A 72,089-nucleotide genomic window follows, 5' to 3' on the forward strand; every position below is an offset into this window, starting at 1 on the left:
CAATTTTTGGTGATTTACTTCTCAGTCTAATGGCTTCACATAGCTATGCTACTGGCAGGAGAAAAAAGGCCACTGGCCTGTTTTAATTTAAACCCCCAATGAGTGTACAAAATATTTATCAGTTAGTAATAAAATGCTCACATTCTGGCAAGCTATTTTTCTCGTTAACTGCAGGAGCCAATTCCACAACCCACCAGACACCAGTTAATTTTATGTACACACAACAAAGGTGTGTACATAAAGGGAAATTTGGAATTTCCATGCAAGTGATTCTATTTCTTGCTACTCTCACGGCTGTGGCAAAGGAAGACCAATGGCCTATCTTTGTATTTTTTTCTCCAGGGCAACAGTTCTCTACAAGAGTGAATGTATGTGTGGTTGCAGCTTATAAAGGCTTACTATACATGCCCTTAGGCTTTCCTGGTGGCTCAGTTAGTAAAGAATCTGCCTGCAATATGGGAGACTTGGATTCAATCCCTAGGTTGGGAAGATCCCCTGGAGAAGGGAATGGCAACCCACTCCAGTATTCTTGCCTGGAGAATCCCCATGGACAGAGGAGTCTGGCAGGCTGCAGTCCATGGGGTCAGATAGAGTCGGACACGACTTAGTAACTAAGCGCAGCACGTCTATGACCTCAGGGGCATATTTAATTAGAACAGGCATCTCATTTTCAAGTTCATCCTTAGTAAATACAAGGGCTATTATCAAAGCTTTACCTTTTAGGGCTAGTGACTTGATTTGGTGGTAGTGCTGAAAGCACGGCCGCCAGCCGTGAAGACTTGACGTTAACCCCTGTCTAGAGTAAAATTTCATTAGCCTTATCGAAAAACAAATACACACACGAGAACCCAGATACAGAAATATTAGTTGCATCAATCTCGCAAAACCACTCAAGCATTTAATTAAATAACTAAGTAGGCATAGTTTTCTCTTCTCGTTACCAGTTTCACTTCCTTTTGCTGTTTTTTATGGCCTGATTTTCAAGGAAAACGCAGAATATTGATAAGGAAAGTCCATATCCTCTGACTGTCTTGTTTTTTAACTTTTCTTCTTAACTCACTAACTTTGTGAGCTCAGTATATGTTTTCTTTGCACCACCACCAGGACCCAGTATATGAAGCATAATGAAACGGCACGTTTAATGGAACACAGATCCCTGATGAAGGTCAGCGTGGTGAGGGCGTAGAAGGCACAGTCCCAACGGACTAGAGGCAACTGACTTCCTTCAGTTTATAACAGCAAAGCTGACGTCAAATTGCACAGAAACGGCTGATTTTAAAAATCTTCATAAGCGACTAAAATAAAAATCTTTTTAAGTTAAAGAAACCTAATGCTTTGAGGTAGACGATGCTGTTGTCAGATAATGAAGTAATAGTGTAAAGATATAAAAATAAAACTACGGGAAAAAAGCACTGATTTGAAATTATCTTCTTTTATGTTTGGATGGAAACATTTCCAATTCAAGGTTTTAAGCACAAAATCCAGGTATGTCATGTGGTGGACTTGCTTCAGCTGGAGATGAACTTGGCACCCGATGGAAAGAATCCAGACTCTCATGAACAGCAAACCACAAAATGACTGTCCCTGTGAAGAAGCCAGTGACTCCACATTTGACTTTTCCAGCTTGCCTCATTCCCCAAGTTCAGGTTCTAGAACCTAAAAGTCTTCTTCAGCATTTAACCAGTTCTTTGCTGGTGGAAGGGGCTGGGACTGTCTCTCCACACGTGAACTGATCCTTGTCATAAATCACTTTTATAATGAGAGAGCAGCTAGGGCACGTTGCCACATCTTCTCCATTTTCCAAATCTTCCTTGGTGATGCAGAAGTTATCTCCACACGGGCAGGGGTAGAAGTAGGTCTCCGAGTCCTCGTCGTATTGGAAGTCCTCGATCTCCACCTCGTCGTGAAATACCGCCATTATCACTGGAACGGGCACAAGTCTGTCAACTTCGCCGTCCGACGCAGGCCGGGGACTCGGGCCAACTTAGCTGGCGCCCGCCCACACGGGCGTCTGCACAGAGCACCGGCCCGCGGAGGCCCGCTTCCGGCCCACGGAGGCCCGCTTCCCTATCTCAGTTATTCTGCCACAGATTCCCTCTAGAGTATTTTTCATTTCAGTTATTGTATTGTTCATCTCTGTTTGTTTGTTCTTTAGTTCTAAGTCTTTGCTAAACTTTTCTTGTATCTTCTTACCTGTGCCTCCATTCTTTTCCTGAGATCTTGGATCATATTTACTATCATTACTCTGAATCTTTCTCAGGTAGATTGCCTATCTCCTCTTCATGTAGTTGTTCTTGTCGGTTTTTATTTTGCTCCTTTGTCTGAAACATATTTCTTTGTCACCTGATTTTGTTAAATTTACTGAGTTAAATTTAATTTTTGTTAAATTTGTTAAATTTCCTCTTGCTTCTGGTGTCTGATCCCTGGGGTGTGATGTTGATCCAGATGTTTGTGGCATGATCCTCTTAGTAGGGGGTTTGATTGGTGTTGTAATGACCAGAGCCTGCCCTGGATATTGAGAATAGCCCCCCATTTACTCTTTGCTTGTCACTGCCCTATCAGGAGTGAGGTCTGCTCCCTAATTGTTGTAGTAGAGGCCCCCTGACCTGTTTCTCAGCTGTCATTTTAATCTGTGGCACAGGTAGGTTGTATTAGAGCACTTTCACTGGGAGAGAAGCCACTGAATATTCCTCCTCTGGAGCCATTCATTTGTGAATATACTCTTCGGTGTTCTCTTTGGGTCTTGTGTAGGCTCACAAAGTAAACAGTTGTTGGCACTGCTCTCAGTCTCATCTTACCTGTGTGTAGGCCTGAATTTGGCCCTGGTGACTCTTAGGTGTTGTTTTCACCAGGACACTGGCATAGATCCACTGAGATCAGGACCCAGGACTTCAGTAGCCATGCACCTGGACCAGCTATGGAAGCAGCTCAGGTTCTGGCCTGACCTAATCTCTATGTGTACATGCCCACAAAGCCCACAGCTGTTAAAGTCAGACCTATTCCAGCTTCTAAAATATTTATTCTTTCAGATCTTTTGTAACCACTGAATTTAGGAAGCCATCAAAGGAGTTTCATGCAGCTACAAGGAGAGATTTCAACTCCTCTTCCTTAGTCACAGAGCCAGCGGGGCTCAGCTATGGCTTCAGTGCCTCCTAGTTGGAGGAGCTATCCATGCTGGGATACTGAGACAGCAGCGTGCATCCCAGTATCCACTGACAGATTTCCTAATAGTGAGAGCTTTCCTCACAAACCTGGGAAAATGGGGCAGGTCCCAGCACTCACTGATGGACTTAATAGGGGAAATATCCCAGGACTGGAGGGCAAGTCCCAGCATCCACTGGTAGACTCCCTAGTCACAGAAGTTTCCTTGCCATTTGAGGAGAGTTTAGGCAAATCCTGGGACCCACTGGTGGAATTCCTAGAGGTCAGAGCTGTCAGCTCATTTCTGGGTCAGTGTGGGCAGGTCCTGTGACCTGTTGGTGGAATTACTAGTTTGGGAAGCTCTCTGTGCCCATTTGGGTCAGTGGAGGGAGTGGTCCTGGGGCTCACTGGCAAAATTTGAAGTTTGTAGTAGTGAGAAGTGCCCATACCCTTCTGGGTCCACATATGTGAAGCTTGACATCTGCTTGTGGTCTGGAAGAGGTGGCCGGTGCCCATCTTTGGAGCCCAAGATGACAGTGGTGACTTGTGCCCATCCACAAAGGTCCTGTAGGAGGTGTTCTGTGCCTGAGAGCTCTCACAGGGAAAGACACTTTTACAGTGGTCCCACCCCTCTCCTGTACACCTCCCAATAATGATGCCTCACCTCTCTGGCAGGCCCAGGACTCTTCCTAGTATACTCTCAGTTGCTACAGCCTGAACTCTTCAGCTGTTTCCACATACAACCCTGGTCCTCTCCCTGGGACTGAGCTCTTGAATCTGAGCATCAGCATGTGCCTCTCACCCCTACCAACAGAGAACTGTCTAGGTTGTGGGGAGCCGGGTGGTTTTGTTGACTCTCTGGGCAGGTTACTCACTGTTACACCTTCCACAGATTGGTTGTTGCTCTCTCCTCTAAGGCTCTGAAATTCCCCATCTGTCCAGGCTGATCTTGTTGATAAGAAGACTTCCAGAGCTGTGGGTACGTTTCCTCATTCACAGCTGCCTCCCTGGGGCACACACAGTACTGATTACTTCTTTTTCTTCTTCCTTTGGTTCTTTCCTGATTACATGGAAGTTTTCTTGTCTTTTCAGAGATCTGAGGTCTTCTGTCAATGCTCAGTAGCTGTTCTGTGTGAATCTTTCCACTTGTATTTTCAACGTTTCTGTGGAAAGAGGTGATTTTACTTCATACTCCTCTCCCATCTTGATTCTCCCCCTCTCCTCAGTTCAGTTCAGTCACTCAGTCGTGTCCGACTCTTTGCAATCCCATGAATTGCAGCACGCCAGGCCTCCCTGTCCATCACCAACTTCCGGAGTTCACTCAAACTCACGTCCATTGAGTCAGTGATGCCATCCAGCCATCTCATCCTCGGTCGTCCCCTTCTCCTCCTGCCCCCAATCCCTCCCAGCATCAGAGTCCTTTCCAATGAGTCAACTCTTCACAGGAGGAGGCCAAAGTATTGGAGTTTCAGCTTTAGTGTCAGTCCTTCCAAAGAACACCCAGGACTGATCTCCTTTAGAATGGACTGGTTGGATCTCCTTGCAGTCCAAGGGACACTCAAGAGTCTTCTCTAACGCCACAGTTGAAAAGCTTCAATTCTTCGGCCCTCATCTTTCTTCATAGTGCAACTCTCACATCCATACATGAATACTGGAGAAACTACAGCTTTGACTAGACGGACCTTTGTTGGCAAAGTAATGTCTCTGCTTTTGAATATACTGTCTAGGTTGGTCATAACTTTCCTTTCAAGGAGTAAGCGTCTTTTAATTTTATGGCTGCAACCACCATCTACAGTGATTTTGGAGCCCCCAAAACCCTAACCCCCTCTCCTAAAGCTCTTTAATTGGTTCATTGATACAGCTCTATAACTACAGATATAATTCACCTAGCAGATTGTTCTGATGCTTTAAAGAGTTGAGAAATTTACTCTCACCTTGTCCTTTCCACTAAAGAAAAAAAAAAATGTCCTTCAATAAAAAACCGATCTTCTGTGTTGCCTAGAAGAAAGAGATCTTCTTTCTTCTGTGTCATCTTTGTGTTTCTCTAGGTTATCTGGGTCTAGTATATTATGGTCTTTGACATATTTTACAACTATGCATTGTCTACATTAAGCACATCCTCTATTGCTCATTGTCTTTGACCTCTTTTTATTATATTGGTCCTCTGAATTATCTTTTGTATGAGTTATAACAGTGGCTTGGTTTGCTTACTGAATGAGTTGAATTAAAATATAGTCTTTAACATATCTGGATTTTTATATCTGCATGAGTCATAAATTTTTCATAGTCTAAAAATTGTCTTCAATGCCTCAGAGCTTCCTTTCCTCAATAATCATGTGTTAGTCACTGTAGTATTTATATATCAACTTGCTGGTTTGTAATACTGACAGCTATAAGCATTATGTTAAGTTTTATAATTAATGTAATTAATGATATTTACAAAATAAATACTGAGCCACAAAGATTCACAAGATTCCAATGACTAATTCAGGCAAGCACATTTTTTTCATCTGATTTAAGACAGTATCTTTGAACAGTGTCTCTCTTTTATAAAAATCACAACTAGATTTCAGGGAAGAGCTTAATATGGTGGAATATGTTAAGAGATTGGAGAACAGATTAGGTGCTGAGGTGACCAAAAATTAAATAATGAAGCTGTAGACTCGAGCAGTGTGTTTGGGGATTAGATTATCAAACAAATGAACAAATACAATTACACTTATACAGCATAAAATTTACTCAGTTTAATAAGACACAGAACTAACAATAGCATGCAAAGAGTAGCATCACAGGGACTTCAGAAAAAGAGACACTGTTTATGAAGTGTCCTAATGGGAATGAAGTTTAGCCATAAGGTTCATCTAGACTAACATGAGTGTGGAACTCATCATCACAGGGGAGCCCATAGGTCCAGATATCATCAGTTAAATATTTTTGTAGTTATATAGCTTTCTGTGAAGATAAATGTATCACTCCAGAAGTTCAAAATAATAGAATACTCAATACTTACTGCAATGTACAATTGTGAGGGAACATCTTGGATAATCAGTACATAGAAATCAGTGGAGTAACTCATCTATCTTCTGGGTTGATGTTTCTAAACATTTGAGTAGGGGCTAAAAATTTAGGCTTTTGAAAGGATTTACAGTTCAGATGTTGCCCTTTTCCCTCTATCAGCAAAGAATGCTAGCAATATGTCTGAAAGCAGATTTTGTGTGAGTAAAAGAAAACTAATGATTTACACAGAGAGGATAAAATTTATGTATGGACCATTAAATGATAAAAAAGCTTGAAATGTATTACTTCCCAACCCAATCTAAAATCTACTGCAATTTTCCTTTCTTAAAATTACTTCTCACTCACCATTACCATTCCTGTCACTACCAGGAAACTATCATTTGTGTGTTGCCTATAATCATACTATTTTTATACTTTACTATGAAATTGGTGAATATTTAACATGCATCACACTGAATACATGACATTTATTAGGATAAATATGTCTTTCTTTTAGCAAGATCTAAGATTAGGGAAATTAATTTTTTCAAAGATACACAATAATTTTGCTTTGATTTAAACCTTGATTGATCAAAACTAACATCACACGGTCACTTAAATTCACAAATCTCAAAACATAGCCTTTGCACTATAACACTGATTAGCTAGTTAGTTATATGCACTACTTACAGATTTTCTTCTAGCCAATTAATATACTTATCTTTTATTCTAATGCCTAGTTTTAAGTAAATTGGTGAGGCCATGAATGATAAAGCTCCATGGATTCCATCCTCCATATGGTCATGAAAAACTTTAACTCCAGCATTTCGAAGTCGTGAGACATACATAAGTCCATCGTCTCTTAGAATATCATGTTGACAGGTGAGGATGTAAGTTAAGGGCAGATTTTGCAACTGGGAATCATTGACTGCCAAGGGTGATAACCTAGTATCCAAAAGTATTGAATATGAAGGATTAAGTCTTCCAAGAGTTGGTTCAGTATATACATGGTTTTTCTTGTACTCTTCAGGAAGGAAGGTGCTCCAGTTTACCAACTTGAACAGATGCATTGATCCATGAGGCATGTGTTGATTTTTCATCATTGCCTGGGGGAGTGCTCTATCCTGGGTGAAATATAGGCATGCAAGTTTGATTGCCACTTTCCATGGCAGAATTGGACCATGCTCATATTCTCGGTGAGATGGCACAGAGACATCAACTAGCTGTAAGCCAGGGTAAATTAAAGCTTGTGCTTTCAGTTTACTTTTTAATTCTGGATCATTCTGTATCTGAAAAAAGACACAGTAAAATGTGAATGAGTCCAAGCCTTCCAAACTATAGGAGTAGGAGGCTTTCCTCCAATCACTTCAGCTCTTATGTAAATAATTATAAGAATGATATAGTACCTCATAGTTATACTTTGAGTGCTTTAAAAAGTGTCATCCCACTTTCATCAATAATGATTCACACACAGGTTTACTCACATATGACAACCAAATAACAAAAATAATTATGTAATTCCTATGGACAAGTAGTCTATACTGAAAAATCTGACCTACAGTAGAGAAAAAATAATGAATGTAATAATAGAATATCATTGCTCAAACTCACATATTAACTAAATTCAAATGGAGTTCGATCAAGTTAAAAAAAAATTCCTAACATACAACTTGTCTTTTGGAAAAAACAGTATAGTGGCACTATGGTAAAGAACTTGCCTCAAATCCAGGAGACACAAGAGACATGGTTTTGATCTCTGGGTCAGGAAGATGCTCTGGAGAAGGAAATGGCAACCCACCCCAGTATTCTTGCCGGAAACTTCCATGGACAGTGGTACCTAGTATGTTAGAGCCCATGGGGCCACAAAGAATCAGATATGACTGAAGTGACTGAGCGCACACATGCACAATAAACAGCTTGTCTTTTGGAAAAAAACAGTGTAGTGTGGTGGGAAATAAGCATAGTAATTAATGAAAATTTGAAGGGCAATAAAAGACATGGAGCATTGTATTTGAAGTTTTTCTTTCTTACAGAAATAAGAAGCATCCTAATATCTCAACTATGGGGTGAGATGAGCCACCATATATTTTCCTTTCCTTTGATTTTACTCCTACACTCTAAAGAAGAAAACTTACAAGTAATGTGAGGAGCCTAACCCCAGACCAACAGCCTCAATAGTGACACCTGTAGAAATGAATATACCAGTTGCCACTCCACATGAAAGACTCAGTGTCTGGAGGGTGTTTCTTAATGTTAACCCCTCCCAGAAGTAACTGACATACAAAATGAGAATTAATTGAAATTAACCCCAGTAGAACCTCACAAGCTGTGATATCCAAACAGCTGCAAATTACACACTCAAGGTATAGTGGGGGCATTGTTTCAAAAAGACAATGAAGAAAAACAAATTTGTCTAACAATCTCTCTTATGCCCTTGATCCCTTCCCAGTGTCCTCCATACAGATTATTTTCTAAATCAACTGGCTCATGTCATAAGTAGAGTGGAAGAAACAACAGCAACCCCCAAAACAAAGATGAGACAGAGAAACTCAACCAATACTTTCTCAGGCTAGTAGCAAAGTCACATAAGAGGAGTTAGAAGAGTCTGCTGATTTTACTGGTAGGTATCATTCTTATGTTAGTTTTGCTCCATAAAATTTAGTTTTGGGGGTAAAAATTATCTATTGTACTGAATTCATTTTTCAACTATAATAGTTATTGGGGACAACTATTATTTAACTGCACAGAGCAATGATTTTAACATAGACCATTTTCATTATTACAGTAGTGATTCTTCCATGCAAGCATGCCTTGTGGTCCAAATGTTGTCTGCTAGCATTCCACTGAAATACATGAACTACAATACCTAAGGAGAACAAAAAAATCCCTTGTCATATTAAAGAGTGGTTCCTAGACATTGTTCTGTTTCCTTCAAAATTGTTTACTAATTAATAGCCTTATTTAGTATTATATGTCACTTTTCCTCAATGTTGCTAAAGCCACATTGTCTAATGGTAAAATTGTGTAAAAGGACAGAAAGGTTTTTTCTGTTTTTTTCCATTTAACAGCTTAAAATATAAAACCATTAAAAATATCCTGACAAAGAAAGTGATTTTGTGTTAGAGTTATAGCGTGTGTATACGTGTTATAAATATATATTACATATAACACATACAGCTTACCAGTTGAGTCACTCCTGCTGCAAGTGTACCCCCAGAACTATCACCTGAAATACAAACTCGATTGGGGTCCACTCCATATTTTGCAAGGATTTTATCCTGTAGAAAGAATTTGACCACAGAAACAACATCCTCATAGGGAGCTGGAAATGGATATTGAGGAGCTAGTCTAGGGCTTCAGAAAAAAAAGAAAAGAAACAAAGCATATAGGTTTAAACTTCAGTTGCATATATCCACGTATCTCTCAATTTAATCAGCAGGTCCAGAGAACAAAATTGGCCCTACTTTGAATCTTTAGTTTCACCAGTCATACCTGGACTTCCTACTAACTTCTGTTTTTTAATTAAAATGTAGATTCTTGTATAATGTTTTTAAAATATTGGGAGGGATGATGTGGGGTGGGAGGTGGGAGGGGGGTTCATGTTTGGGAGCTCATGTACACCCGTGGCGGATTCATGTCAATGTATGCCAAAACCAATACAGTATTGTAAAGTAGAATAAAGTAAAAATAAAAATTTAAATTAAAAAATAATAAAATTACATTTTAAATATAAACAAAAATTGTGAATCACTGTACTTATAATTTATATAATATAGTACATCAACTATACCTTAATAAAAATAAAAATCAAAAGAAAAAATAAATAAATAAGATATTGGGTTCTATGGGAGATGAAAGAGATCAGGATCAACTCATAAAATTGTATGTACATTTTTCAGCAAAAGTGCAATCAAAGAGAGATGCTCTGCAACACTTATCAGATTCTCCATGGAGCTGGTGACTAACATTTTTACAACCATTCCTGGGAGTGCACACTAGATTTTAAAAGAGCAAATCTGAGGGCAAATGATTTGTAGGTGTCATATTAGAAATTTATCTAGGTAAAAATTCTACAGAATAGTGTGTTCTGTTATCAGAATTTGTATCATAAGCTGAGTACATGAGTATGAGCTTACATATGACCTGAAAACACAATTCAAAATAAATTTTTAAGTATAGTAAGTGATCTTGCATGACAGCTGTAAATGTCATTCTAAGGCAAATTATTAGAGCATCTGTTAATGTATCCAACTGTATATATATATATATATTTAATTTTTTCTTCTAATAGTGAGCAAAACTCTATTCGTTAATCTTACCTACTTACTAAGATTGGGTAATCTTACTCTATACTTTTACTTTGCAAAAGAATTGGTGAATTAATAATATCAATATCAACCCTTAAATGCTGACCTGATGACCCTTGCAATCTTGTCATATTGTAACAATATCTAAAATATCTGAAATGTAGTATAAATTAAGGAAAATAATGTATCAAAAATGTATTGTTACTTTAAATGTTCTTCAGGGTACAAAAAAAAGAACAAATATCAGAAGTAACTGACTGAATTATTAAACTCAGTACAATACACATCACGATTTTAAAAGTATCTTAAAATAATAAAGTGGTATATTAGGTTCAATCATAGAGAGAAAGGGAGAGCATCCTAATTATTATAAATTAGAAGTATTTCTGAAAACATCCAATTCTTCTGGTTGCCCTACAGCAGCATTAGTGAGTAAAAAAGCAGTGGTTCCACTTGTATTTTCTATTTAACACCCTTAAGTTCTCAATTAACAAAAATGCTACTATGTTCTCTGTTCGCCATTGGGCTAGGAGTCTCTAAGTATGTTTCTGTACTACTTAACTGATTGGAAAATGGGGGGAAAAACTTCATTATGAAGATGAAGTACAGAGAACCCCTGAATAGATCATATAGTACTGGACATTTGCTAGTCTTTCTCATATATTGTTGGAAATTTGGGCAAAAATCATTAGCACTTAAGTTCTCTCATTTTGAGAATGATTTTAAATTTTCAGATGGTCCCAACATTTTCATCTGATGTTTGTCCAATTAACAGTATCTATGTAGCCAATATCTTCTAATAAATTATAATGAAAATAAATCTAAAAAAGAATATATATGAGCGTAACTATATCACTTTGCTGTATACTTGAAACTAACACAATATGGTAAATCAATGGCATTTCAGTGAAAAAAAGAATGTCTATAAAATTAATCTTTTATCACCAACTCAAAAAAAAAAAAAAACTCCACAAAACTCAACATCCCAAATGTATAATGGGTAGCTAAGCACCTAGACATTTCTAGAAGTACCACAGTGGGGTTGCCAAAGATGTTCAGCCTGTGTGCCTCTCAGAAGTCTGTCCAATGACAGGGTGAAGGGGAACTAGGTACCTTTGAGGAAGATAAGATAATGTAACATTAGTTAAAGTTACTAACATAAATATGAGATCCCTAGGTTCCAAGTCCTTTGGGAGTCTTGGGTGCCTTCTTTGGAAATCAAAACTATGTCACAAGGGTAAAAATTATAATACTAAAAAAAAAATTACTGTCTTACTCCACTCCAACAACAACAGCATCAACTTTGTTTGCCGTCCATCTATTCAGGAGGTCCATAGGTGTGTGCTCTGAAATGAAGAAATCAATATGAAAGTCTACCCTGTAAACAAATGGCAATGGAAAACCAACAACACTGTGAAACATGACAGAAATATGACTACTTGGTGGAATCCTCACATTTCCACTTTTCCTGCCGCCGCATGTTAGGATCCAGAGATGAAAGATTTGATGGCTGCCATCAAATGGGGAAGGTCATTGCAGAAGAAAATACATTCAAAGAATCATGAGAATACATACATGGCTCAGGGAATTAACAGTTAAGTACAACTGAAACAAGTATTGAGAGAGAAGTAGGCTATAAAGTGAAACCACATTCGAAAATAGGAATACTGGTACCAGTACTTGGATGCTACACTAAAGATTTCTTTGTCAACAAGGTGATAGATTTTACCAAAGAATTTAGTTATAAAATGTATTACCAGATTTGCATATAACAGAAGCAAATTAGAAAAAGGGTGACATAAACAAGGAAATCATGGTTAGTAAAAAAAGAAAAAGAAGAAGCAACAGAAGGAAATAAAAATGATAATATTTTTTAAGTGTGGAGAGAGAGAAAAAGCTATTTAGGAAGACAGGTGGATAGAATTGGTTATTAAATGTAGATGCTAAGGAAAAATAAGTAATTGATTGTAATTCTCACACTGATAAAACAACAGCTGAGAGCAGTTCCTCTGCTTGTTTTCTTGAAGTTGTTTTTACTTTTGTTGGTTATTTGGGGTGTTTTTTTTTTTTCTAGACTATTGGGATGGGGAGTAGATATGATTCAAGTTGTTTAATCATGCTAACCTTAAATTATCTGTGGTTCATCCAAATATACTGGCAAGCTCTGAAGTTCTATATATATTGATCTTAAACTTAGGACCGTGATTACAGCTGGAGGTACAGCTTTGGAAATCAACAGCATACGTGTGAGGGGTAGTGCTGAAAAGTGGAAAGGTCTAAATAAAAGAGCATGAAGAGTCGAAAACTAATGAAAGGACTACTGGAGAACACAAACACTTATAAAATGTAAAAACAGGCCCATTTTGTGCCTTTGTTTATGTTTGCTTTATTTTAAAGAAGGAGAAGTATGTGAAGTTAAGGGGGAGAGGCAAAAGTCAAAAGAAATTGGTTTCATAGAAACCAAAGGAGCAGAAAATTTCAGTGAAGCAAAGAGGAGGGATCATTGTCAAATTACGCAATTTAAGAGTTCTTAAAGGAGAAATTGGATTCCACAGTGTATAAAACTGAGCCTGAGAAAAATAACAGAGTGATAAGTGACTACTTAGAGAGAGATATTTGGAAACAAGGAAGATCAAGGAAGAAGATGTTGTAACATGTTTAGGTGCCAATAGAGAGGACACATTTATAGACAGAAGAAAAATACTGATTAAAATCTTAACAATAGTAGGAAATATGACCACAGACAAAAAAGAGATTAAATCTTAGAAAAGATAAAAATGCATTTTTCTGCAATATAAGTAGAAAGAAGTAAAGTTAAGAATTAATACAGTCTGTAATTTTTGAGGACACATATGGTTGGCAAGGAGTAAAGAGTAGATGATGTGATCACTAACCTAGAGCCAGACATCTTGGAATGTAAAGTCAAGTGGGCCTTAGAAAGTATCACCACGAACAAAGCTAGTGGAGGTGATGGAATTCCAGTTGAGCTACTTCAAATCCTGAAAGATGATGCTGTGAAAGTGCTGCAATTAATATGCCAGCACATTTGGAAAACTCAGCAGTGGCCACAGGCCTGGAAAAGGTCAGTTTCATTCCAATTCCAAAGAAAAGTAATGCCAAAGAATGCTCAAACTACTGCACAATTGCACTCATCTCACATGCTAGTAAAGTAATGCTCAAAATTCTCCAAGCCAGGCTTCAGCAATACGTGAACCAAGAACTCCCTCATGTTCAAGCTGGTTTTAGAAAAGGCAGAGGAACCAGAGATCAAGTTGCCAAGATCCGCTGGATCATGGAAAAAGCAAGAGTTCCAGAAAAACATCTATTTCTGCTTTATTGACTATGCCAAAGCCTTTGACTGTGTGGATCCCAATAAACTGTGGAAAATTCTGAAAGAGATGGGAATACCAGACCACCTGACCTAACTCTTGGGAAACCTGTATGCAGGTCAGGAAGCAACAGTTAGAACTGGACATGGAACAACAGACTGGTTCCAAATAGGAAAAGGAGTACGTCAAGGCTGTATATTGTCACCCTGCTTTTTTAACTTCAATGCAGAGTACATCATGAGAAACGCTGGACTGGAAGAAACACAAGCTGGAATCAAGATTGCCAGGAGAAATATCAATAACCTCAGATATGCAGATGACACCACCCTTATGGCAGACAGTGAAGAGGAACTAAAAAGCATCTTGATGAAAGTGAAAGAGGAGAGTGAAAAAGTTGGCTTAAAGCTCAACATTCAGAAAACGAAGATCATGGCATCTGGTCCCATCGCTTCATGGGAAATAGATGGGGAAACAGTAGAAACAGTGTCAGACTTTATTTTGTTGGGCTCCAAAATCACTGCAGATGGTGACTGCAGCCATGAAATCAAAACACACTTACTCCTTGGAAGAAAAGTTATGACCAACCTAGATAGTATATTCAAAAGCAGAGACATTACTTTGCCGACTAAGGTCCGTCTAGTCAAGGCTATGGTTTTTCCAGTAGTCATGTATGGATGTGAGAGTTGGACTGTGAAGAAGGCTGAGCGCCGAAGAATTGATGCTTTTGAACTGTGGTGTTGGAGAACTCTTGAGAGTCCCTTGGACTGCAAGGAGATCCAACCAGTCCATTCTGAAGGAGATCAACCCTGGGATTTCTTTGGAAGGAATGATGCTAAAGCTGAATCTCCAGTACTTTGGCCACCTCATGTGAAGAGTTGACTCATTGGAAAAGACTCTGATGCTGCGAGGGATTGGGGGCAGGAGGAGAGGGGGGAAAACAGAGGATGAGATGGCTGGATGGCATCACTGACTTGATGGATGTGAGTCTGAGTGAACTCCGGGAGTTGGTGACAGACAGGGCAGCCTGGCGTGCTGTGATTCATGGGGTCGCAGAGTTGGACACGACTGAGCGACTGAACTGAACTGAACTAAAAGAGTAGATGGGTGCTGAATTTGCACAGACATCCTTGATAGATGAGGGAGGATAAGCTGAGAGACTTGAAAGAGCTTGAGCGTTTGAAAGTGGCATTGATATGAAGGATAGTAACTAAATACACACAAGAGACAACATCTTGAAACCACCTTGAAGGTTTGTAGGATGAGACTGCTCACCAGTGGTATGAGGGTTAAGCCTGTTGATCCTTCTAACAGGCCTTGGTTTGGGTTTTGGTTCCTCCACTTGCTAATAAGACTTGGAACAAATTACTGAACCATTCTGTAGCTACCTTACCTCTAAAAGCATGATAATAGTACCTATCCTAATATTGTGCTGCTGTTGCTGCTATGTCACTTCAGTCGTGTCCAACTCTGTGCGACCCTATAGACGGCAGCCCACCAGGCTCCCCCGTCCCTGGGATTTTCCAGGCAAGAACACTGGAGTGGGATGCCATTTCCTTTTCCAATGCAGGAAAGTGAAAAGTGAAATTGAAGTCGCTCGGTCGTGTCCAGCTCTTCATGACCCCATGAACTGCAGCCTACTAGTCTCCTCCATCCATGGGATTTTCCAGGCAAGAGTACTGGAGTGGGGTGCCATCGCCTTCTCCAATCCTAATATTGCGAGTATCTATCAAATAAGAGTGGACCACTCACCAAACTACTGTAGCATTTGTGATTATTTTGAAATGTTAACAGATCACAAAGTCAAAATTCTGGGTATAATCACTCAGGCTGTGTCTCTTTGGTGAAAAGAGTCTTTTCATTTGTTTCTTATATTTTGGAGTTCCTTCAATACAATATCAATCATATTCTGTGCTGTATGGTGAATCAATAATATCAATAGTCTAAAAGCAACTGTGTATATATGTGTGTTTGTGAATGTGTGTGTGTGTGTGTGTGTGTTTGAGCATGTTTGAGTTTGTGTCTGTTTGGGAATGTGTATGAGTCTGTAACTGTCCTAGCGATTCCATCATACCTCTTGGAATCATCTTCAAACATTAGACAGAAATATACTTGAGGAGAGGAACTTGATTACTCACGTGTATTTTAAGTTCAAAAATATGCATTGGAGTCTAAGCCTCAACGTGATAAATATTGATGCATCACTGTCTACAATATGAATATGTATTTGCTACTTGCAAGTTGCAGATATTATCACTTCTGAACCAACATTTAAATCATCTTATTCACTTCTGCTTTTCTGAACCTAAAATCAGGTCATTAGGTAATTTCAAACCTAAGCTTTAAATTTACTACTTGAATCTCCCATTATATATTGTCAGTGTAACTTTATTTGAAAATAACTTTTTAAAGCAAAAATCTCACCTGATATTTTTATGATTTATTTACAAAAAAGTATGTGAAGATATATATATGAACCTTGACTGATACAGTTTATCTCTCTGCTAAGTACACTTACTTACAAACATAAATTATATCAGCAAAAGTTCTGCCAAATATAATATATAAAAATTATTTTAATATAAATACTTATAATGTGCAACACATACAAACACATATACTCACACACATTTGCTTATATAAAAAGTACTTACTGTAACTTCCTAAGACAAAGGCACCACCATGAATATAAATTACAGCTGGTCTCTGGCTTTCTCTCTTCCTCTTTGGCAAGTACAAACGTACTGGAATATCACTAAATGTTGTATCCATCACTGTAACATTTTCATCTGAAATTGGTTGTGTATAGTCCAGTTTTATTAATGTGGCATACAATGTTTCAAAGCTTTTAAGGCCTATTTTTTCCAATATCATAGCCTGTCAAAATAAACAAACAAAATTAGAACTTTAAATATTTCAGTTTTTAGTAATATGTAATCAAAGAGAAAGAATTAAAAATGAATAATACTGTAAAACTACTAGAATTCATCAATGAATTTGGTAAAGTTGCAGGTTGCAAAATTAATACACAGAAAGTTGCAGGTTGCAAAATTAATACACAGAAATTTCATTTCTATACACTAACAACAAAAGATCAGAGAGAGAAATTTAAGAACCAATTCCATTTACTGTTGCATCAAAAAGAATAAAATACCTAAGTATAAGCCTACTTAAGACACGAAGGACCTGTACTCTGAAAGGTATAAGATGCTGATGAAAGAAATTAAAGAAGACACAAACAGATGGAAAGATATACCATGTTTATGGATTGAAAAAAAATCAATATTGTCAAAATGACTATACTACTAAAAACAAACTACAGATTCAATGCAATCCCTATCAAATTAACATTGGCATTTTTCAGAGAACTAGAACAACAACAACAAAAAAATCTCAGAATTTGTAAGGAGACACAAAAGACCCTGAATAGCCAAAGCAATCATGAAAAAGAAAAACAGAGCTGGAGGAATCAGGCTCCCTAACTAATACTACAGAGCAACAGTCATCAAATAGCATGTTGTATTGACACAAAAATAGAAATATAGATCAATGGAACAGGATAAAAACCCCAGAAATAAACTCATGAACCTATAGTCAATTAATCTATGACAAAGGAGGCAAGACTACACAATGTAGGAAAGACAGTCTCTCAATAAATGGTGCCGGGAAAACTGGACAGCCACATGTAAAGAAATGAAATTAGATCTAGATCATTCTTTAACTTCAAACTGGAGAAGGGAATGGCAATCTACTCCAGTCTTCTTGCCTGGAAAATCCCATGGACAGAGGTGGAGCCTGGTGGGCCACAGTCCATGGGGTCGCAAAGAGTCGGACATGACTGAGCGACAAACACACTAACTTCATACACAAAAAATAAGCTCAAAATGGATTAAAGACCTAAATATTAGACCAGACACTATAAAAATCTTAGAGGAAAACAGAGGCACAACACTATCTGACATAAATCACAGCAACATCTTTTCAATCCATCTCCCAGAATAATAAAAATAAAAGCAAAAATAAACAAATGGTACCTGCTCAAAAGCTTTTACACAGCAAATGAAACAATAAACAAAAAAAGATGACCCACAGATTGGGAGAAAATATTTCCAAATGATGTGACTGATAAGGGGTTAGTCTTCAGAATTTACAAACAGCTTATGACAATTAATAGCATCAAAACAACCCACTCAAAACGTGGACAGAAGACTTGAATAGACATTTCTCTAAAGAGGACACACAGATAGCCAACAGGCACATGAAAAGATATTCAACATCACTAGCTATTAGAGAAATGCAAATCAAAACTACAATGAGATATCACCTCACATCAGTCAAAATGACTTTCATCAGAAAATCCACAAACAACAAATGCTGGAGAGGATGTGAAGGGAAGGGTACCCTCCTGCACTGTCAGTGGGAATGTAAATATGTACAGCCACTATTGGAACAATATGGAAGTTCCTTAAAAAACTAAAAGTAGAGCTACCATATGACCCTACAATCCCACTCCTGGGCATATATCCAGGAAAGAATATGGCCTGAAAAGATCCATGCACCTCAGTATTAATTGCAGCACTGTTTACAATAGCCAAGACATGAAAACAACCTAAATGTCCATTGACAGGGGAGGGATAAAGAAGATGTGGTGCATATGTACAATAGAATATAACTCCGTCATTAAAAAGAATGAAATAAGGCCATTTGAAGCAACATGAATGGACCTAGAGAGTGTCATACTGAGCGAAGTCAGTCAGAGAGAGAAAGAGAAATATTATATGACATCCCTTATATGTGGAATCTAAAAAGAAATGATACACATGAACTTACTTACAAAGCAGAAAGAGATTCACAGACAAAAAACAAACTCATATCTGCCCAAGGGAAGGGAAAGTCAAGGATTTAGGGAAGGTCATGCTATACTGCTATATTTAAAATGGATAACCAACAAAAACCTCTTTTATAGCACATTAAACTCTGCTCAATATTATGTGCCAGGCTAGATGGGAGGGGTGTTTGGGGGAGAATGGATACATGTATATGTATGACTGAGTCCCTTCATTGTTCAACTGGAACTATCACAGCATTGTTAATTGGCTATATCCCGAACAAAATATTTTAATATTAAAAAATTAATTAAATATAATAACACTGTAGGGGTCTCAATGTACATCCTAACACATATGCTATAGTTGCTTCTAAATAAATCCACATATATAGAGTTTTTTAAATGAGTAATCTGATCAATTTACTTATCTTATATTGGTCTACTTATTTCTTAATTATAAATTTTATCTGAAAAATTATCTGAGAAAAGGTTTTCAACTTCTTTGTATGGGTATTCAAAATACTTTCATTTAACTCGTAATTTAATTTATATAAAATTTCAGAAAGTATATACTTATCACTTTATTAATAAAGCTATGTCCATTTTTTAAACTGCAAACAGATTCCTGTTTTTAAGAAAGACTTGGAGGAAAAAAAAAAACATTATTTGTAAATTCTATGCCATTGGAATAAAGCTCTCTTTACTGTTTTTGGTAGGCTTCTAATATCTTTGTAGTATCTTCCACTGAATAGTCACAAAAAAGAATTGTGGGGGGAAAGAACATTACACGGCATTTATTATTACTGCTATCTGAGATTGCTAAAATTTTATGAGGTATTAAAAAAATGACATAAGCTGTCTGCTTTATTGATGAGTATACTGAGACCTAGAAAGTTCCAGTTTCTGACCCAAGTTAGATGCCTAGTAATTGACAAGATGTAAATACATTTTTCTAGACCACTGTGATATATGCTACTGGTACTCCTCTTTGAATTCAGTTCAGTCGCTCAGTCGTGTCTGACTCTTTGCAACCACATGAACCGGAAAACACCAGGCCTCTCTGTCCATCAGCAACACCCAGAGTTCACCCAAACCCATGTCCATTGAGTTGCAGATGCCATCCAACCATCTCATACTCTGTTGTCCCCTTCTCCTCCTGCCCTCAATCTTTCCCAGCATCAGGGTCTTTTCAAATGAGTCAATTCTTTTCATCAGGTAGCCAAAGTACTGGAGTTTCAGCTTCAGCATCAGTCCTTCCAATGTATATTCAGAACTGATTTCATTTAGGTTGGACTGGTTGGATCTCCTTGCAGTCCAAGAAACTCTCAAGAGTCTTCTCCAAACCAGAGTTCAGAAGCACCAATTATTCTGTGCTCAGCTTTCGTTATTTCCAACTCTCACATCCATACCTGAACACTGGAAAAACAATAGCCTTGACTAGATGGACCTTTGTTGACAAAGTAATGTCTCTGCTTTTCAATATGCTATCTAAGTTGGTCATAACTTTGCTTCCAAGGAGTAAGCATCTCTTAATTTCATGGCTGCAGTCACCATCTGCAGTGATTTGCAAACGTATAGAAATAAAGTCTGACATTGTTTTCCACTGTTTGCCCATCTATTTGCCATGAAGTCATGGAACCAGATGCTATGATCTTACTTTTCTGAATGTTGAGCTGTAAGCCAACATTTTCACTCTCCTATTTCACTTTCATCAAGAGGCTTTTTAGTTCTGCTTCACTTTCTGCCATATGGGTGGTGTCATATGCATATCTGAAATTACTGATATTTCTCCTGGCAATCTTGATTCCAGCTTGTGCTTCCTCCAGCTCAGCATTTCTCATGATGTACTCTGCATAGAGGTTAAATATGCAGGGTGACAATATACAGCCTTGACATACTCCTTTTCCTATTTGGGACCAGTCTGTTGTTCCATGTCCAGTTCAAACTGTTGCTTCCTGACCTGTATACAGACTTCTCAAGAAGCAGGTCAGGTGGTCTAGTATTCCCATCTCTTTCAGAATTTTCAACAGTTTATTGTGATCCACACAGTCAAAGGCTTAGGCATAGTCAATAAAGTAGAAGTTTCTCTGGAACTCTCTTGCTTTTTCGATGATCCATAGATATTGGCAATTTGATCGCTGGTTCTTCTGCCTTTTCTAAAACCAGCTTGAACACCTGGAAGTTCACATTTCATGTATTGCTGAAGCCTGGCTTGGAGAATTTTAAGCACTACTTTACTAGAGTGTGAGATGAGAGCAATTGTACTCCTTTTAGTCAATCAGTTCAGTTGCTCAGTCATGTCTGACTCTTTGCGACCCCATGAATTGCAGCATGCCAGGCCTTCCTGTCCATCACCAACTCCTGGAGTTCACTCAGACTCACATCCATCGAGTCAGTTATGCCATCCAGCCATCTCATCCTCTGTTGTCCCCTTCTCCTCCTGCCCCCAATCCCTCCCAGCATCAGAGTCTTTTCCAACAAGTCAACTCTTTGCATGAGGTGGCCAAAGTACTGGAGTTCAGCTTCAGCATCATTCTTTTCAAAGAACACCCAGGACTGATCTCCTTTAGAATGGACTAGTTGGATTTCTTTGCAGTCCAAGGGACTCTCAAGAGTCTTCTCTAACACCACAGTTCAAAAGCATCAGTTCTTCAGCGCTCAGCTTTCTTCACAGTCCAACTCTCACATCCATACATAACTACTGGAAAAACCATAGCCTTGACTAGCTGGACCTTTGTTGGCAAAGTAATGTCTCTGCTTTTCGATATGCTATCTAAGTTGGTCATAACTTTGCTTCCAAGGAGTAAGCATCTCTTAATTTCATGGCTGCAGTCACCATCTGCAGTGATTTTGGAGCCCAAAAGAATAAAGTCTGACACTGTTTCCACCGTTTCCCCATCTATTTCCGATGAAGTGATGGGACCAGATGCCATGATCTTCATTTTCTGAATGTTGAGCTTTAAGCCAACTTTTTCACTCTCCTCTTTCACTTCATCAAGAGGCTTTTTAGTTCCTCTTCACTTTCTAAAATAAGGGTGGTGTCATCTGTGTATCTGAGGTTATTGATATTTCTCCTGGCAATCTTGATTCCTGCTTGTGCTTCCTCCAGCCCAGGGTTTCTCATGATGTACTCTGCATATAAGTTAAATAATCAGGGTGACAATATACAGCCTTGACAAACTCCTTTTCCTATTTGGAACCAGTCTGTTGTTCCATGTCCAGTTCTAACTGTTGCTTCCTGACCTGCATATAGGTTTCTCAAGAGGCAGGTCAGGTGGTCTGGTATTCCCATCTCTTTCAGAATTTTCCACAGTTTATTGTGATCCACATGGTCAAAGGCTTTGGCATAGTCAATAAAGCAGAAATAGATATTTTATGGAACTCTCTTGCTTTTTCCATGATCCAGCAGATGTTGGCAATTTGATCTTTGGTTCCTCTGCCTTTTCTAAAACCATCTTGAACATCTGCAAGTTCATGGTCCACGTATTGCTGAAACCTGGCTTGGAGAATTTTGAGCATTATTTTACTAGTGTGTGAGATGAGTGCAATTGTGCAGTAGTTTGAGCATTCTTTGGCATTGCCTTTCTTTAGGATTGGAATGAAAACTGACCTTTTCCAGTCCTGTGGCCTCTGCTGAGTTTCCCAAATTTGCTGGCGTATTGAGTGCAGCACTTTCACAGCATCATCTTTCAGGATTTGAAATAGCTCAACTGGAATTCCATCACTTCCACTAGCTTTGCTCATAGTGATGCTTCCTAAAGCCCACTTGACTTCACATTCCAGGATGTCTGGCTCTAGGTGAGTGATCACACCATTGTGATTATCTTGGTCATAAAGATCTTTTTTGTACAGTTCTTCTGTGTATTCTTGCCACCTCTTCTTAATATCTTCTGCTTCTGTAAGGTCCATAACATTTCTTTTCTTTATTGTGCCCATCTTTGCATGAAATTTTCCCTTGGTATCTCTAAGTTTCTTGAAGAGATCACTAGTCTTTCCCAATCTGTTGTTTTCCTCTATTTCTTCGCATTGATCGTGAGGAAGGCTTTCTTACCTCTTCTTGCTATTCTTTGGAACTCTGCATTCAGATGCTTATATCTTTCCTTTTCTCCTTTGTTTTTCACTTCTCTTTTTTCACAGCTATTTGTAAGGCTTCCCCAGACAGCCATTTTGCTTTTTTATATTTCTTTTCCATGGGGCTGGTCTTGATCCCTGTCTCCTGTACAATGTCACAAACCTCCGTCCATAGTTCATCAGGCACTCTATCAGATCTAGTCCCTTAAATCTATTTTTCACTTCCACTGTACTCCTTTACATAAAATTAATTGCTAAATTATGTTTTTACAAAAGAGCCTATAAGAAATGGAGGGGAAAAAAATAAAAGATTGAACAATTAGACAAGAAAAAGAAATAAAGGGAATCCAGATTGGAAAAGAAGAAGTAAAACTCTGTAGATGACATGATCCTATACATAGAAAACCCTGACGATATCACCAGAAAATTATTAGAGCTAATCAGTGAATATAGTAAAGTTACAGGATATAAAATTAAAACACAGAAATCCTTTGCATTCCTATAAACTAATAATGAGAAAACAGAGAAATTAAGGGAACAATCCCATTCACCATTGCAATGAGAATAAAATATTAGGAATAAATTTACCTAAAGAAACAAAAGATTTATATATAGAAAGCTATAAAACACTGATGAAAGAAATCAAAGATGATACATGCAGATGGATAAATACACTATTTTTGTGGATTGTAAGAATCAATATCATGAAAATGAGTATACTGCCCAAAACAATCTAAAGATTCAGTGCAATCCTTAACAAGCTACCAATGGTATTTTTCACAGAACTAGAAAAAATAATTTCACAATTTGTAAACTATAAAACTCCTACAGGAAAACATAGGTAGAACACTCTGACATAAATCACAGCATGATCCTCTATGATCCACCTCCCAGAGTAATGGAATAAAAGCAAAAAGAAACAAATGAGACGTAATTAAACTTAAAAGCTTTTTCACATTGAAGAAAACAAGGTGAAAAGTCAGCCTTCAGAGTGGGAGAAAATAATAGCAAATGAAGCAACTGACAAAGAATTAATTTCAAAAATATACAAGCAGCTTATGCAGCTCAATACCAGAAAATTAAACAACCCAATCAAAAAGTGGGCTAAAGAACTAAACAGACATGTCTCCAGAGAAGATATACAAATGGCTAACAAACACATGAAAAGGTGTTCAACATCACTCGTTATCAGATAAACGCAAATCAAAACCAAAATGAAGTACTATCTCATGCCAGTCAGAAAGACCACCATCAAAAAGTCTCCAAATAACAAATGCTGTAGAGGGTGTGGAGAAAAGGGAACCCTCTTACACTGTTGGTGGGAATGCAAACTAGTATAGCCACTGTGGAGAAAAATGGAGATTCCTTAAAAAACTGGATATAGAACTGCCACACGATCCAGCAATCCCACTGCTGGGCATACACACAAAGAAACCAGAATTGAAAGAGACACATGTATCCCAATGTTCATTGTAGCACTGTTCACAATAGCTAGGATATGGAAGCAACCTAGATGTCCATTGACTAATGGATAAGGAAGTTTTGGTACATATACACAATGGAATATTATTCAGCTATTTAAATTAAAAAAAAAAATTTGAGTCAGTTCTAATGAGGTGGATGAAACCAGAGCCTATTATACAGAGTGAAGTAAGTCAGAAAGAAAAACACTATGCAGTATATTAACACATATATATAGAATTTAGAAAGATGGTAATGACAACCCTATATGCAAGAAAACAAAAGAGACATAGATGTAAAAAACAGACTTTTGGACTATGTGGAAGGAGATGGTGAGATGATTTGAAAGAATAGCACTGAAATATGTATATTACCATATGTAAAATGCAAGTTCGATGCATAAAGCAGGGCACTCAAAGCTGGTGCCCTGGGACAACCCAGAAGGTTGTGGCGGAGAGGGAGGTGGAAGGGGGTTTCAGGATGAGGAGACGCTTGTATGCCTGTGGCTGATTCATGTTGATGTATGGCAAAAACCACCACAATATTTTAAAATTGTTAGCCTCCAATTAAAATAAATTAATTGAAAAAACAAAATTAAATTGAAAAAAAAAAAGAAAGAAAAGGTTCTCTGATAGAAATAAGTTGACCAAACTTAAAAAACGATATTTACTTAAGGAATAATGAAAGATAAATACTCTGCTGGTCCACATAGTACAGCCTTGAAGCAGAAATTTTGGCATACTAACATTTCTAAATAGCTCTAAAATACTACTTTGATTTCAAATAAAAACACACATGCACACTTCCCAGGTGGCTCAGTTTAGAATCCGCCTGACAAACAGAAGAGGCCGATTTGATTTCTGGGTCAAAAGATTCCCTGGAGAAGGAAATGTCAACCCACTCCAGTAACTTGTCTGGAAAATTCCATGAGCAGAAGAGCCTGGCAGGCTGCAGTCCTTGTGGTTGGAAAGAATCAGACTGAACTGTTGAGCATGTACACACATAGAAGCAAAAATCCTTAACAAAATATTAAATAACATTCCTTTTCAACAAAAAATGACAATCCATTATTGTCAATTGAGTTCTGCCCCAGAAATGCAAGATTAGTACACTATTTGTAAATCAATGTAACTTATGATACTAATACAAAAAGAAAAATTATATATGCTCATCCTAATATATAATTATAATAACAGATGCCAAAAAACAATTTGGCTTAACTTATCACCTATTCTTGATTTTTAAAAAAATCTATGCAAACTTATAATAAAAAGAAACTTCTTTAATCTGATAAAGGGTATCTACAAAAAAAAGAATTTAATAGTGAAAGACTGAATGCTTCCTCCTAAGGCAAGTATGTCTGCTCTCTACTCAACACAATTCTGGGAAGTCACAGTCAGGGCACTAAGGCAGAGAAAAAGCTGGAAAGAAAAGGATAACAGTTTCTCTCTGTTTTCAGTCAACATAATTATCTAAGCAAATATTACAGGATTAAAAAAAAAAGCTTAAAAAGCAAATAAGCATCTTCAGTTGGAACAAAATATACAAGTGAATATATACATAAAACATCATTTCAAATGTAGCAATAAACAAAAGGAAATCAAAATTTTTTTAAATTATCAATTATAACAGCACCAAAATTAAATTTCTTAGTTATATAACAATATACATATAGAGTCTTTATCTGCTGAATATTGATGGAAGAAAACTGATGGAAAGACATTGATGGAAGAAATCAAAGACCTAATTAAATTAAGAAATATTTATAAACTGATCAGAGACAATATTGTTTAACTGACAGCTCTTTCTGAATTGGTTTACAGAGTCAACCAATTTCAGACAAAAAGTTTATCAGAATTTTTAGTCACTACTAAAAATTATGATTAATGGTGATTAATTATAGTGATCAAAGCAATTTTGGTGATTAAGAAAGGTTGGTGGACTCCTATAACCTGGTTCCAAGACTACTGAGAAGCTAATGTAGTCAAAACAGTGTAGTATTGGTGAAAAGCTGGACTCACAGATCAAGGGAAGAGAAAGGAGTCAGTTCAGAAATAAACCAACACAGGGCCTTCCCTGGGGGTCCAGTGGCTAAGAATCTGCCTTCCAGTGCAGGGGACACAGGTTCTATCCCTGGTCTGGGAACTAAGATCCCACTTGCCTTGGAGCAACTAACCCTGTGTGCCACAACTAGAGTCCGTGCACCACAAGAAAAGATCCTGTATGACATGATGAAAATTATGCATGCCGCAACTGACAGGGTAAAATGAATAAATATTTTTAATAAAATGGAAAAAAATAATATAACTATGTCCAATTTACTTTTGACAAGGATACAAGGCAATTCAATGAAGAAAGGTAGTAAGTGTTTCAACAAATGATTATGGAACAACTGGACATCCATATGCAAAAAGAATGTACTTTGACCAATTCCTGACACATTATATGGAGATTAACTCATAATGGATCCAATGCAGTGTGTGCTCAGTGTCCAACTCTTTACAATGCCATGGACTGTAGCCTGCCAGGCACCGATATCCATGGAATTTTCCAGACAAGAATGGGTTGCCATTTCCTTCTTCAGGGGATCTTCCTGACCCAGGGACGGAATCTGTGTCTCTGGCATCTCCTGCATTGGCAGACAGACTTTTTACCACTGAGCCATCTGGAAAGCCTAATGAATCCAATACCTAAACGTAAAATGAAAAACTGCAAACCTCTCAGAAGGCATGATAAGAGAAAATCAGTCATCTTAGATTAAGTAAAAAGTTCTTAGATACAATGTTACAGAAGAAAAGCTTTTTTTCTTGTAAAGCTAAATTGGACTTCAATGACATGTAAAAGTTTTGCTGTGTAACTTAAGACAACAAGAAGAAAAGCCCCAGACTAGGAGAAAATATTTACAAACTAAGTATCTGCTAAAAGAATACACAGGAAAACTATACAAAAAAGGTCTTAATGACCCAGATCACCATGATAGTATGGTCACTCACCTAGACCCTGACATCCTGGAGTCTGAAGTCAAGTGGGCCTTAGGAAGCATTACTACAATCAAGACTAGTGGAGTTATGGAATTCCAGCTGAGCTATTTAAAATCCTAAAAGATGATGCTGTGAAAGTGCTGAACTCAATATGCCAGCAAATTTGGAAAACTCAGCTGTGGCCACTGGACTCGAAAATATCAGTTTTCATTCCAATCCCAAAGGGCAGTGCCAAAGAATGTACATATTACCATACAATTGCTCTCATTTCACATGCTAGCAAAGTAATGCTCAAAATCCTTCAAGCTAGGCTTCATTAGTATGTGAATCTAGAACTTCTAGATGAACAAGTTGGATTTAGATAAGCAGAGGCACCAGAGGTCAAACTGCCAACACTCACTGCACCATAGAGAAAGCAAGAGAATTCCAGAAAAATATCTGCTTCTACTTCATTGACTACTCAAAAGCCTTTGACTGTGTAGATCACAACAAACTCGAAAATTCTTAAAGAGAAGGGAATACCAGATCACCTTACCTGTCTCCTGAGAAATAGGTATTTGAATCAAGAAACAACAGTTAGAACCTTACACTGAACAAGTGACAGGTTCAAAATTGAGAAAAGTGTATGATAAAGCTGCATGTTGTCACCCTGTTTATTTAAGTTATATGCAGAGTATATCATGTGAAATGTTGGGCTGAATGAATTACAATCTGGTATCAAGATTGCCAAGAAATGTCGGCAACCACAGATATGCAGATACCACTCTAATGGCAGAAAGTGAAGAGGAACTAAAGAGCCTCTTGATAAGGGTGAAAAAGAAGAGTGAAAAAGTTGACTTAAAGTTCAGCATTCAAAAACTAAGATCATGTCATCATGCCCCATTACTTCATGGCAAATGGATGGGGAAAAAGTAGAAACAGTGACAGATTTTATATTTTTGGCCTCCAAAATCATTGCAGAGGTGACTGTAGCCATAAAAATTGCTTGCTTCTTGGAAGGAAAGCTATGACAAACCTAGACAGCATATTAAAAAACAAAGATATCACTTTGCAAACAAAGTGACATAGCTATAGTCAAAGTTATAGTTCCTCCATTTGTAATGTATAGATGTAAGATTTGGACCATAGAGAAGGCTGAGCACCAAAGAAGTGATGCCTTCAAATTGTGGTGCTGGAGAAGACTCTTTAGAGTTCCATGGACTGCAAGGAGATAAAACCAGTCAATCCTAAAGGAAATAAAAATCATTGGAAGGACTGATGCTGAAGCTGAAGCTCTAATACATTGGCTACCTGATGCAAAGAACCAACTCATTGGAAAAGACCATGGCTCTGGGAAAGACTGAAAGCAAAAAGAGAAGAGGGCCACAGAGCATAAGATGGTTGAAGTGAAATGAAGTGAAGTCGCTCAGTCGTGTCCAACTCTTTGCGACCCCATGGACTGTAGCCTACCAGGGTCCTCCCATGGGATAGCACCACTAACTGAACAGGCGAGAATCTGAGCAAACTCTGGAAGAGAGTGAAGAAAGCCTGGCGTGCTGTAGTCGATGGGTTTGCAAAAAGTCTGACACAACTTAGCACTGAACAACAACAACAAATGACTTGTATCCCCAATAGGAAGAACTCTCTATAGGTAAAAATTGCAAAACAAAGAACCAATCTTTCAAAGTGGAGGAAAAATTAAACATGCATGTCACCACAAAAACATGGGATAAGATATAAATAATGAAACAATACTCAATACTTGTAATCATAAAGGAAATGCAAATGTGTACCACAATCGAATATTTTGAAACAATAATTAAAATTGCTCTTAAAAAAATTGGAAATATTAAGTGTAGAAAGGACACAGAACAACTAAAACTTTCACGTTTTGCTGGTCTGAATGCCAAATTTTACTGGCTCTTTAAAAAACCAATAGGCAGTTTGCTGTATGTTAAATATACATTTATAATATGACTCAAAACAACTAATTCTAGGTATTTACCTGGTAGAAATTAGAATTTTTGTTCATTCAAAATCCTGTATATGAGTGCTTTAGCAGCTTTATTCATATCCACTCCAAAGTTGGAACAACCCAAATATCTTTCAACTGTTTATTTAGGATAAACCATGATAGATCTAGCTTCCCTCTTGGCTCAACTGCTAAAGAATCTGCCTGCAATGCAGGAGACCTGGGTTCAATCTGTGGGTTGGGAAGACCATGGAGAAGGGAAAGGCTACCCACTCCAGTATTCTGGCCTGGAGAATTCCATGGATTGTATAGTGCATGGGGTGGCGAAGAGTTGGACATGACTGAGTGTCTTTCACTTTCACTTTCATGATACAACCACATAATGGAATACTACACAGCTTTAGAAAGGATTGAATTTGTGATACTCTCAATGCATATATTACTCTAGAATATATCTTTCTTTTTTATTTATTTTATTGTTGGCTGTGCTGGGTTTTTGTTGCTGTGTAGGCTTTCTTTAGTATGGGCTACTATAGTTGCAGTGTAGGGACTTCTCATTGCAGTGGCTTCTCTTGTTGAAGAGAATGGCCTATGCAATGCATGTGGAATCTTCTCGGACCAGGGATCAAACCTGTGTCTCCTGCATTGGCAGGTGAATTTTTAACCACTGAACCACATGGAAGTTTCTCAAATGTATCATGTCTAGTGAAATCCATTAAGCTGGACTCATAATTCCCATGCAGTATGAACCCATCTGGGCTTCCCAGGTGGCTCATGGGTAAAGAACTCACCTGCAATGTGGGAGACACAGGAGACACAGAGAGGATCCCTGGGAGGAGAAAATCCCATGGAGGGGGCATGGCAACCCACTCCAGTGTTCTTGCCTGGAGAATCCCATGGACAGAGGAGACTAGCAGGCTACAGTTCATAGGGTCTCAAAGCATCAGAAACAGCTGAAGTGACTGAACACACACACACACAGACACACACATACACACACACAAACATGAACCCATTTATGATATTTAAAAAACATAAAGTGTACAAGCATACAATGATCAGCAGTTACCAGATGTTTAGGGTGTGGAAGTGTTTACTAAGAAGGAAAGCATGAGGTGATTTGGGGGGTTATATTTTCATGTTTGATTTTGGTACTGGTTACATGAATCTCTACCTATATTAAACTACATAGGACTATATAACCAATAGGCTGACTTTTATGCAAAGTTAAAATAAAATTTAAAATTTGGCATAATGTTGAAGAAAAGTAGAGTCTGAATATAAACTGTCTGGTTTGATTCTCAATTCTAAAAATTATTACCTATGTGTCTTTGGTTTTCTTATTCCCTGTGCCTCATTTTCCTCATAGTAAAATGAGGATAACTATAGTGACTTCTTTAAAGTGCAGTTGTAAGTGTTAAATCATAGTTTTAAGGAAATTAAAGCAGGACAGGATACATCATAAGTGCCCAATAAATTTTAGTTGATTTTCATTATCAATATATGTGAAAAACACTCAAATATTATCATTGCTGGTTGAAGATAATCATAGTGAAGATAATTTCAATCTAGCAGATATATCACTTTAAAATGAACTCTACTTAATGCACTGTGGTGACCTGAATGGGAAGGAAGTCCAAAAAGGAGGGGATATATATATGTAAATGGATTAATTTTTCTGTACAGTAGAAACTAACACAATATCGTAAAGCAACTATACTCTAATAAGAAGTAATTTTAAAAATTAACTTTTTTAGGGTTTTGGCCCCTCATTTCTGATTCTTCTGATGATGGGAGAAGATGCTTACTAGATTTCTACTGAACAAACACCAGCTACCATTTTAGACATCACCACATGCTGTCTTGGAAAACATGCCCTCCTACTCTCATAGTAATGCTGCAATTTGTTTACAGATTTCTCACTTTGCAGTTGCAGAACTTGAGCCACAGAAAAATGAAGTAAACTCTTTTAAGATCTGGATTTTAAGTTCACGATCTTTCTTCTACTTTCAGTCAGTTCAGTTCAGTTCAGTTGCTTAGTCATGTTCGACTCTTTGCGACCCCATGAATTGCCGCACGCCAGGCCTCCCGGTCCATCACCAACTCCCAGAGTTCACTCAGACTCACGTCCATTGAGTCAGTGATGCCATCCAGCAATCTCATCCTCTGTCGTCCCCTTCTCCTCCTGCCCCCAATCCCTCTCAGCATCAGAGTCTTTTCCAATGAGTCAGTTCTTCACATGAGGTGGCCAAAGCACTGGAGTTTCAGCTTTAGCATCATTCCTACCAAAGAACACCCAGGGCTGATCTCCTTCAGAATGGACTGGTTGGATCTCCTTGCAGTCCAAGGAACTCTCAAGAGTCTCCTCCAGCACCACATTTCAAAAGTATCAATTTTTCGGTGCTCAGCTTTCTTCACAGTCCAACTCTCACATCCATACATGACCACAGGAAAAACCATAGCCTTGACTAAACGGACATTTGTTGGCAAAGTAATGTCTCTGCTTTTGAATATGCTATCTAGGTTGATCATAACTTTCCTTCCAAGGAGTAAGCGTCTTTTAATTTCATGGCTGCAATCAACATCTACAGTGATTTTGGAGTCCAAAAAAATAAAATCTGACACTGTTTCCACTGCTTCCCCATCTATTTCCCGTGAAGTAATGGGACCAGATGCCATGATGCTCGTTTTCTGAATGTTGAGCTTTAAGCCAACGTTTTCACTCTCCTCTTTGACTTTCATCAAGAGGCTTTTTAGTTCCTCTTCACTTTCTGCCATAAGGGTGGTGTCATCTGCATATCTGAGGTTATTGATATTTCTCCTGGAAATCTTGATTCCAGCTTGTGCTTCTTCCAGCCCAGGGTTTCTCATGATATACAGCCAATAATATGAATGTCTAACTCTGTAGTCTTGTTTTTCCACATCATTTTATCAAGAATTGTTGCACATTATATAATTTACTTATGACAATAACAAAGTGATTATCACTTGAGCAATTAGAAACTGATTGATTGCTAAAATAATTTGCATATATATATAAGCAAATACAAAAGCTATTTCTATTTTACATGTGCAATATTTTAATTCTGTTTTGCATTTGATAAACTGGAAGTTGAATTCTACAGTTTCATGGTTTCAGAATGTACTAACACTGATAAGGCAGGGCAGTAAATTAGCATTAATTACTCTGAAGTTTAAAGCTATAGAAGTTCTTCAGACAATAACATGGCAGTTTCTCTGTAGGGCTGGCACTTGCTCATTTTTCTCTCTAATCCAATGAATGAAAAGGTGAAGCATTCACAATAAAGGGGAACACTGAGGGCAACAGGTCATTCGGCACACTTTTAACTTTAGGCAGGAGATACCTTGGGATCTAGTTTGGCAGATCTGTCACCTCCTCTGGGTAGCACACTAGACAACCACTTCCCTTGTACCATGCACTGCTCTCTCTTCTCTGATGACTTATTGTCTGTTGATGCATTGTCCCTTAAACCTCCTATTGTTCACATCATTTATAAGCCCTCCATTAGCAGCATGCTTTGATAGGAGAGCCTGATACTTTCAGTGAGGTAGATCTTAGTTCAAATTCTAGTATTGTCACAGAAAAATCTAAAATGTAGCAATTTAGTATTGAAGATAGACAAAAGCAGTGGTTTTCAAAGTATGGTCTTAGAATCCTTGTGGATCTCTGAGAAATATTCAGGAAATGCACATAATACTATGATACTTCCTGCTTTTTCTAAAAGTCCAATTTCCTCAAGAGCATGTAGTAGAATTTTCTAGAAGCTACATGACATGTAATATTGCAACAGGTTAAATGCAAAAGCAGATGGTGACTCCAGCTCTCTTCCATAAAGTGAGACAAATGAGATTTGCAAAAATGGAAAACAATATCACTATTATTTAACTTCTAATAGGTTTGTTATATTAACATCATTATCATTACTAAGTGCATTGATTTCTTTCTCTCTCTCTCTCTCTCTCTTTTTTTTTTTTTTTCCACACTGTGGGGCATGCAGGATCTAAGTTCTGCTGCCAGGAATTGTACATAGGCCCCCTGCAATGGAAGTGTGGAACCTTAACCACTGGACTGCCAGGGAATTGTTATCTAATGAGGTCAGTTTCTAATGCAAATACTAATAACTATAACCCACATTTTAAAAGTTAATTTAGTCTCAATATTTAAAATGTATAGAGTTCTGAAACTAAAAACTTTAAAAATGACTGATCGAGACACTAAAACAATACAGGTACTAAATGTACATCAAAAAATAAAAACATAATCCGTATACATGAGTAAGTTTAAGAAAATACATGATTAGTTTTCTCAGAAATATAAAATATAAATTGCTTTAAAATCCCTTCAATTCTCCATTTAAATAATATTATTACTTCTTTTATTCTTGGCACAGTATATTTTGTATTTATTTTACCAGAAAAATTTTATATCCCATGTTTTATACAGATTCAATAGAGTTTATAATGATTTATTAAATTAAACAGATTAATAATATTTGAATGATTTATCCTAAAAAATGTCATTTTCAAAATACTAATTACAAGAATCTTTATATGTGCTTTTAACAAGGAATCCCAATTCCCTGGAAAAAAAAATTACCATAAGTGAAGTAGTTTTTATAGCAGCATCCGTGATCCTTATTTTCCATGGTTCTTCAATGTTTTCTGGCATTGGCGTATAAATATAAAAAGCAAAAAGAATGCAAGTCAGTCCAAAGCACAGAGTTTTGTACCCCATGATATTCTTTTCTCAACCTCTGGATAGTGATGATATAATGTCCCCATATATATACTAAAATGCTAAGTAGTAGGACAAAGGTACATGACAGAGTCTCTCAAGTAATCTGACTATGTTAACCATGCTGACCTAACATTCAATTCCAAGATTAACAATGACCAGTTGTAACTGGTTCAACAGTTACACACACACTCCATCTGAAATACACTTTACAATATGTCTTCTTAAACATGCAGACAGAATAGCTAATAATTTAGAACATTGGCAGAAGCTCTTTCATCCTGTGACACTATCATTGACTCAGCACAATAAATTTTACTATGAGTCTAAACAGAGCACAAGATATACCCTAAAGTCTGTTTCTCCCATTATTATTTTACAAAGATTAATGTGAAGAGTTTGAATCTCTTTGCAAAACAGAAATAGAGACACAGACATAGAGAACAAACATTTACACACCAAGAGGGGGAGGAAGAAGTGGGGTAAACTGATAGATTTGGACTGACAAGTATACTTTATACTATATATAAAAAAGATAACTAAAAAAAAAAAACTACTGAATAGTGTAAAGGAAAAAAAAAAAAGCTTAAAAACAAACACACACATGCACAAACACACAGAAAAAAACCCAAAACCTGTCAGGTAATATTTAGTCACACTCAAGGCTAATACCTTTGTCATACATTATTACAAAATTAAAATCCACTTTGACCAACTGAGCTTTAGATAAGAAGAGTGGAACCTAATCTTCTTGGCAGAACTAATTCATCCAGTCCAGAAACACTTATAAAGTGTTTACTTACATTGAAAGTGAACATTTTCAATCTATTTAGTTGGATGATCATGCAAAAAGTATGTATTGATTAAACAAATATTTACCACATGTCTTATATATGCTATGTACTGGACAAAATGGTAAGAAAACTGAGCAAAATCTGGCATTTATCCATTCCTTTGTGGATCTTTTTTTGAATTACCTTTCTGACTTCCATTATCCTTAAGACCATTTTTGGGGAATTTTTTCATAAAATAGTTAATTTGGGGCCTCTCCCGTTTCTCCATTCATTTTGCAACAGAAGTTATTATTCTTACTGTAATTGTTGTTTTATCTCCATACTGTCATTTCTTGCTACAACCCTGCTTTATTATCTATCTAAGCATCAGACTGAAAGAGATAACGATAATTATTCTAAAACAGTTGAAGAATAAGAACCACATGGGTGGAAGAGGATAAGAAGGCTGCCAAAAGGCTAATGGAAAAGTCAGCATTTTGAAAAATCAGCCTAATTTTGCACTCTCATTCCTTCCCATCTTCTTTGGAACCTCATTGGCCCTGCTCTTCTCCCTAGTGGCTAGCCTTTGCTCTTGATTTCTAAATGACAGAATATGCTATCAGAAAATAGAAAAAAATTATAAATTCTTCCTACATTCTGAAACTTAATCTCTTACATTAATAAAAAGGATTCTTGATAAAGACATGAATTTATATGCTTTATTGCAATATGGAAAAGCTTCAAATACAGAAATACTTTTCGGTGGTTGTTGATTTTTCCCTCATGGATGTGGTGGTGAGGGAGGCTGGTAAGCAGGTTGAAAACAGAGAAATATTTCCCAATGTTTCTAATGGTTGTATGAGACATTTCTGCTGGAAAGATGTATCTGCCAAGTACATGAGACAGAGCTAAATATCAAAACTGTAGAAAACAGATGTGAATTGAAACTGATTAATGATACTATATAGTCACAACTCAGGTCAATTCTTGATTGGTTTGAAGTAATTAACCCTCACACTTGCTACAAAATATAGATATAGGTATGTTCATTCCTTGTAATAAAAATAAAATGCAACCATTCTGTAAAGCAATTATCCTTCAATTAAAAAAAAAATACATAAATAAAAATTACTTCATTTTCAAAGATTCTTTTAAACACAATATCTAGTACACACACATACACAAAAATTCAATGAATAAATCAGACTCACAGACAGCTCTGATGTTGAAATTCACAACAGAGAAAGATGTTACAATAACTATCTTAAATATGTTAAAGAAAATAGTGAAAATGGAGAAACGTATAAAAGTGTTGAATTCATCATAGGTAAATCAAAAGATTATAAACAGTTATTCTAGAATTAAAAATAAAATGTCTGATATAAAAGATCAATTGAGTGAACTAAGAAAAAGACATGAACATAAAGATATGGCAATATAAATTAGGCATGTGTGCAACATCAAATGGTCTAAAATATGTTTGAAGATTCCCAAGAGGACAGGAAATAATAAATGGGGAAGAAACATATTGGAATAGATGTTGGATGAGAAATTTCTAAAATTCATGAAAGACATGAGCTAACAAGTCAAACAGCTCAGTGAACTGATGACAGTATAAATACAGAGGAAAACACATAGAGTCACATCATAGTTGTAACTGTTGAAAATCAAAGATGAAGACAAAAATCTTGAAATTAGAATTCTAAGATGACTATCTGGGGTTTTTGGTTACTGGTGTAAAAACAACTTATCCTAGTTATTCAGTCAAGTACCAATGCGAATATTAATATCTGGTCTTTGTGTTTAATGTTTTTTGGTTTGATTAATATTTTTCTTAGGGTGTTTCACCTTGAGTTTATCCTGCTTGGAACTCTCTGGATTTCTTGTACTTGGGTGACTATTTCCTTCCTCATTTTAGGGAAGTTTTCAACTGTATTCTCCTCAAATATTTTCTCATGCCCTTTCTTTTAGCCTTCTGGGACACCTATGATTCAAATTGATTTAAAATTGTCCCAGAGTTCTCTGCATTTGTCTTCATTTCTTTTTTTTTCTTTTTTTGTCTCTGCTTCCTTTATTTCCACCATTCTATCTTCTACTATACTTATCCTCTCCTCTGCCTCTGTTATTCTTCTGTTGGTTCCTTCCAGACTGTTTTTAATCTCAGTTATTGCATTGTACATTATTGATCAACTCTTCTTTATTTCTTCTAGGTCCTTGTTAAATGTTTTTAGCATTTTCTCAATCCTTGTCGAAGGTCTATTTATCTGTAATTCCATTTTATTTTCAAGATTTTGGATCATCTTTACTGTCATAGTTCTGAATTATTTTTCAGGTGGACTCCCTATCTCCTCTTTTGTTTGGTTTGGTGGATTTTTATCATATTCTTTCACCTGCTGAGTATTTTTCAGCCTTTCATTTTGTTTATATTGCTGTGTTTGGGGTGCACTTTCTGCAGGCTGGAAGGTCGTGGTTCCTCTTAATTGTGGAGTCTGCTCCCTATGGATAGGATTGGAGCAGTAGTTTGTCAACATTTCCTGGTTGGGGGAACTTGTGTCTGTGTTCTGGTGGATGCAGCAGGATCTCTTCTCTGGAGTATCGTGAAGTGTCCAGCAGTGAATTTTGGGGTGTCTATGGATTTGGTAAGGCTTTGGGCAGGCCATCTTTTAACGTTCAGGGTTGTGGTCCTGTTTTGCTAGAGAATTAACGTGGTGTATCTTGCACTGGAACTTGTTGGCTCTTGGGTGGAGCTTGGTTTCAGTGTAGGTCAAGAGACTTTTGGTTGGGCTCTTACTGCTCATTAACATCTATTAATATTCCCTGGAGTCAGGATTTCTCTGATGTTCTAAAGCTCTGGAGTTGAGCCTCCTGCTTCTGGGTTTATGGCCCTCCTCTTAGAGTAGCCTCAAGACTTCTCCATCCATACAGCACAGAAGATAAAACCCCTTGGTTAATGGTGAAACAACTCTCCACAGCCAGGAACACCCAGAGAGATTCAAAGAGTTATACAGAGAAGAGAAACGGGAGGAAGGAGATAGAGGTGACCTGGGGGAGAAAAGGGAGAGTCAAAAGGCGAGAGAGCAATCAAGCCAGTAATCAAATCCCTAAGTGAAAATGGATACTGAAGATTAAATTCTTAGATACAAAATTTATAACAAATATCAAAAGGCAAAGATTAAAAACCTAGAATAGAGGTTAGACTCTCAAAAATACAATATTAAAAATACAAAAAAATCAATCACAAAAATTAATATATATGAAAATTTTTAAAAAAAACAGGGTTTTTTTTAAGGAAGGTAGTAGTAGGCTATAAAAATGAAAGTTAAAGGAGTAATAAAGAACTAAATTTTTTTAAAAATTAAAAGGTGATAATGGTAAAAATATGTCTAGGAATTTCTCTAGAGCTGTTGTGGGCAGTGTGGGGTTAGTTCAATGTGAGATAGTCCATTGTTCCAGCTTGTACTTGTTCTTAAGGTCTATAGTTGTCCCTCAAATTCACAGTCTCAGCATTACCTGTAGGGTTTTAATCTTTTGCACCTGTCATGTCCAGGGTGTTTCCCCTTTCTTTGCTTGTTTTGGCTTCTTCTGTTTGCAAGTCTCTTCAGTATCTAATTCTGGCCCTGACACAAAGGAAAAAAAGCCACTTATTTAGGCTCACTTTTTCAGTTGTGCTATGGGAAAAGAAGGAGGGACAATGCAAACAAATATCGTTGGCATGTGTGGGGAGTGGTCACAGTGGATGGACCACTCTGGGTTTGCCACAGCCCAAGGCAAAATGTACTTCCTGGATCCACACTACTCAGGCTCCAGGGTGCTCTGCAAAGGCATTGTTCCAAGTGGGCCCTGCATTTTGTATATTTCCCAGGTCTAAGCCACTCAGGTTCTCGGGTGTCCCAAGGTCACAGACCCAGTTGGGTTTTGTGCCTTTTTCCCAGGTCCAAGCCACTCAAGCAGCTGGGTGCTTGGCGAGCACACCATCACAGGTAGGCCGTGCCTCTTATGCACCTGCCTGGTCCCTCCACTTGGTTTCCTGAGTGCACCATGAGGGTACAGTGCAGGGTGTGCCATGTGTCTCCTCTGGGGAGCTGACCTCAGATTGTGACACTCCTGGTGGATGTGAACCATCCAGGATCCTTGCAAGACTGGAATAGCAACTGATTAGCAACTGGCAGCCTACTCACAGTTTGGTGGAAGATGCAGTCTCTGGGGCTGAGATTGCAGCAGCCCCTTGCAATCCAGCTCTGGCTGCCCCACACCTGCCTCCCTGCTCTAGGGAGTGAGGACCCTAAACAGTAGCTGTTTTGCTCTCCTTTGGTATTTGCTAGACCACAATCCTTTGTTCTGTGAGTGCGCCAGGTTTCACCATACAACGTAAGAGCCTTTTACAGGAAAGATCGTTTATTTTTGGTCTCTCTGGTGATCTCACATTTTGGGTTGCTAGTTCACATTAGCCCCCTCTTTGACCTCAAGGCATTCAAGCCTAGTCCTTACCCAAGGACCAACGCCTCCCTGCCCACCCCTGACACTGCTGAGAGACACAAGTGTCTGAGCCGCTTCTCTGCATGTGTTTGTTTTTTTCCCTCAGTTATGTTGCCCTCTGAAATTCCAAAGCTCCCCACTGACAAGCCTGTAAGAGGGTTTCCTATTGTATGGAAACTTCTCCTTCATTACTCTCTCCCCAGGATGGATCTCCATCCCTAAATCCTTTGTCTCTGTTTTTATCTTTTATATTTTGTTCTAACTCCTTTCAAAGAGGTTGGGCTGCCGCTCTGGGTGCCTGGTGTCCTCTGTAAGCATTCAGATGTTGTTTTATGGAAGTTGCTCAACATTCAAATGATTTTTGATGAATTTGTGTGGGAGAAAGTGGTCTCCCCATCCTATTCCTTTACCACTTCGGGACCCCTCGCCTCCTGGTATTGCTTTTGCTGACTGTATAGAGGTTCTCCATCTTTGGCTGCAAAGAATATAGTGTTAGCTGCTCAGTCATGTCTGACTCTTTGCAATCCCATGGACTATAGCCCACCAGACTTCTCTGTACATGGAATTCTCCAGGCAAGAATATTGGAGTGGGTTGCTAACCCTTCTCTAAGGGATCTTCTCAAACCAGGGATTGAACCCAGGTCTTCTGTATTGCAGGCATATTCTTCACCATCTGAGATACAATCATTCTGATTTCAGTATCAACCATCTGGTAATGTCCATGTGTAGAGTCATCTCTTGTTTTGTTGGAAGAGGGTGTTTGCTATGACCAGTGCGTTCTTGTCAAAACTCTGTTAGCCTTTGTCCTGCTTCATTTTGTACTCCAAGGCCAAATTTGCCTGTTACTCCAAGTATCTCTTGACTACCTACTTCTGCATTCCAGTCCCCTATAAAGAAAAGGACATCTTTTTTGGGTGTTAGTTCTAAAAGGTCTTGTAGGTTTTCATAGAACCATTCAACTTCAGCTTCTTCAGCGTTACTGGTTAGAGTATCACCTTGGATTACTGTTATATTGAATGGATTGCCTTGAAAACAAACAGAGATCATTCTGTCATTTTTGAGATTGCACCCAAATACCGCATTTTGGACTCTTTTGTTGACTATGAGTGCTACTCTATTCTAAGGAATTCTTGCCCACAGTAGTAGATATAAGGTTCATCTGAGTGAAATTCACCCATTCTGGTCCATTCTAGTTCACTGATTCCTAAAATATTGATGTTCACTCTCACCATCTCTTGTCTGACCACTTCTAATTTGCCTTGATTCATGAACCTAACATTCCAGGTTCCCGTGCAATATTGTTCTTTCCAGCATTGACTTTACTTCCTTCACCAGTCACATCCACAACTGGCTGCTGTTTTCACTTCAGCACCGCCTCTTCATTCTTTCTGGTGTTATTTCTCCACTCTTCTGCACTAGTGTATTGGGCACCTACCATCGTGGGGAGTTCATCTTTCAGTGTTGTATCTTTTTACCTTTTCATACTGTTCATGAGATTCTCAAGGGAAGAACACTGAAGTGGTTTACCATTGCCTTCTCCAGTGGACCATGTTTTGTCAGAACTCTTCATCACCCGTCCATCTTGGGTGGCCCTACATTTCAATTTAAACATTAAAAGAATGATTAATTATAATAACCAAAGCAAACTTGATCATGAAGAACCAGGCTAGAAGACTCTATAAATTTTTCTTCCAAGAGTACTGAGAAACTATTAATAGAGAATCAATGAAGTGAAGTTGCTCAGTATTGTCAGACTCTTTGTGGCCCCATGGACAGTAGCCTGCCAGGCTCCTCCATCCATGGAATTTTCCAGGCAAGGATACTGGAGTGTGTTGCCATTTCCTTCTCCAGGGGATCTTCCCAACTCTGGGTCTCCTACACTACAGGCAGACTCTTTACCATATGAGCCCCTAGGGAAGCCCAAGAGTAATCAATACAATGTATTAATAGCACTAGTGAAAAGCTGGACTCACAGATCAAGGAAAGAGAACAGTCAATTTGGAAATAAACCAATACAAACATGATCAATTTATTTTTGACACAGATACAATGCAATTCAATGAAGAAAGGTAAGTGTTTCAATAAATGGTGCTAGAACAATTGGACATCCATATGAAAAAAGAATGCACCTTGACCAAATCTTCATAATTATATTAACCCATATCCAATACTTAAATGTAAAATAAAATATGGCAAGCCCCTTAGAAAACATCATAGGAAAAAATCTTTGTCATCTTAGGTTAGGTGAAATGTTCTTAGATATAATATAAAGGTAGAGAAGGAAGATTAAAATGTTTCAACAAAATATAAAATATTTTTCTGTGTAACATAAGGCAACAAAGGAGAAGCCCCAGACTGGGAGAAAATATTTTCAAAATTAAGTTTCTGCTAAATGACTTATATACCAATTAGGAAAAGCTCTCAATAGTCGACAATAGCAAAACGAACAATTTTTTCAAATGGAGAAACGATTAAACATATGTATTACCACCAAAAATAAATGGTATTGCAAATATATACATGAAAATATATACAATACCTTTAGTCATTCAGTTCAGTTCAGTTCAGTTGCTCAGTCATGTCTGACTCTTTGAAACCCCATAAATTGCAGCACGCCAGGCCTCCTTGTCCATCAACAACTTCCAGAGTTCACTGAAACTCATGTCCATCGAGTCAGTGATGCCATCCAGCCATCTCATCCTCTGTCGTCCCCTTCTCCTCCTGCCCCCAATCCCTCCCAGCATCAGAGTCTTTTCCAATGAACTCTTCACATCAGGTGGCCAAAGTACTGGAGTTTCAGCTTTAGCATCATTTCTTCCAAAGAAATCCCAGGGCTGATCTCCTTTAGAATGGACTGGTTGGATCTCCTTGCAGTCCAATGGACTCTCAAGAGTTTTCTCCAACACCACAGTTCAAAGGCATCGATTCTTTGGTGCTCAGCTTTCTTCACAGTCCAACTCTCACATCCATACATGACTACTGGAAAAACAATAGCTTTGACTAGACGGACCTTTGTTGGCAAAGTAATGTCTCTGCTTTTGAATATGCTGTCTAGGTTGATCATAACTTTCCTTCCAAGGAGTAAGCATCTTTTAATTTCATGGCTGCAGTCACCATCTGCACTGATTTTGGAGCCCCCCAAAATAAAGTCTGACACTGTTTTCACCGTTTCCCCATCTATTTGCCATGAAGTGATGGGACCAGATGCCATGATCTTAGTTTTCTGAATGTTGAGCTTTAAGCCAACTTTTTCACTCTCCCCTTTCACTTTCATCAAGAGGCTTTTTAGTTCCTCTTCACTTTCTGCCATAAGGGTGGTGTCATCTGTATATCTGAGGTTATTGATATTTCTCCTGGCAATCTTGATTCCAGCTTGCGCTTCTTCCAGCCCAACTTTCTCATGATGTACTCTGCATATAAGTTAAATAATCAGGGTGACAATATACAGCCTTGACAAACTCCTTTTCCTATTTGGAACCAGTCTGTTGTTCCATGTCTAGTTCTAACTGTTGCTTCCTGACCTGCATATAGGTTTCTCAAGAGGCAGGTCAAGTGGTCTGGTATTCCCATCTCTTGAAGAATTTTCCACAGTTTATTGTGACCCACACAGTCAAAGGCTTTGGCATAGTCAAAATAAAGCAGAAAGAGATATTTTTCTGGAACTCTGTTGCTTTTTCAATGATCCAGCAGGTCTTGGCAATTTGATCTCTGGTTGCTCTGCCTTTTCTAAAACCAGCTTGAACATCTGAAAGTTCATGGTTCACATATTGCTGAAACCTGGCTTGGAGAATTTTGAGCATTACTTTACCAAGGGCGGCAGCTGGGAGGAGCTACCTCACCTCCAAGGAGCAATGGCTGCACGGGCACAGGAGGGCCTAGAGGAGCTATCTCTAGGCCCTGATGAGGGGTCTTCATCTAACTCAATGAAACTAAGCCATGCCGTGTGGGGCCACCCAAGATGGGCGGGTCATGGTGGAGAGAGGTCTGACAGAATGTGATTCACTGGAGAAGGGAATGGCAAACCACTTCAGTATTCTTGCCTTGAGAACCCTATGAACAGCATGAAAAGGCAAAAAGATAGGATACTGAAAGAGGAACTCCCCAGGTCGGTAGGTGGCCAATATGCTACTGGAGATCAGTGGAGAAATAACTCCAGAAAGAATGAAGGGATGGAGCCAAAGCAAAAACAATACCCAGCTGTGGATGTGACTGGTGATAGAAGCAAGGTCCGATGCGGTAAAGAGCAATATTGCATAGGAACCTGGAACGTTAGGTCCATGAATCAAGGCAAATTGGAAATGGTCAAACAGGAGATGGCAAGAGTGAACATCAACATTCTAGGAGTCAGCGAACTAAAATGGACTGGAATGGATAAATTTAACTCAGATGACCATTATATCTACTACTTCAGGCAGGAATCCTTCAGAAGTAATGGAGTAGCCATCATGGTCAACAAAAGAGTCTGAAATGCAGTACCTGGATTCAGTCTCAAAAATGACAGAATGATCTCTGTTCATTTCCAAGGCAAACCATTCAATATCATGATGATCCAAGCCTATGCCCCAAATAGTAATGCTGAAGAAGCTGAAGTTGAACGGTTCTATGAAGACCTACAAGACCTTTTAGAACTAACACCCAAAAAAGATGTCCTTTTCTTTATAGGGGACTGGAATGCAAAAGTAGGAAGTCAAGAAACACCTGGAGTAGCAGGTAAATTTGGCCTTGGAATGCGGAATGAAGCAGGGCAAAGACTAATAGAGTTTTGCCAAGAGAATGCACTGGTCATAGTATAACACCCTCTTCCAACAACACAAGAGAAGACTCTACAGATGGACATCACCAGATGGTCAACACCGAAATCAGATTGATTGTATTCTTTGCAGCTCTATACAGTCAGCAAAAGATGGAGAAGCTCTATACAGTCAGCAAAAACAAGACCAGCAGCTGACTGTGGCTCAGATAATGAACTCCTTATTGCCAAATTCAGACTTAAATTGAAGAAAGTAGGGAAAACCACTAGACCATTCAGGTATGACCTTTAGTCATTAAGGAAATGCAAATGTACACTACAATCAGATATTTGACACACTTATTAGAATGGTTTTTAAAGAAAAACTGAAAATACTAAGTGCTAGTAGAACATAGAACAACTAAATCTTCCATATATTGCAGATGGAAACACAAAATGGTACAAGATTTTTAGGAAGTATTTTGGTAGTTTCTTGTAAAGATAAATATATGTTTTTATCATGAACTAGCAATCTATTTCTAGGTATTTACCTAACAGAAACTAAAATTTTTGTTCATACAAAAGCATGTGTATGAGTGCTTTAGCAACTTTATTCATATCCACTCCAAAGTTGGTCAGCCCAAATATCCTTCAACTGTTTATTGAGGACAAACTGTGATACATTCATATAATGGAATACTACACAGCTTTAGAAGGGATCTAATTTATTATACTCTCACAGCATGGATTACTCTCTAACGCATTGTGCATAGTGAAATACATCAAGCTGGACTCAAAATCCAAATGTATATGAACCCATTTCTATGAAATAATAGAAAGGGCAATGTATACAAACATACAATGATTGGTGCTTACCAGGGGGTTAGGATGGGGAAGTCTACAAAAAAGCGGCACAAAGGTGATTTTGAGGGGTTATGTTTTCATGTTTTGATTATAGTTGGTGGTTATGTGAATCTCTACCTATATTAAACCACATGCTGCTGCTGCTAAGTCGCTTTAGTCATGTCTGACTCTGTGCAACCACATAGACAGCAGCCCACCAGGCTTCTCTGTCCCTGGGATTCTCCAGGACAGAAGAGTGGAGTGGGTTGTCACTTCTTTCTCCAATCAATGCATGCATGCTAAGTCGCTTCAGTCGTGTCCGACTCTGTGTGACTCTGTGGACAGCAGCCCACCAGGCTCCTCTGTCCACAGGATTCTCTAGGCAAGAATACTGGAGTGGGTTGCCATTTCCTTCTCCTATTAAACCACATCAGTTCAGTTCAGTGGCTCAGTCGTGTCCGACTCTTTGCGACCCCATGAATCGCAGCACACCAGGACTCACTGTCCATCACCAACTCCCGGAGTTCACTCAGACTCACGTCCATCGAGTCAGTGATGCCATCCAGCCATCTCATCCTCTGTCGTCCCCTTCTCCTCCTGCCCCCAGTCCCTCCCAGCATCAAAGTCTTTCCCAATGAGTCAACTCTTCGCATGAGGTGGCCAAAGAACTGGAGTTTCAGCTTCAGCATCATTCCTTCCAAAGAAATCCCAGGGCTGAACTCCTTCAGAATGGACTGGTTGGATCTCCTTGCAGTCCAAGGGACTCTCAAGAGTCTTCTCCAACACCACACTTCAAAGGCATCAATTCTTCAGTGCTCAGCCTTCTTCACAGTGCAACTCTAACATCCATACACAACTACTGGAAAAACCATAGCCTTGACTAGATGGACCTTAGTTGGCAAAGTAATGTCTCTGCTTTTGAATATGCTATCTAGGTTGGTCATAACTTTTCTTCCAAGGAGTAAGCGTCTTTTAATTTCATGGCTGCAGTCACCATCTGCAGTGATTTTGGAGCCCAAAAAAATAAAGTCTGACACAGTTTCCCCATCTATTTCCCATGAAGTGATGAGACCGGATGCCATGATCTTCATTTTCTGAATGTTGAGCTTTAAGCCAACTTTTTCACACTCCTCTTTCACTTTCATCAAGAGGCTTTTTAGTTCCTCTTCCCTTTCTGCCATAAGGGTGGTATCATCTGCATATCTGAGGTTATTGATATTTCTCCTGGCAATCTTGATTCCAGCTTGTGCTTCTTCCAGTCCAGCATTTCTCATGATATATTCTGCATATAAGTTAAATAAACAGAGTGACAATATACATCCTTGACATACTCCTTTTCCTATTTGGAACCAGTCTGTTGTTCCATGTCCAGTTCTAATTGTTGCTTCCTAACCTGCATACAGATTTCTCAAGAGTTAGGTCAGGTGGTCTGGTATTCCCATCTCTTTCAGAATTTTCCACAGTTGATTGGGATCCACACAGTCAAAGGCTTTGGCATAGTCAGTAAAGCAGAAATAGATATTTTTCTGGAACTCTCTTGCTTTGTCCATGATCCAGCGGATCTTGGCAATTTGACCTCTGGTTTCTCTGCCTTTTCTAAAATCAGCTTGAACATCAGGAAATTCATGGTTTATGTATTGCTGAAGCCTGGCTTGGAGAATTTTGACTATTACTTTACTAGCATGTGAGATGAGTGCAATTGTGCAGTAGTTTGAGCATTCTTTGGCATTGCCTTTCTTTGGAATTGGAATGAAAACTGACCTTTTCCAGGCCTGTGGCCACTGCTGAGTTTTCCAAATGTGCTGGCATATTGAGTGCAGCACTTTCACAGCATCATCTTTCAGGATTTGAAATAGCTTCACTGGAATGCCATCACCTCCACTAGATTTGTTCATAGTGATGCTCTCTAAGGCCCACTTGACTTCACACTCCAGGATATCTGGCTCCAGGTGAGTGATCATACCATCATGATTATCTTGGTCATGAAGATGTTTTTTGTACAGTTTTTCTGTGTATTCTTGCCACCTCTTCTTAATATCTTCTGCTTCTGTTAGGTCCGTACCATTTCTGTCCTTTATCGAGCCCATCTTTGCATGAAATGTTCCCTTGGTGTCTCTAATTTTCTTGAAGAAATCTCTAGTCTTTCCTATTCTGCTGTTTTCCTCTATTTCTTTGCATTGGTCGCTGAAGAAGGCTTTCTTATCTCTTCTTGCTCTTCTTTGGAACTTTGCATTCAGATGCTTATATCTTTCCTTTCCTCCTTGGCTTTTTGCTTCTCTTCTTTTCACAGCTATTTGTAAGGCTTCCCCAGACAGCCATTTTGCTTTTTTGCGTTTCTTTTCCATGGGGATGGCCTTGATCCCTGTCTCCTGTACAATGTCACGAACCTCACTCCATAGTTCATCAGGCACTCTGTCTATCAGATCTAGGCCCTTTTAAATCTATTTTTCACTTCCATCTTATAATCATAAGGGATTTGATTTAGGTCATACCTGAATGGTCTAGCTGTTTTCCCTGCTTTCTTCAGTTCAAGTCTGAATTTGGTAATAAGGAGTTCGTGATCTGAGCCACAGTCCACTCCTGGTCTTGTTTTTGCTGACTGTATAGAGCTTTTCCATCTTTGGCTGCAAAGATTATAATCAATCTGATTTCGGTGTTGACCATCTGGTGATGTCCATCTGTAGAGTCTTCTCTTGTGTTGTTGGAAGAGGGTGTTTGCTATGACCAGTGCATTCTCTTGGCAAAACTCTATTAGTCTTTGCCCTGCTTCATTCCACATTCCAAGGCCAAATTTGCCTGTTACTCCAGGTGTTTCTTGACTTCCTATTTTTGCATTCCAGTCCCCTATAAAGAAAAGGACATCTTTTTTGGGTGTTAGTTCTAAAAGGTCTTGTAGGTCTTCTTAGAAGTGTTCAACTTCAGCTTCTTCAGTGTTACTGGTTGGGACATAGACTTGGATCACCGTGATACTGAATGGTTTGCCTTGGAAACGAACAGAGATCATCCTGTCATTTTTGAGATTGCATCCAAGTACTGCATTTTGGACTCTTTTGCTGACCATGATGGCTACTCCATTACTTCTGAAGGATTCCTGCCTGCAGTAGTAGATATAATGGTCATCTGAGTTAAATTCACCCATTCCAGTCCATTTTAGTTCGCTGATTCCTAGAATGTTGATGTTCACTCTAGCCATCTCCTCTTTGACCACTTCCAATTTGCCTTGATTCATAGACCTGACATTCCAGGTTCCTATGCAAAATTGCTCTTTACCGCATCGGACCTTGCTTCTATCATCAGGCACATCCACAGCTGGGTATTGTTTTTGCTTTGGCTCCATCCCTTCATTCTTTCTGGAGTTATTTCTCCACTGACCTCCAGTAGCATATTGGGCACCTACTGACCTGGGGAGTACCTTTTTCAGTATCCTATCATTTTGCCTTTTCATGCTGTTCATAGGGTTCTCAAGGCAAGAATACTGAAGTGGTTTGCCATTCCCTTCTCCAGTGAACCACATTCTGTCAGACCTCTCCACCATGACCCACCCGTCTTGCATTGCCCCGTGGACATGGCTTAGTTTGATTGAGTTAGAAAAGGCTGTGGTCCTAGTGTGATTAGATTGACTAAATTTCTGTGAGTATGGCTTCAGTGTGTCTGCTTTCTGATGCCCTCTTGCAACACTTACCATTTTACTTGGGTTTCTCTTACTTTGGGCATGGGGTATCTCTTCATGGCTGCTCCAGCAAAGCGCAGCCGCTGCTCCTTACCTTGGATGAGGGTTATCTCCTCCTGCCACCCTTTCTGACCTTCAGCATGGGATGGCTTCTCTAGGCCCTCCTGCGCCAGGCTGCCACCACTCCTTGGGCATGGGGTTGCTCCTCCTGGTCTTTTCCCTGGCCTCAGGTGCCACCCCTAGCCTCAGACATAGGGTGGCTCCTCTCAGGCGCTGCCCCTGGCCTCGGACACAGGGTGGCTCCTCTCTGCCACCGTCCTTGGCCTTGGGGTCAGGGTAGCTCCTCTCAGCCATTCCTGTGCCATCACAGCCTGGCACTCTAGGCCGCTGTCCCTGACCTCGGATGTGGGGTAGCTCTTGGTCGCCGCCTGCGCTTAGTGTGCAGGCCAGAAGGTAGAAATTCACAAACTAAGCTTCCTGATCCATGCACCTTGAGCTTTAACTTGAACTATAGACTCACACTCTAATATTTCAGCAAGAAGGAAAAACAATAAAAATTGAAGCCCAACACAAAGCAAAGTGGCCAACAGCCCATACCCTGAGGAAAGACTCTATCTGGTCTACTACTTAGTATGGAAGGAGGAGGGGTCAGCTCTACGTCTTTCTCTAAAATTAGCATAGGCTGCCTAAGGGACCAGGATAGCATCTAGGGCCTAGTCAGGGAGACCTAAAAGTGGTTCAGATTCTTCAGGTGCCCACTATCCCATTTTGTGCACCTCCTCTTTCACTCACCTTCAAAGGTCTGGATTCCCCCAGGTACCATCCCTTTCAGAGCTTCCCTTTCCCACAGTGTTGTTACCTAAATCACCTCTCTTAATCAAAACCTCTTTTCTTTTAGAATTGCTGATTTGATCTGTTATAACATTAATAACAGTAACTAAAAGTTAAAATTGATTGAACACATACATGTGTCAGGAAAATTGTTATACTCATTAAATAATCATAATCATCACTTAACACATCTCATATCCTTTTAAATAGCAGATGATTAAGCCTCAAATGGGATCTCTGTTGGTGGCTCAGTGGTAAAGAATCTGCCTGCCAAGGCAGGGTATACAGGTTCAATCCCTGGGTTGGGAATAACCCCTGGAGAAGAAAGTGGCAAACCCCTCAGTATTCTTGCTGGGAAATCCCACATACAGAGGAGCCTGGCACACTACAGTCCATGCAGTCTTAAAGAGTTAGACACAACTTGGTCACTAAACAACAACAAACCTCAAAACTCTGATACCTTATTTTTAACGTAGCTCCACATCTAACTGCTATTTTTTACTATTGTTGCTTTAACCATATCCTCCAAGCTCTTTAACTGGCTCATCCATCCACCCCTATATATCTACAGACATAATTCACCTGGTGAATTGTTCTTGTGGTTTGAAGAATAGAAAATTTTATCTACACTTTTTCCTTCTTTTTGCTACAGGGGAAAAAAATATACTTTAATAAAAAACGGTAAGTTGCTTAGGAGTTCTTTCTAAGTAATCTGTATATTTCTCAAGATTATTTGGGTGTAGTCTTTTTTGGTCTTTGAAATGTTTTTCAGCTGCACATTGCCTGCATTAACTGTTCATTGTCTTGAGGGCTTATTTTTGTAACTTTTTTAAAAACTGCAGTAGAATTGCTTCCCAATGCTATGTTAATTTCTGCTACACAATGAAGTGAATCAACTATATGTATATGTCTATCTCCTCCATCTTGAGTCTCCCTCCGAACACCCCATCCCACCCCTCTATGTCATCACAGAGCACCAAACTGAGCTCCCAGTGCTATACAGCAGTTGCCCACTAGCTGTCTATCTTACACATGGTACTGGATATTTTTTCATTATATTGGTCCCTTTTTTTTTTTTTGCTTAAGGAATCCATTTACTTATGTATATGTATTCATTTTTAGTTCAAGGAATGTTTACCTATAGCTAACTTTTAAATTAATTTTTATTGGAGTATAGTTGATTTACAGTGTTGTGTTAGTTTGTGCTGTGCAGCAAAGTGATTCAGTTATATGTATATGTATATCCACTCTTTTTTAGATTCTTTTCCTGTATAGGTCATTACAAACTATTTAGCAACATTCCCTGTGCTTTACAGTACATTCTTATCAGTTAACTATTCTATATATAATAGTGTATATATGTCAAGCCCAATCCCCCAATTTATCCCTCTCCCTTCTTTCTCTCTCAGCAACCTTAAGTTTGTTTCTTATCTGTGAGTCTACTTCGATTTTGTAAATCAGTTCATTGTACTATTTTTTTAGATTCTAATACAGGAGATATCACATAATATTTGGCTTACTCTGTTTTACCTCATTCACTCAGTATGACAATATCTAGGTCCACCCTGTCTCTCCAAATAACATCATTTTGTTTTGTTTTGTTTTGTTTTAATGGCTGAGTAGTATTCCACTATATATAGGCAGCATATCATCTTTATCATTTCTCTCATCATGGATATTTAGGTTGCTTCCATGTCCTGGCTATTTAAATAGTGCCTCAGTGAATATTGGGGTACATGCATTCTTTCAAAACACAGCTTTCTTCAGAGATATGCCTAGGAGTAAGATTACTGGTAGCCCTGTTTTTAGGTCTTCAAGGAACCTCCATACTGTTCTCCATCATGGCTACACCAATTTATAGTCCCACCAACAGAGTAAGAGTGTCCTTTATTCTCCACACTGTCTCCAGCATTTATTGTTTGTAGAATTTTAATGATGATTATTCTGACTGGTGTGAGGTGATACCTCATTGTAGTTGATTTGCATTTCTCTAGTAATTAGTGATGTTCAGCATCTTTTCACGTGCTTTTTGGCCATCTTTAAGTCTTCTTTGAAGAAATGTCTGTTTAAATATTTTGCCCATTTTTTTTTAATATTTAGCTGCATGAGCTTTTTATTTTGGAGGTTAATCACATGTCAATTGCTGCTTTTGTAAATATTTTTCTCCCATTCTAAGGGTTGTATTATCATTTTTAAATGGTTTCCTTAGCTGTGCAAAAGCTTTCAAGTTCAATTAGATTCTCTACATTTATTTTTGCTTTTATTTTCATTACTTGTGTGTGTGTGTGTGTGTGTGTGTGCACACGTGCACATTTAGTCACTCCATTGTGTCCAACTGTTTGTGACTCCATGGACTATAGCCTGCCAGGTTCCTCTGTCCATAGAATTCTCCAGTCAAGAAAACTAGAGTGGGTTGTCATTTCCTTCTCCAAGGGATCTTCTTGACCCAGGGATTGAGCCCCCATCTCCTGCATCTCCTGTATTGACAGGCAGATTCTTTACCTGAGCCACCCAGGAAGCCTGGAGGTTGATCAAAAAAGACCTTGCTGCTATTTATGTCAAAAGTGTTCTATCTATGCTTTCCAAGAGTTTTAAACTTTCAGGCCTTACATTTAGGTCTTTAATCCATTTTGAGCTTGTTTTTGTGTGTGGTGTTAGGGAGTGTTCTAATTTCATTCTTTTATATGTAGCTGTCTGGTTTCCCCAGCATTATTTATTGAAGATGCTTTTATTTACTCCATTATACATTCTTGCTTCTTATGTCATAGATTAGGTGACGTAGGTGCATGGGTTTATCTCTGGAATTCTATTCAGTTCCACTGATCTATATTTCTGTTTTTGTGCTAGTTCCATACTGTTTTTATGACTGCAGCTTTGTAGTATTGTCTGAAGTCAGGATCCTCCAGCTCTGTTTCTCTTTCTCAAGAATGATTTGGCTATTTGAGGTTTTTTGTGTTTCAAAAAAATTGAAAAATTTTTTGTTCTAATTCTGTGAAAACTTCCATTGGTAATTTAACAGAGATTGCATTGAATCTCTAGATTACTTTGCATAGCATAGTCATTCCCACAATATTGATCATTCCCATCTAAGAACATGGTGTATCTCTCCGTCTATTTGTGTCACTCTGGATTCTCTTTTGAAGAAGTTGTAAAAATCGCCTTAGTTTCTTCCTGAATGAATTAAAATATAGTTTTAGTCTATGTTCATTTTTTATATCTGCATGAATGTCATAAATTTTTGATAGTCTGAAAACGGTCTTCAATAGCACAAATCCTTCCTCAAAAATTACTTGTTAATCACTATAGTGTTTACACATGAACTTACTGGTTTGTAATATTGACAACTACAATGTTTTATGTAAAGTTTTATAATAAATGTAAATAATGATGCTTACAAAACAAATTTTCAACACAAACTGTCTACTCACGTGATTCTAATGATTAATGCAAGCAAATTTTTTCAAGTGCAGTTTATAGATGACATTTTTGAACAATGTATCTTTTACAAATGAGACAACTAGATGATTGTTGAATAGGATGTTATTTCACACATAATGATGAAACAACTAATATCAAAGAAAACATATTAATCAACTCTTTTGGGAGATGATGTAATAGTTTAGTATTTGGATTTCAGAGCAGACCTTAATATGATGGAATGTGCTGAAAGATTAGAGGATAGATTATATGTTGAGATGTCCCAAAACCAAATAATGAAGCTGCAGACTCCAACAATGGGTTTTGGAATTAAGTTATCAAACAAATGAACACAACAAAATACAATTACATGTACACAGTACCAAGTTTACTCAGATTTTAAAAAAGACACAGAACAGGGAAAATAACACATGCAAGAGCAGCATCACAGGGACCTCAGAAAATTAGACACTGCTTATGATGTCACCTAAAGGTAATAAATTTTAGTTGTAAGGTTGATGTGGACTAACATGAGTTAGTGGACTAATCTGGGCCCCTTCATCACAGGGAAGTCCACAAGTCTGGAGATCATCAGTTTAAATATCATTTTAATATATGTAGCTCCTTGTGAAAATAAAAACCATTCACTCGAAAAGTTCAAAATAATAGAATACATAATTCTCACTTCCATGTACAATTGGTTAAGAAACTTCTTGGATAAATAATTCATACACAGAAATCAGTGGAATAACTTGTCTACCTTCAGGATTGACATTTCTAAACCTTTAGTTACAGTTAAATATTGAGGTTTTTGAAAGAATGCACAGTTCAGATGTTGATCATTTCCTTGTAAAAGCAAAGAAGATTAGCAATATGTCTGAAAGCAGACTTTGTGTGAGTGAAAGAAAACTAATGATTAACATAGGGTAGATAAAATTAATGTATGGACCACTAACTGAAAAAAAAAAAAAAAAACACTTGACGGTAGTGTTCTGCCACCCCATCTAAAAGACATTTCAATTTTTCTTTCTTAAAATTTCTTCTCAGTTACCAATACATTACCATTCCTGTCTTACATGGAAGCTTTCATGTGAATTTTGCTTATAATCATACTTAATTTTTATACTTTACTGTGATTGGTGAATATTTTACTTGTATCAAACAGGATAAATGACACTTAATGGGATAAATACAGTGTAAGTCTTCCTTTTAGCAAGATTAGGGAAATTACTTTTTTCTAAGATGCACAGTAATTTTGCTTTGATTTAAACCTTGGTTGATCAAAGCTAAAAGCAATTGTCACTTAAATTCACAAATGTTAAAATATAGCCTTTTGACTGTAACAGTGATTAGCAAGTTAGTTATATGTACTATTTATAGATTTTCCTCTAGCCAATTAATATGCTTAAAGTGAAAGTGAAGTCACTCAGTCGTGTCCGACTCTTTGCGACCCCACGGACTGTAGCCCACCAGGCTCCTCCGTCCATGGGGTTCTCCAGGCAAGAATACTGGAGTGGGTTGCCATTTCCTTCTCCAAGGGATCTTCCCGACCCACGGATCGAACCCAGGTCTTCCACGTTGCAGGTAGACACTTTAACCTCTGAGCCACCAGGTAAGCCGCTTATCTTTTATTCTAATGCCTAGCTGTAAATAAATTGGTGAAGCCATAAATGATGAAGCTCCATGGATTCCACCCTTCACATGGTCATGAGAAACTTTAACTCCAACATTTCGAAGTTGTGAGACATGTATAAGTCCTACATCTCTTAGAATATCATGTTGACAGGTAGGGAAGTAAGTTAAAGGGCAACTTTTGCAACTGGGAATCATTGATTGCCAAGGGTGAAAACCTACTATCCAAAAGTGCTGGATATGGAAAATTATGTCTCCCAAGATGTGGTTCAGTATATACACAGTTCTTGTATTCCTCAGGAGGGAAGGTGCTCCAGTTAACCAGCTTGAACAGATGCCTGGACCCATGAGGCATGTGTTGATTTTTTATTATTGCCTGGGGGACTGCTTTATCCTGGGTCAAATATAGGCATGTAAGTTTGATTACCAGTTTCTTTGACAGAAATGGACCATGTTCATTTCCTTAGTAAGATGGCATAGAGGTATCAATGACCTGTAAGCTAGGGTAAATTACAGCTTGTGTTTTCAGTTTATTTTTGAATTCTGGATCATTCTGTATCTGAAAAAAACATATAGTAAAATTTGAATCTGTTAAAGGCTTCAAAACTATAGGAGTGGCAGCCTTTATTCCAATCAAATCAGCTGTTATGATGTAAATAATTATGAAAATGATATAATTTCTAATAATTTTTTTCATCATATTTATATTTTAAGGGCATTGAAGTGTGTCATCCCAGTTTCATCAGTAATGATTCACACATACACACATGTATTTATTCACATATAACCACCAAATAAAAAATATTATATGATTCCTAGGAAAATATTCCTAGATGAAATACTATCTATATTGAAAAATCATTTTTGACCTACCATGACCTAAGTGAGAAGAAAGAATGAATACAGTAATAGGATATCAATCTCCAAACTCACATATTATCTAAATTGAAAAGGAATTGGACCAAATTAAAGGAAATATTTCTAATATACATCTCGTCTTCATGGAGCACATATTTAGAGCTTCCCTTTCTTATAGAGAAAAGTGGTATCCTAAGATCTCAGCTATGAAGTGAGAAGAGCCACCATATACAACTAATCTCTGAGGAGCAATTACCTAGCCACAGACCAACGTCCTTAACAATGACATCTGTAGAAATGAATATACCAGCTGCCACTCTACATGAAAATCTCAGTACCTAAAGGATATTTCTTAAAATTAACCCCTCAGTCAAGTAGCTGACAGACTAAGTGAAGCTGAAAGTTTTAGTTGGTCAGTCGTGTCTGACTCTTTGAGACCCTGTGGACTGTAGCCCTCCAGGCTCCTCTATCCATGGAATTCTAAAGAGAGAATAACTGAAGATAAGCCCCAGTGGAACCTCACAAGAAACATGTTAGCCAGCCGACTGCACCCTCAATGTGTAGTGGGTGCCACAATTCCACAAAGAATATGAGGAAAGACAGATTTCTCTAACATAATCTCTCTAATGCCCATGATCTCACTGCAGTGCCTTCAGACAGGTATTTTATAAACCAAGTGGATCATCTCAAAAACAGAGTGTAAGAAACAACAGCACACACATAAATAAAAATGAGACAGAGACTCAACTAATACCTTCTCAGGCTAATAGCAAAAGCGGTCATACAAAAGGAGTTAGCAAATCCTGCTGGTTTTAAATTCCTCTGCTTATTGTTTTGTTCCAAAAAAATTGGTTTTGGGGGTAAGAATTATGTATTGTACTAAATTTGTTTTTCAACTTTATTAGTTATTGTGGACAGTTATTATTAAGTGCACACAGCAAGTGTTTTAACAATGGCCATTGTCCTTTTTTCTTTTAATAGCAACAATTTTTCCATGCAAGCATGCTGTATGGCCCAAATGTTATCTGCTAACATTCCACTGAAATACATGAACTACAGTAATCCCAAGTGCTTGGTAGACTTTACAATTTACCTAATGAGAACAATAAATCTCTTGTCATACTAAATAGTGGTTCCTAGACATTGTTCTATTTCCCTCAAAATTGGTAACTAATGAAAAGCCTTCTTTACAATTATATTTCATTTCCCTCAATGCTCTAAAGCCACCTTGTCTTAAGGTAAAATTATTTAAAAGAACAGTAAGGTTTTTTTGGTTTTTTTCCATTTAAAAGTTTAAATATAAGACTGATAAAAATATCCTAACAAAGAAAACGACACTTTTGTGTTAGAATTACAGCATGTGTGCATGTGTTATAAATATGTATAATATGCAACACATAAAACATACCATTTGAGTCGTTCTTGCTGCAATTAAGCCCCCAGAACTATCACCTGAAATACAGACTCTAGTGGGATCAACTCCATATTTTGCAAGAATTTAATCTTGTAGAAAGTATTTGACCACAGAAATGACATCTTCATGGGCAACAGAAAACTGATATTGAAGAGCTAATCTATAGCTTCAGACAGAAAAAAAGAGAGAGAGAGAGAGAGAGAAAAGAGAGAGAGAAAGAAACAAAAGCATATATGATTAAACTTCGATTGGATATATCCAGGTATCTCTCACTTTAACCAGTAGGTCCAAAGAACAAAATAAGTCATACTTTGAATCTTTAGTTTCACCAATCATACCTTGACTTACTACTAACTTCTATTTTTTTAAAAAAATAGATTCTGTTATAACATTTTTAAAATGTTGGGTTCCATGAGATGAGAGAGTTAAGGTTTAAGTGTTTATGCTCATAAAATTGTATGCAAATTTTTCAGCAAAAGTGCAATAAAGGGGAGATGCTCTATAGCATTTATCAGATTCTCTATGGAGTTGGTGACAAATATCTTCACAATCATTGTTAGGAGTGCACACTAGATTTTAAAAGCAGGAAATCTGAGACCAAATGATTTGTAAGTGTCTTATATTAGAAATTTTTATAGGTAAAAATTCTACAAAATAGACTTAGTTGATAGAAAATATAACGGAAAAATTCTTTGGAAAAGAAGTACAGAGAAGCTTTGAGTAGAACATAAAGTACTGGACATTTCCAAGTCTTTGCAGTATATCATTGGGAATTCGGGCAAAAATCATGAGTACTTCAGTTCTCTTATGTTGAAAATGACTTAGAATTCTCAGATGGTCACAATATTTGCACCTGATATTCCAACAATTAAGAATATCTATATAGTCAATATCTTCTAATAACCTATAATGGAAAATAAACTGAAAATATATGTATATATACATATACAGGTGTAACTGAGTCACTCTGCTGTATACTTGAAATTAACACAATACTGTAAATCAATAGTTCAATTTAAAGAAAGAATATCTATAAAATTGATCTTTTATCACCAGTTCAAGCAAATACAGCATCCCAATTGTATAATGGGTGATTAAGCTCCTAGGCATTTCTAGAAGCACCACAGCCAATGTTGTCAGAGATGTTCAGCCTGTGTTGCCTCTCAAGGGTCTCTCCAATGACAGAGGTTAAAGAGAAACTAAGCCCCTTTGAGGAAGAGTGGATAATGTAATGATAATAAAATAACATAAATCAAAACTTCCTATGATCTCGGTCCTTTTGAAGCCATAGGTGTCTTCTTTGGAAATTAAAATTGTTTATCACAAGGGCAAGAATCATAATATTTTAAAAAACAACCCACAAATATAATGCTCTTACTCCATTCCTACAGCTACAGCAACGTTTACTTGCCATCCATTCATTCAGAAGATCTGCCGATGTACACTCTGTATACATAAAAAAAATTTATGTGAAAGTCTACTCTGTAATAGGAGCAGTGGAAGACTACCTACATAGGTGAAATGTGATAGAAATATGATTAATTGGTGGAATCCCTACATTCTCACTTTTCCTGTTTCCATATGGAGTGATTCAAAGACTTCAGGTTTGACAGCTGCCAATAAATGGGGAAGGTCATTGCAGAAAAAAAAATACATTAATAAAAAAGAGTCATGACAATACATAAAAGGCTCAGGGAATTAACTATTAAGTACAACTGAAAAAAAAATGTTGAGAGAGAAGTAGGGGTATAAGGTGAAACCACATAGGAAAAGAGGAGTACGGGTGCCAGTACTTGGATGCTACACTAAGGATTTCTTTGTCAGTAGGTAGTATATATTACCAAGGAATTTAATTATAAATCATATGACCAGAAAAAGATATTTAGGAAGAAAGGTGGACGTGGACAGAATTGGTTATTAAATGTAGATGCTAAGAAACAATAAGTAATTGGCTGTAATTGCCCCTTATTAATAGAATGCAGCTGAGGAGCATGTCTATTTTCTCTCCTTGCTGAAGTTGAAGTTTTCTCTCAACTTGTTGAAGTTAATGTCACTGTCTCTCAACTTGTTAAAGTTGCTGTTTATTTGGGTTTCTTTCTTTCTCAGACTATTGGGAGATATACAGGATATGTTCTATTTGGTCATGCTCAGTTTGGATTACTGTGATTCTTCCAGATATACTGGCAAGCTCTGCAGTTATATATATTGACCTTTAGGACTATGGTTATAACTCAAAATAGAGCTTTGGAAATCAGCAGCGTGGGTGTGGGAGATAGAGCTGAAAGTGCAAAGAATGTGAAGAGTCAAAAACTAAAGAAAGGAATACTGAGGAACACAAACACTTATAAAATATAAAGAGAGGTCTATATTTGTTTATATTTGTTATATTTTAAAGAAGGAGAAGCACCTGAAGATTAAGCAGGAGAGGCAAAAGGAAGTTAAAAGAAACGTGTTTCATAGAAATCAAGGGAACAGTAGTTTCAGTGAAGGAGGTGTGGGCATTGTCAGTTTACACAGCTTAGAGTATTCTTCAAAGGGGGAAAATGGATTCCACAGGGTATAAAAATGAGCCTGAGAAGAGTGACAGGTGACAGAAATATTCAGAAACAAGGAAGATCAAGATAGAAGAGGCTGTAAATTAGGACTCAATAAAAAGGACCCATTTATAGACAGAAGAGAAATACTGATTAAAATCCAAATAATATGAGGGAATATGACCCCATGCAAAGAAGAGATTATACTTTTCAAAAGAAAAAAAAAAGCACATTTCTAGGATATAAGTAGAAAGAAATAAAATTAATATAGTGCTAATAATTTTTAAAGACATATGAAATACTCAAGGGGTGGGGGTGTTGAATTTGCACAGACATCCTTGATAGTGCGGGAGGATGAACTGAGAGACTTAAAAGAGCACTGAGGCTTTGGAAGTGACATTGACAAGGATAGGAATTAAATACACACGAGACATCTTTAAGAGACAACCTTGAGGGTTGGTAGGATGAGACTGCTCCCTAGTGGTGAAAGGCTTAAACCTATGGATTCTAATGTGAGGCCTAGATTTCACTACTGGTTCCAACACTTGCTAATAGTAGGGGAACATTTCTGTAGCTATTATCGGTAAAATTTTGACAGACAGAGATACCCATCCTAAGATGTGATTCTCAATCAACTAAAAGTGGAACATGCACCCAACTAATGTGGCATTCGTGGTTATTTTGAAATGTTCAGTTCAGTTCAGTCACTCAGTCGTGTTCGATCTTTGTGACCCCATGGACTGCAGCACGCCAGGCCTCCTTCTTTATCACCAACTCCCAGAGTATACTAAAACTCATATCCATTGAGACAGTGATACCATCCAACCATCTAATCCCGTCATCCTCTTCTCCCACCTTCAATCTTTCCCAGCATCAGGTTCTTTTCAAATGAGTCACTTCTTCACATGAGGTGGACAAAGTATTGGAGTTCAGCTTCAGCATCAGTCCTTCCAATGAACACCAAGGACTTATTTCCTTTAGGATGGACTAGTTGGATCTCCTTGCAGTCCAAGGGACTTACAAGAGTCTTCTCCAACACCACAGTTCAAAAGCATCAATTCTTTGGTGCTCAGCTTTCTTTATAGTCTAACTCTCACATCCATACATGACTACTGGAAAAAATATAGCTTTGACTAGAGGGACATTATTGGCAAAGTAATGTTTCTGCTTTTAGTATGCTGTCTAGGTTGGTCATAACTTTTCTTCCAAGGAGCAGGCATCTTTTAATTTGATGGCTGCAGTCACAATCTGCAGTGATTTTGGATCCTCCAAAAATAGTCTGTTACTGTTTCCACTATCTCCCCATCTATTTGCCGTGAAGTGATGGGACCAGATGCCATGATCTTAGTCTTCTGAATGTTGAGCTTTAAGCCAACATTTTCACTTTCATCAGGAGGCTCTTTAGTTCTTCTTCACTTTCTGCCATAAGGGTTGTGTCATCTGCATATCTGAGGTTATTGATATTTTTCCTGGCAATCTTGATTCCAGCTTGTGCTTCATCCAGCCCAGCATTGGAGAAGACTCTTGAGAGTCTCTTGGACTGCAAAGAGATCAAATCAGTCAATCCTAAAGGAAATCAGTTCTGAATATTCATTGGAAAGACTGATGTTGAAGCTGAAGCTCCAATACTTTGGCCACCTGATTCGACGAGCTGACTCATTAGAAAAGACCCGACGCTGGGAAAGATTGAAGGCACGAGGAGTAAGGAACAACAGAGGACGAGATGATTGGAAGGCATCACTGACTCACTGGACATGAGTTTGAGCAAGCTCCAGGAGATGGTGAAAGACAGGGAAGCCTGGTGTACTGCAACCCATGGGGTCACAAAGAGTCAGACACAACTGAGTGACCAAACAACAAAAGACATTATTTTCTACCTCTGAAAGAGTACACACCTCTGTATACAATCTCTGCCGAAGTACACTTCAAAACAGATTTAGGACTTTGCCTCCGGATGCTGACAACACAGGACAATAAAAGAGCCTGACATCGGTGAAGGTAACATGATTACTGAGGAGTACCACCACTGAGTTCTACTTGAGTACACCTTTAAGGATTTCATTTCGGCTAAGTCATCAAAGCACTACATTTCATTTTTATGCTTCTATATACCAATATAGGACTTTCCTGGTAGCTCAGCTGGTGAAGAATCTGCCTCCGATGCTGGAGACCCAGATTGGATTCCTAGGTCAGCAAGATCCTCTGCAGAAGGGATAGCCTACCCACTCCAGTATTCTGGGGCTTCCCTAGTAGCTCACATGATGAAAGAATCTGCCTGCAATGCCTGAGACCTGGGTTCGACCCCTGGGTTGGGAAGATCCCTTGGAGGAGAGCATAGCAACCCACTCCAATATTCTTGCCTGGAGAATCCCCATGGACAGAGGTGCCTGGAGGGCTACAGTCCATGTGGTCGCAGAGAGTCAGGCACAACTGAGCAACTCAGCACAGCACATATACCAATATAGTCAATCAGCAAAAATATGTGCCACAGATTTCTAATATTCATAATTTAGAATTTACCACATAAATTATAATACACTTACCACATAAAATACATTATTTATAAGTATATCCTTTATTTCTAAAATTATCATTCTTAAAACATTTCTACCCAACACAAAAAATTTTCATACGTTTCAAGAGAAAAACCTCACCCTATTTGAAAATGTACTACTAAACTTCAATGTGCAAATAAACCAGTGTCACCAAACTTTAAGTGGCAACAAAAAGCAAGGAAACATACTGCTGTGTTGGGTATATAGTTTTACCACAAATAATGACAACATGTGTCTTACATGGTGATAATATACGTATTCTTGTTTCACTTCTCAGTCATTGTCAGAACCATTCACAGGTAGGAAAACCAACACATCATTGAAAACATGCCCAAATGCTCTTAGATGATATACCCCATACATCATCACATACATCTGATTACACGTCAGCCCATTAAAAGTAATAGCCATATCTGAACAACATCCTTCCACCACCTGGTTGGGATGATTAGTCATTGCCTCTCTAATAAAAATCCCAACAGATTTGGTATTAAACACATCTTTTCCTTTAGAATCTTCTGCATTTTCTGCAAACACTCCAGCATATTTCAGGCAGACTGCAAGCTGTTTATCTTCAGATACCTCCCTAACCATCCTTCCCTTTTCAGGACACTTTTCAGGAATACTGAGAAGGCTGTTAAGTCTTTTAATTGATTCTATACTTAAGACAATTCCTCCTCCCACACTCACATATTCAAGATCTCCAGATTTTGCAGTGTGGCCTAGATAGAAAGGTTGTGACGAATTCTTTTTCAGCAGAAAGTACTTTAAGTTTTCAATAATAGCAAACGTAGTGGGGTGTGCAAGGAAGAACCAGTTGTATTGGTCTCTATATTTATCAAAGGCATATTTGTAAGCTTTTCTCATCATTAACCACATGTCATTAGTTTCCATGTTAACTGACTCAAACACTTTAACATGTTCAGAACTGAAGAACTCTGCTTTGTCACAGTGTTTGGCCCACGTCTCCTTCACCGCAGCCCAGAGACGCACATCCTTCGGTCTTACAAGGATGATACAGTATACCCGAAAGCTTTTACTGAGTTCCGTGCGTTCATCCTCTGAAATTTTCAAGATATCTTCTTTATTAGGAGCTTGTAGGTGGTGACGCTCATGGTGGTGCGTTCTCTTTCCATAATCAATCTTAATATGTCCTAGCATAGTTATCAAGACACAAAAAACGCTTCCGAGAAGTACACCCTTCAAAAACAAACTGCTTTCTGAAAGCATCTTCCCCCACATCCGGTATGGTTCAAGGGCCGAAAGCGCAAGCGCACCCGGCTTTCCTCTCACTTTCGAGAGGCCCTCCTTTACGTTCCAGTCTGCTCTAGACGCAGGCGGTGTCCTCTCTCGTTGGTTCGGCTAAAGGTGGAGAAGGGCAAGAAGCAGCTTGAGGGCCACGGGGCGGGGGCAAAGGAGCCCTGCGCAGGCAGGCTGAGCCGCCCTCGGTATATGAAAGAAAGAGTTTCCACTTAGAGCTTGGATCGTATCTAATTAGGATACTGTATTTCACTATGACTGGGTCTAACCAGCCAGGATGGTTAAACCCTGCCCACTGATCCACCCTAGAACCCTATCGAAGATTTTACACTGAACAATGAACAATAAAACTCACTTTAACCAATCAAAGACAGATTTCTAGATTCATGTCGCACTACCCAGGGTGCAAATTTCAAACCATAATTATTAACGTTAACAGTAAGAAACATTCTCTTCCTAACAAAATTATCGGAATTTTCTTCTTGGTGTTGTAGCAAGTGTTTTTTTGTTCTGTTTTATTTTGTTTTGACCTAACAAGTAAATAAGTTCAGCACTTGTTTACTTAATCACTGCTACATTTACACATTAACATATTGATTTGGTGTTTTGATTATGTTTTAAGTTGAATTAACCTTGGGCTTCCTTGTTGGCTCAGTGGTAAAGAATTCGCCTCCAAAGCAGGAGACATGGGTTCAGTGCCTGGGTTGGGAAGATCTGCTAGAGGAGGAAAGGACGATCTACTCCAGTACTCTTGGCTGAGAAATCTCAGGGACAAAGGAGTCTGGCTGGCGGTCAGTGAGGTGGCAAAAAAGTCAGTCAGACACAATTTAGGGATTAAATGAACAATTTTGAATTAACCATAACACTTTAAAGAGGTTCATTAATTCTTACTTAATCTTAGCCTTGAAACTGTGAATTCCTATTAGTCAAGTCTGCTACTCATTTAAAAATTATTAATAATTTTTTATAATTATTAATAATAATCTGAAAAATTATGGTGGTTGCATTCAAAACGTTTAATGAAGAGTAAACATTTTCCTCTTATGGGAGAGAAAAATGCCAACCCTAAAAAAGAAATACCAACCGTACTCTACTTGCTGAAAATGATTTCTCATTGAGTACTCAGACAGCTTTGCATACATTATTACCCATGAAAACATAAGTGTGAAAATAATAGGTCAATAAATGTATTTCTTACTTTCAAAATTCTCCAAGCCAGGCTTCAGCAATATGTGAACTGTGAACTTTCAAATGTTCAAGCTGGATTTCGAAAAGGCAGAGGAACCAGAGATCAAATAGCCAACATTCGCCAGATCATTGAAAACGCAAGAGAGTTCCAGAAAAACATCTATTTCTGGTTTATTGATTATACCCAGCTTTTGACTGTGTAGATCACAATAAACTGTGGAAAATTCTGAAAGAAATGGCAATAACAGACCACCTGACCTGCCTCTTGAGAAATCTATGTGCAGGTCAGAAAGCAACAGTTAGAACTGTACATGGAACAGACTGGTTCGAAACAGGGAAAGGAGCAGGTCAAGGCTGTATATTGTCACCCTGCTTATTTAACTTCTGTGCGGAGTACATCATGTGAAATGCCAGACTGAATGAAGCACAAGCTGGAATCAAGATTGCCAGGAGAAACAGCAATAACCTCAGATACGCAGATGACACTGCCCTTATGGCAGAAATCGAAGAAAAACTAAAGAACCTTTTAATGAAAGTGAAAGAAGAGAGTGAAAAAGCTGGCTTAAAACTCAACATTTAGAAAACTAAGATCATGGCATCCATGATCATGGCATGGTCCCATCACTTCATTGCAAATAGATGGGGAAGCAATGGAAACAGTAACAGACTTTATTTTTCTGGGCTCCAAAATCACTGAAGATGGTGACTGCAGCCATGAAATTAAAAGACACTTGCTCCTTGGAAGAAAAGCTATGACCTATCTAGACAGCAGAGACATTCCTTCACCAACAAAGGTCCATCTAGTCAATGCTATGATTTTTCCAGTAGTCATGTGTGGATGTGAGAGTTGGACTATAAAGAAAGCTGAGTGCCAAAGAATTGATGCTTTTGAACTGTGGTGTTGGAGAAGACTCTTGAGAATCCCTTGGACCACAAGGAGATCTAACAAGTCAATCCTAAAGAAAATCAGTCCTGAATATTCACTGGAAGGACTGATGCTGAAGCTGAAACTCCAATACTTTGGCCACCTGATGCCAAGAACTGACACACTGGAAAAGACCCTGGTGCTGGGAAAGATTGAAGGCAGGAGGAAAACAGGACGACAGAGGATGAGATGGCTGGATGGCATCACCGACTTGATGGACATAAGTTTGAGTAAACTCCAGGAGTTGGTGATGGACAGGGAGTCCTGGCGTGCTGCAGTCCATGGAGTTGCAAGGAGTCAGACATGACTGAGCAACTGAACTGAACTGAACTTAGATTTTTTATTTTATAAAACATTTTGTCATTGAGGAAAATATTAGATGAACCACTGAGAGGCAGTGTAGTCCCCCAGATTATCCTTTCTTCCCATGAAGAGATAGTTTTAATTTTCCTTTTGAATCCAGAACATACTAATACTACTTTCAGAGATTTAGTGTACATAAGGGATTAGGGATCACTGGCAACCTCTCATTTTTCTTACTGGCTCTTTTTCTATACAACTGAAAATCAAGCTATTTTGGAATCACATCCTGGAAAATTGAAAACTGTCTTTAAAAAAAAATGTTCCCAGAAAGATCACAAAGTGAATATTGTCATCATTGGAACAAGGAAGGATCTAACATTTGTTAAGAATCTTATTCAAACTGAGCAACTATTTTTAGCAAGTAATTTTACTGAAACAAATTCAGTGAAAAGATGCAGAAATAAAGCGTAAATGATCTAATGTCAATACGTTACGCAGATTTATAAAACTAAACTAGACAAACTCACAGTAAAACATTTCAGTTGAACCACTAGAAATTTTTTGGTTCCTGCTCCATCTGCAGGTGATACTGTGCTGCTCACTACATCATCTCGGGAAGGAAAACTCAGAGGGACACAAGCTTTTAAAAATATTTTCCCTCTTCTGGCAATGTTTACAAAAATGACTTCAGAATAAGTAGCTACCAAAAGAAAGCCAAACACACAGAGAAAGTAAAAACCAAAAACAAGCAAACATAAATATTACCACAGTTATAGGTTTTCTGTTCAAGGTGGGAAAACAGCAGTTTGCTCACTTGATTTTTATATCTGCCAGGGCCAAAGGTCATCGTATATCTCCAGTCATCAGTATTTCAAAAGTCAGGGAGACAGCAGCTTAGCAAAAGGGCTCAAGGTTTTACTTACTTAGAAAATGCTCTGAAAGAATGTTTCTGCTTTAAATTTATCCTTTTAAGAGGATGTGAATCCCTTTTTTTCTGTTATATTATGTGCTTGATAAAAAAGGCAGCAGAGCAAGGATCTGTTTTGCACTCTCAGCCCCTGTTTCTGGTCAAATATCATTCCCACATAAGTGGAACTTTGACCAAAGCTGTTTGTATAGCTATTTCTAATTCAGTGTCAATAATGTGGTGTTTTGTTTATTTGGCTGTTTTTATTTTATTTTATTTTATTTTATTGCAATTAATAACCAAAAATGTTCTTATTGTGATTACTGTGAACCATATGAAACTAGAGTGTGATATTTAATTTCTCTCTGAAGGGTTTGTAAAGAACTGAGGGCCATAAGTTAATCACTTATTACAAGGCTTACCTTCAGAAAACAACCAGTGTATCCCTACTAAGTTCTGCCTGCAATGCTTATAAATGTAGACATATTTCTTTTTCTCTAAGATTTCCAAGATTCCTGTCCTGTAAGAAAGTGGCTTTCTTTCCTATCTGATAGTCTGGGAATCTATAAGTCATAGACAGAAACCAAGGAGTATATTGTGGCAACATTTCCATATGAGAAAAATATTCTTTGTTCTTCAATTGATCTATCATGCCTTAGTAAATAAGATTCTTATTGAAACTATGCAAATAATTATATTATAATAAAAAATCACAGAACACACTAAAGGCATTTTGCCTAATATTTAACCATTGTTCTGAGCAGTTCTGCCAACAAGAACCAATAATGTACCTTTGAATTAAACCATCTTCTTAAATCATCTTCTTAAAATTTTTCAAATTATGTTTATTTTGTATATTAAGGGCTTAAATAATAAACCATTTAAAGAATTTTACTATTTGTAATAGGATAGCCTGTTAAGATTGACAGATTAAAAAGAAAAGTAAATATTCTCCTACTTAGTAAAAAAAAAAAAAACCCACACATTAAGTACAACTAAATTTTCTCTTTAGAGTCATTCAGTCTGAAGTAATTGCTTCTTATTTGTCTGACTTGGAGTTTTGAGGAAGTCTATTATCACATAGTTATATGCATATATACCAAGAATGCTAGAAATCCTTTCTGCTCCTGGGAGCTGTATGCTAAAGGCTGTTCCTTATAGAATCAGTAGTTAAGAGTGTGTGATCAATTCCTTTACTGAAGTCATCATTTTTTTTTCATGTTTCTTTAGGAGGGGCCTTTAGGCAAGGGTGAATGAAAAGCAAAAATCACTTTTTGATTATAGTATTGAAAGACTATGGCTATTATAATAATGAACAAAATAAGAACAGAGAAGCCACCTATTAAAGATAACTTGATATTTTAACAATTTAGTAAAAGATCACCCTTAGAATCAGTACATGTTAATGAATGCCTTTAGTGTGTTCTGTGACTTTTTATTATATTATTTGCATAGTTTCAATAAAAATCTTATTTAGGCATGATAAGTCAATAGAGGAACAAAGAATATTTTTCTCTTATGGAAATGTTGCCACAATATACTCCTTGGTTTCTGTCTATGACTTATAGATTTCCAGACTATCAGATAGGAAAGAAAGCCACTTTCTTACAGAACAGGAATCTTAGATATCTTAAAGAAAAAGAAATATGTCTACATTTATAAGCATTAACATTATTGACAGTGAGATCATTGACAAGTCTCCAAGGTCTTTTAATTTATCCTCAAATCAGTTGCAAGCTATTTTAAGCCTAGAAACTAACTCTTTATCATCAACTTATTGATATTTGCACACTATGGTTATCTCTGTACATTAATTAGACTTTTCTATTCATCCTAAAAACTACAAATGTACTAAACTATTTATTTTGCATATAATTATTGTAGGAAAAAATCAGCTCTTTTTCATTTGTCACCTTTTCTTATATGTTGGGCTTGGCAAACAAGACAGGTTTGACAGTAGTGTTCAGATGATTAAAATTATGGTATGATTTTATAAACATATACAATTATCTTTAGCTTCCCTCCTTTTGTAAAGTAAAAGATAAAGTTACTGACGTACGATTGTTGGTTGATCTATTAGTCTTCTGAGTATAAAAGTCACCTTGATAGTTTTACTACTCTGGTTTTGAGAGTTGAATTTTTGCACATTCAAAAGAAGACAGTATATATTGTGAGGTTTTAAACATAGTAAATAGTTATAGGAAACAACTATAATCTTGATATAGACTGGAAACAGAGCAATAAGTGACAAGATACATGAGAAAATCTAATTTTCAGAAGTGAAATCTTGTCAAAAATATATTCAAAGCGTGGAAAAATTATACATGCAAAATCAATAGGCTTTTGAGTGAGACAGGTTTGTTGATTATAAGAAACTTTTGCCATCTAAAATAGAAAAATATACTACTACTTGTCAAGAGTGGCCAGTAGATCAAAGATAAAATTTAGTTTGAACTATTTGGTTGTTATTTTCCTTATTATCTGGAAGCTTCCTTTAACCATTTTATATCTTCATATTTATTTTTAGACATGTATCAATAACATTTAGTTAAAGGCTAGTTTTTGGATTATCGATTCAGTTCAGTCACTCAGTCTTGTCCAACTCTTTGTGACCCCAAGGACTGTAGCATTCCAGGACTCCCTGTTCACCACCAACTCCCAGAGCTTACTTAAACACATTTCCATTGAGTAGGTGATGCCATTCAACCATCTCATCCTCTGTTGTCTCTTTCTCCTCCTGCCCTCAATCTTTCCCAGCATCAGGGTCTTTTCCAATAAGTCAGTTTTTCACATCAGGTGGCCAAAATATTGGAGTTTCAGCTTCAGCATCAGTCCTTCCAATGAGTATTCAGGACTGATTTCCTTTAGGATGGACTAATTGGATCACCATGCCATCCAAGGGACTCTCAAGAGTCTTCTCCAACACAGCAGTTCAAAAGCATCAATTCTTCGGTGCTCAGCTTTCTTTATAATCCAACTCGCACATCCATACATGACTACTAAAAAATCCATACCTTTGACTAGATGGAATTTTGCTGGCAAAGTAATGTCTCTGCTTTTCAATATGCTGTCTAGGTTGGTCATAGCATTTCTTCCAAGGAGCAAGTGTCTTCTAATTTCATGGCTGCAGTCACCATCTGCAGTGATTTTGGAGCCCAAGAAAATAAAGTCTCTCACTGTGTCCATTGCTTCCCCATCTAATTGCCATGAACTGATGGGACTGGATGCCATGATCTTAGTTTTCTGAATACTGAGTTTTAAGCCAACTTTTTCACTCTCCTCTATCACTTTCATCAAGAGGCTCTTTTGTTCTTCTTCACTTTCTGCCATAATGGTGGTGTCATCTGCATATCTGAGGTTATTGATGTTTCTCCCAGCAGTCTTGATTACAGCTTGTGCTTCATCCAGTCCAGCATTTTGCATGATGTACTCTGCATAGAAGTTAAATAAGCAGGGTGACATATACATCCTTGACCTACTCCCTTCCCAATTTAGAACCAGTCTGTTTTTCCATGCCCAGTTCTAACTGTTGCTTCTTGACCTGCACACAGATTTATCAGAAGACAGGTGAGGTGGACTGGTATTCCCATCTCTTTCAGAATTTTCCACAGTTTGTTCTGATCCACACAGTCAAGACTTTGGCATAGTTAATAAAGCAGAAGTAGATTCTTTTCTGGAACTCTCTTGCTTTTTCAATGATCCAACAGATGTTGGCAATTTCATCTCTGGTTCCTCTGCCTTTTCTATATCCAGCTTAAACATCTGTAAATTCAAGGTTCAGGTACTGTTTTGAAACCTGGCATGGAGAATTTTGAGCATTAATTTGCTAGTGTGTGAAATGAGTGCAATTGTGTAGTTATTTGATCATTTTTTGTCATTGCCTTTCTTTGGGATTGGAATGAAAACTGACTTTTTTCCAGGCCACTTCTGACCCACATCTCCCCTGGAAACTCCTGGACATGCATGAGCAAGTTTGAGTCAGTCTCTTGTGGGGTCATTGCTCCTTTTTCCTGGGTCCTGGGGCACATATGGTTTTATTTGTGCCCTGGAAGAGTCTGTTTCCCCAGTCCTGTGGAAGTTCTTGTGGTTCTATGGTGGGGTTAATGGTGACCTCCTCCAAGAAGGCTTATGCCATACCCAGGTATACTGCATCCAGAGCCCCTGCAGCAGTCCACTGGTGATCCGTACATCCACTGGAGACATTCAAACACAGTTCTGGCTCAGTCCCTGTGGGGTTTCTGGGTTCTAGTGCACACGAGTTTTGTTTTAGCCCTCCAAGTGTCTCTGGTGGGTATGGGATTTGATTCTAAACGCAATTTCTCCCCTTGTACCATCTTGCTGGGGCTTCTCCTTTGCCCTTGGATGTGGGGTATCTTTATGGTGGAATCCAACATTTTCCTTTCAATGGTTGTTCAGCAGCAAATTGTAATTTTGGAGTTCTCACAGGAGAAGATGAACACACAGGATGCAAATTGCTTCCCCCCTCCCCACTCTGTGGGATGTAGTTCAGTTCAGCCACTCAGTCGAGTCCGACTCTTTGCAACCCCATGAATCTCAGCACACCAGGCCTCCCTGTCCATCACCAACTCCAGGATTTCACTCAGACTCACGTCCATCCAGTCAGTGATGCTATCCAGCCATCTCATCCTCGGTCGTCCCCTTCTCCTCCTGCCCCCAATCCCTCCCAGCATCAGGGTCTTTTCCAATGAGTCAACTCTTCGCATGAGGTGGCCAAAGTACTGCAGTTTCAGCTTTAGCATCATTCCTTCCAAAGAAATCTCAGGGCTGATCTCCTTCAGAACAGACTGGTTGGATCTCCTTGCAGTCCAAGGGACTCTCAAGAGTCTTCTCCAACACCACAGTTCAAAGAATCAATTCTTTGGCGCTCAGCCTTCTTCACAGTCCAACTCTCACATCCATTCATGACCACAGGATACATGATCACAGGAAAAACCATAGCCTTCACTAGACAGACCTTAGTCGGCAAAGAAATGTCTCTGCTTTTGAATATGCTATTTAGGTTGATCATAACTTTTCTTCCAAGGAGTAAGCGTCTTTTAATTTCATGGCTGCAATCACCATCTGCAGTGATTTTGGAGCCCAACAAAATAAAGTCTGACACTGTTTCCCTATCTATTTCCCATGAAGTAATGGGACCAGAGGCCATGATCTTCGTTTTCTGAATGTTGAGCTTTAAGCCAACTTTTTCGCTCTCCTCTTTCACTTTCATCAAGAGGCTTTTTAGTTCCTCTTTGTCTTCTGCCATAAGGGTGGTGTCATCTGCATATCTGAGGTTATTGATATTTCTCCCAGCAATCTTGATTCCAGCTTGTGTTTCTTCCAGTCCAGCATTTCTCATGATGTACTCTGCATAGAAGTTAAATAAGCAGGGTGACAATATACAGCCTTGACATACTCCTTTTCCTATTTGGAACCAGTCTGTTGTTCCATGTCCAGTTCTAACTGTTTCTTCCTGACCTGCATACAGAGAACAATGCGTCAACTTCCCTTCTCACCTGGAACACAGAGAATAAAGGACTTGAAAGGAGAAATACAATCAGTTTCTTGTCCAACAGATATCACACATATAAGCTACTGTATAAAATGTACCTTCTCTTTTCAAAATAAAGACAGTGGGCTTCTGTTTCTATTAATTTGGCAGATGAAGAAACTATGAACTCAGAGATAACTGTGACCTAAGCCAAATTTCTTAATTATTCATCCTGTTTTTAAATGGTGAAGACAGAGTTTCCATATAACTCTCTATTTACATCCTGCTGTTTAACAAGCTAACAGTTAAGGAAAATGATCTGCTTTAAATATGCTGAGGGAAAGATCAAGAACACTCATTTGATACAAGCCTTATGCACCAAAAATCATATGAGGTTGACCTTTGAAATCACAGCAAGTGAAATACACTGAAATAATCAAATATATTTAAGAAGGTTTAAAAAG

At 38.0% G+C, this 72,089-nt stretch overlaps 3 protein-coding genes and 1 pseudogene across 4 annotated transcripts; all 4 read right to left on the bottom strand.

Moving 5' to 3' along the window:
- Positions 1 to 1,355: 1,355 nt before the first annotated feature.
- LOC138090739 (diphthamide biosynthesis protein 3) lies at positions 1,356 to 1,930 on the bottom strand. Of its 2 annotated transcripts, XM_068986445.1 has the most exons (2): positions 1,787 to 1,930; positions 1,356 to 1,735 (listed from the first exon to the last, which is right to left on the bottom strand). In XM_068986445.1, exons 1-2 carry the CDS (start codon positions 1,916 to 1,918, stop codon positions 1,670 to 1,672), a joined length of 198 nt encoding a protein of 65 aa, XP_068842546.1. In that variant the 5' UTR covers positions 1,919 to 1,930; the 3' UTR covers positions 1,356 to 1,669. The 2 variants fall into 2 exon arrangements, with proteins under 2 accessions (XP_068842546.1, XP_068842539.1); XM_068986438.1 differs by having other exon boundaries at positions 1,356 to 1,930.
- Positions 1,931 to 6,824: 4,894 nt separating this feature from the next.
- LOC138091665 (arylacetamide deacetylase-like 2) lies at positions 6,825 to 33,819 on the bottom strand. Its single transcript, XM_068987591.1, has 5 exons — positions 33,682 to 33,819; positions 16,426 to 16,648; positions 11,722 to 11,791; positions 9,321 to 9,492; positions 6,825 to 7,427 (listed from the first exon to the last, which is right to left on the bottom strand). Exons 1-5 carry the CDS (start codon positions 33,817 to 33,819, stop codon positions 6,825 to 6,827), a joined length of 1,206 nt encoding a protein of 401 aa, XP_068843692.1.
- Positions 33,820 to 54,151: 20,332 nt separating this feature from the next.
- LOC138076794 (arylacetamide deacetylase-like 2) lies at positions 54,152 to 61,058 on the bottom strand (annotated as a pseudogene).
- A 766-nt stretch (positions 61,059 to 61,824) lies between these two features.
- Positions 61,825 to 62,781, bottom strand: LOC138090439 (C1GALT1-specific chaperone 1-like). The gene has a single exon (XM_068986020.1). The coding sequence runs from the start codon at positions 62,779 to 62,781 to the stop codon at positions 61,825 to 61,827; it is 957 nt and encodes a 318-aa protein (XP_068842121.1).
- Positions 62,782 to 72,089: the final 9,308 nt, after the last annotated feature.

Source organism: Capricornis sumatraensis, chromosome 1 (genome assembly GCF_032405125.1).
Source record: "Capricornis sumatraensis isolate serow.1 chromosome 1, serow.2, whole genome shotgun sequence".
In the NCBI taxonomy this organism is placed as follows: Eukaryota; Metazoa; Chordata; class Mammalia; order Artiodactyla; family Bovidae; genus Capricornis; species Capricornis sumatraensis.

Excerpts from the sequence above, each read along its gene's own strand:
- LOC138090739 (XM_068986438.1), bottom strand. The coding sequence starts at position 1,918 with ATGGCGGTATTTCACGACGAGGTGGAGATCGAGGACTTCCAATACGAC.
- LOC138091665 (XM_068987591.1), bottom strand. The coding sequence starts at position 33,819 with ATGGGGTACAAAACTCTGTGCTTTGGACTGACTTGCATTCTTTTTGCT. Across the intron at positions 9,493-11,721 it reads GCTGTTGTTGTTGGAGTGGA|CCCTAGACTAGCTCCTCAAT; the intron begins GTAAGACAGTAA and ends TTTTTTCTGAAG. Across the intron at positions 7,428-9,320 it reads CAGCAGGAGTGACTCAACTG|ATACAGAATGATCCAGAATT; the intron begins GTAAGCTGTATG and ends GTCTTTTTTCAG.
- LOC138090439 (XM_068986020.1), bottom strand. The coding sequence starts at position 62,781 with ATGCTTTCAGAAAGCAGTTTGTTTTTGAAGGGTGTACTTCTCGGAAGC.